This window comes from Lycium barbarum, chromosome 4, assembly GCF_019175385.1.
Source record: "Lycium barbarum isolate Lr01 chromosome 4, ASM1917538v2, whole genome shotgun sequence".
NCBI classification, from domain to species: Eukaryota; Viridiplantae; Streptophyta; class Magnoliopsida; order Solanales; family Solanaceae; genus Lycium; species Lycium barbarum.
The window spans coordinates 29,605,651-29,677,202 of NC_083340.1; the positions used below are offsets into that span (position 1 = coordinate 29,605,651).

Here is a 71,552-nt window from a genome sequence, read left to right on the forward strand (position 1 = left end):
CGCTTCAAACTATACAAGCTTTTAGATAGCTTGCACACGAGATTATCACTTGAAACCTCAAAACCTTCTGGCTACTGCATATAGATTTCTTCTTTCAAATCTCCGTGAAGAAATGTTGTCTTCACATCCATCTGTTCAAGCTCCAAGTTCATACTTGCTGCTAAGCCAAGTATAACTCGGATTGAGGTCATCTTGACAACTGGTGCAAAGATCTCATCAAAGTCAATTCCTTTCTTCTGCTGGAACCCTTTGACAACCAACCGAGCTTTGTGTTTCACCACTTGTTCACTTGCATCCTTCTTTAACTTGAACACCCATTTGTTTCTCAGTGCCTTATTCCCTTTAGGAAGTTCTACGATCTCATAAGTTTGATTTTTCTGCAGAGATTCTAACTCATCCTGCATTGCTATCAGCCATTTTTCTTTATCCTTATGAGACATAGCTTCTTGAAAACTCTCCGGTTCTTCATCTTCAGTAAGAAAAAGGTATTCAGATGATGAGTACCTTTTTTATGGTATATGGCCTCGTTCAGATCTACAAGCAGTTGGAACCATCTGAGAAGAACTACCATCATCTGTGTCGTGTGATGGTTCTGGTGAGGTGGGTTGTGGCTCCCCTTGCTCAGTACTCTCTTCTGTCTCCTCATCTTCTTCTGCTTCTGAGTTTTCTTCTGGCACTTCGTCATTATTTCTCAAGAACAATTCTGGTGCTTCATTTGAAACTTGAGCACCCTCATTTGACTTTTGAGACATCGTGGATTTTCCAATGACTTCTATTGTCAAATTTTCGTGAAACACAACGTCCCTGCTTCTGATCACTTTTTTCTCCTTAGGATCCCATAACCTGTATCCAAACTCTTCATTTCTATAGCCAATGAAAATGCATGGGATAGTTCTCGCATCAAGCTTCTGTCTGAGCCCTTTGGATATATGTGCATATGATGAACACCCAAATACTCTAAGATGTAAGTATGTAGGATCCTTTCCTGTCCATAGCCTCTCTGGAACTTCAAAGTTGAGTGGTACTGAAGGTGATCGGTTGATGAGATAACATGCGGTATTGACTGCTTCTCCCCAAAATGGCTTTGGAAGTTTAGCCATGTTCAGCATGCTCCGGACACGCTCCATGATAGTCCGGTTCATTCTTTCAGCAACGCCATTGTGCTGAGGGGTGCGTGGTACTGACTTCTCATGTCGAATGCCATATGCTCTGCAATATGCATCGAACGCCTTGGAAGTATACTCGTCTCCATTATCAGATCGGACACATTTCAGCTTCTTTCCTGTTTCACGTTCCACCAAGACGTGAAATGACTTGAATAACTCGAACACCTGGTCCTTCGTCTTCAGGAAATACACCCACACTTTCCGAGAAGCATCATCGATAAAAGTCAGAAAATATCTGCTTCCACCGAGTGATTCAACCTCCATAGGACCGCAGACATCAGAGTGTACCAAACTTAACAACTCTGATCTTTTTGTTGAAGTGAAATTAAATGACACTCTGTGTTGCTTACCGAATAGACAATGATTGCAAGGACACAGTGCAGCGTTCTTGTCAACATTTATAAGATTCTTCTTCATCAAGGTCGTCAACCCTTTATCGCTCATGTGGCCGAGTCTTTGGTGCCATAAATCCTGAGAAGCCTCCTCTGCAATGTTGAGGCTGTCTGTACAAATTCTCAAATGCGTTTTGTACAATGTGCCACAAACATGTCCTCGAGCGATTGTTAAAACGCCCTTTGACATTTTCCATGTGCCTCTGCTAAAATGGTTTTCATACCCTTGTTTATCAAGAGATACCACTGACAGGAGATTGAGCCGAAGATCTGGCACATGTCTGACATCCTTCAAAGTGATTGTGCTCCCGGTACCTATCTTTATTTGTACATCACCAATTCCGGCTATTCCAGAGGAACTGGAATTACCCATCTTCACCGCTCCAAAGTCTCCAGCTTTGTATGTTGTGAAGTAGTGCTTGTGGGGAGTTACGTGGTAGGATGCTGCAGTATCTACCACCCATTCTGTGTCTTCTCTTGAGACGTGAAGGCATGTCTCATCATGGGTAGTACAGTACGCTACATCACCTGAGATTGTGATGAGCGCTTCACCACCCTTGTTCTTCGGTTGAGAAATGCTCTTGCCTTGCTCCTCTAGCCATTTGTAGCAATTCTTCTTCATGTGACCCTCTATACCGCAATGGTGGCAGGTATAAGAAGGTTTCCGGCCATCCGATGATCTCCCCTGACTTTTGCCTCTACTTTGCCATTTTCCTCTACTGTTTCTTTGTTGCTTTCCTTGTGATCTTCCTCGATTCCCCGTCACAAGGGCATGAGTCTGATCCGTGCTCATGTCTTTCCTTCTTGCCTCTTCATTGAACAATGCATCCTTGACCACAGACATGGTAAGTTTGCCATCTGGGGCTGAGTTGCTGAGAGTAACAACTAGTGTTTCCCAACTATCAGGAAGGGAACTAAGAAGTAGTAGAGATTGCATTTCGTCTCCAAGTGGCATTTCTACACAAGATAATTGATTTACCAGACTCTGGAACTCACTGGTATGTTCGGCAACAGAAGTTCCACTTTTGAGCTTCATATTGACAAGGCGTCTCATCAAAAGGGCCTTGTTCCGAGCGGTCTTGGCCTGATACATATCTTCCAACTTCTTCCAAAGGGCATAAGCGTCGATTTCTTGTGCAACGTGGTGGAAGACACTATGGTCAATCCATTGTCGGATTTGACCAATAGTTTTTCTATTAATTTTCTTCCACTCTATTGACTTGGGCGGGTCAGGATTAATACCCTTCAGCTCTATTAGATCAAAAAGGTCTTTACAACTGAGGAAATCTTCCATCCGAGGTTTCCATAGCGTGTAGTTGGTAGCCGTGAGCATAATCATAGCTCCAGAAGATGAAGTTGACTCGTCAATGGTCATTTTTCACCTTCTCAATAATTTTCAAAAAAAAAAATGAGGGACCAAACTGCAATTTTTCAAAATTACAAAACTGACCGGTGACGTGGCAGCTGATGCAGGAGCACCAAGGTAATTCTTTTCTGATGTGGAAGTTCAGACTATGCTGCAACCACAGAGCATACTCAGACAGAACCTTGGCTCTGATACCACTTGTTGGGAATAAAAATAGACCGCAAGAATAATATTCCCGGTATTAGTGATAAACACGGAACACTAACTTATGGTTAAATCAGCAAGAATAAAATGCAGCAATAATGACACCAAGAATTTTACGTGGAAACCCTTCTGAATAAGGGAAAAAATCACAGCCAAGAGGAGCAGTTGATATCACTATAGCAAGGAATTTTACACCGTGTAGTAACGAGTACAAATACTCCTAAGACCACTACACCCTCAAAAGAAAAACACTCTTTTGATTTTTTTACCACCTCACTACAATATCACTCACACTCTATTTTTCTTCACAGACTATTTTCTTACAGTCTATGGAATACCTCACTTTGCTCTCACTCAGATGTATTGTCTGAGATTTTGGTGTGTCAACAAATGATAGAAGGCTTCCCTATTTATAGGGATGAAATAAACCTATTGATGTCATTTGTGACTCAAGCAAGCACTTGACAATTTGCCAAATACAAGGTTTTCTTCCTTAAAACAAGGAATATGTTTTCTTCCTCAAAATAAGGGAAATGTTTTCTACCTTATTTTCTTCCTAAAAATGAGGAAGATGTTTCCTTCCTCAAATTATGGGATGGACCCAACAGAAACTACATTACATATTACAAACACACCCTTTATAATTACGACTTAGTGAAATCTCTCAACAAAAGATTCCAATAAAAGTTAAGTCTAAAGATCCGACATAACATTAAAATAAATTATCTTCTTTCTCTTTGATTTCGAATCTAAACTAACACTGCTTCAGGGTAAACAATACTTAGTAGCTTTAAGTTTCACAAGGAATATACCTACCTACATATGAAAATCATACGATGCCCTATAGGATGAGAATTAGAAAAGCTACAGGAATATTACCCTAAATAGTGTAAGCGCGATTACCACGACCTCCACTACCACCATAGCTTTGGTTTATATTCCTCATAACTCTCTCACTCTTGTTTCTTTTTCTGCAATTTATCTCCTTTAAAAATTGAAAAGAAAGATATGGAAGCAGCCGTTGGCCAGAGTATAAACACCGACTATATGAGAAGTAGTAAAAATTGATTAGCAGAATACACATATCTTTACTGTACACCGACAACATATCCTGCAAAAATCAAGAAACAGAAATCCTGAAATTAAAAAATTAAAAAATTAAAATAAATTCCTAAACAAGACTCGGATAATAAATAGGCTAAGCTTATCATGAGGGACAAATGGTGACTACAAAGCCTCCCTCAAATTATGTAGAAGAACATATCAAATGGGCGTACCAACTACGAAAAATTAATAGAGCCACCAGAAGGATTGGTGAAAAAGTTTCATTATATATAAAATGAAAAGAGGTTTCAGTACCTTATTACTCAAAAATGGCAGTGAATCAAACCAGTATCAGAAAAAACAAATATTTAATTTGGAATAAAGGTATTTTAAGTTCAAAATTATCAATAACTTGCAAAGATAACAAAAACATCAATTAGCTTATTCTCCGTCCACAGTATATAACGACTTATGAATGCAGGAAAATACGTTGTAGTAATAATATAGAAAAATAAAGTTATTGTTCTTCTAAATGTTTTGAATACTACAAATTATCCAGTCAGAGATATTCCTTGGACATACCAGATATGAAAATAGCCAAAATAACCAGCAGTATTATAAAAATGTAATAGACGAAGATGAAGGAACATGAAAGAGTTATTCGAAGAAGGTGATGAACCAGACAATGAGACAAAGCATCAGTGGCCATGGCGATGAAACCTAGAAAAAGAGAGACGAAAACGATATGCTTTATCGCCAGGTTTCTTCTTAGAAAACACGTAACAATGAGTGCTTGGTCCCAAGTCTGTCTTCCAAAGAAGCTTGGTAGGTTAAATATTAAGGGATGCAGTTCGTGGAATATAGTCTCTGTGGGTAATCTATTATGACAGTTAGTTGAGAAACAAGACACTTTATGGGTAAGATGGGTGCATGGAATATATATGAAGAATGAGGATCATATATGGATGTATCAAGCCCCAGTTGTCTGTAGTTGGTATTGGAAAAATTGTTATTAAACTGTGTGCAGAAACTTCAGGAAAAACACAGAAACCAGAAACTGAAAACCATAAATTGAAAACCAGAAAACAGAAACTGCGTAAACTAAAAAAAAAATGCAGAAACAAAGAAATATCCGAGACCACAGAATTCACTGTGTGTCCTTAAGGAATTTAATCCCCTCACTGTACCCGAGGTTATGGATTACTTCCTTCCAGGATAAAACGGATATACCTGTCGTAGGAGTAGTGGTATCTCAAACGCCAATGACTTTGTCGAACTCAAGAACGGTAACAAATCGCACACTGACTCAATTTTGATTTTGGAGAAATATGCAGAATGCAAGAATACAAAAGATTTCGAAATTTTCAGTGCTGGAAGAATGAGGTAATTTTAGTTTATATAGCCGCGAATATACTTGTTCAGAACAGGTTGGTGACTGTTCGGAAAGCCCTTGCCTTTTCTGAAATAATAAGAATGTTGGGAGTTTAAAATTATTCCGTGAAATTTAATTTAATTATCAATTAATATTTTCGGCGGAATAAATTTGGTCCAAAAAGATTATCAATCAATCAGATCATTTGACCGAATCCGAAGCCGAGCCGAGCGACGACGACGGCGCGAGGGGAGTCCATCTTCTCAACCCTTTAAGAGCTAGAAGAAGTACTTTCTAATATAAATACATAACTTTCCCTTTCTACCACCAATGTGGTACAAAGCTCCTTTTCAAAGGAACTTTGCTTTAAACTTCATTTTCCTTCCATTCTCTTTTTCCTTCCATTTCTCATTCACACCAACTTAGCTAGCTTCAATCATTAACTAGCTTTAACAATCCCCCACATGAATCAGGAATAGCTATATGATGAAAACATGCATGAAAAAAACGGTGTGATTCATAAGCAAGGATTAATCGCAGCCGGATAAGTAGATTTCTCATTGAACTTTCCGTAGTGAACATATGTCAGATATACTCGGTCAATCGGTAGATTTGATGTCTTTGAACCGTTGAGCTTTGGTGTATACCTAGACAACCACATGTCATACAATTAACCCTTTAACCGTCTTTGGTTCTCATTGTTTTGTTCGTTTCGGCCATGAACACTGCCTGGTTCATAAGTGCATAGAGAATTGGCCTTACAGAATTCTCCTTGAAGGGGATTACACTTCACTTACATAGGTGATTCCTAAATGTGTTATCCCGTAGATACACTATTTGATATACCCCGTATCAAACTTAGAAACCATTAAAAAATCCTTAATGCTTTATACTGGTACTGAACATTGTCTCATCACGAGAATGGACTAAAAAGGTTATTTTGACAATGTTGAACTGTCATCAATGACTTTGTTTGATCTCTTTGAACCTAAATCTTGGGATCTCTAGTCTTCTAGGTAGAGTTACCGCCATGATGACTTGTCCTCGGCCATAGTCCCATTCCCCTCGATGATCTTTCAACCACCTCTCTAGTTAGGCCTTTAGTTAGTGGATCCGACACATTATCTCTTGACTTAACATAGTCAATTGTGATAATTCCACTATAGAGTAGTTGTCTAACGGTATTATGTCTTCGTCATATGTGATGGGACTTTCCGTTATACATACCGCTCCCGGCCCTTTCTATTGCCGCTTAGCTATCGCAATGTATACATATAGGAGCCAATGGTTTGGGCCAAAATGGAATGTCTTCTAGGAAATTCCGGAGCCATTCAGCTCACCGGTTTTGTCTAAAGCTATGAACTCAGACTCGATTGTAAAGCGGGCGATACATGTCTATTTGGATGACTTCCAAGACACTGCTCCTCCACCAATGGTAAAAACGTATCCACTTATGGATTTTGTTTCAGTTGATCCGGTGATCCAATTTGCATCACTGTATCCTTCAATAACTACAGGATACTTGTTATAATGCAAAGCAGAGTTTTGAGTATGTTTCAAATACCCCAAAACTCGTTTCATTGCCAGCCAATGGTTTTGGTCGGGATTACTAGTGTAGTGACTTAGTTTACTTATAGCACATGCAATATCAGGCCGCGTACAGTTCATGATATACATCAAACTTCCTAACACTCTGGCATAATCCAATTGAGAATGACTTTCACCTTTATTCTTAGCAAGAGCAAGGTTCACATCAATTGGTGTCTTTGCAACTAAAGTCCAAATACTTGAACTTTTCAAGTACCTTTTCAATATAATGAGATTGAAACAATGCTAGACCTTGAGGAGTCTTATGGATTTTAATTCCCAAAATTAGATCGGCAACTCCTAAGTCTTTCATATCAAACTTACTAGCAAGCATGCGTTTAGTAGCATTTATGTTAGTAGTGTCGTTAGTCATTATCAACATGCCATCCACGTACAAACAAAAAATGACTACATGGTTCGAAGTGTTCTTAATGTAGACACATTTATCACACTCATTTATCTTGAATCCATTTGACAGCATCGTATGGTCAAATTTTGCATGCCACTGTTTGGGTGCTTGTTTTAATCCGTAAAGAGACTTAACAAGTCGACACACCTTCTTATCTTTCCCGGAAACTACAAACCCTTCGGGTTGTTCCATGTAAATTTGTTCCTCCAAATCTCCATTTAAGAAGGTTGTTTTCACATCCATTAGATGGATTTCAAGACCGTACACGACGGCTAATGCTACTAACACCCGAATAGATGTAATTCTCATTACCGACGAGTATGTATCAAAGTAATCAAGACCTTCTCGTTGTCTAAACCCTTTAACAACGAGTCTTGCCTTATATTTATCAATAGTGCCATCATCTTTCATTTTTCTTTTGAAAATCCATTTGGAACATAAAGGTTTGTTCCCTGGAAGAAGATCAACCAATTCCCAAGTATGGTTGTTCAATATGTATTCTATCTCACTATTGATTGCCTCTTTCCAAAATTGAGCTTCTGATGAAGACATAGCTTCGTTGAAAGTTCGAGGCTCATTTTCCAACAAAAATATTAGAAAATCTGGTCCAAAGGAAATAGATGTCCTTTGACGTTTGCTACGTCTTGAATTTTCATCGTCAGGAACATTTTCCCTTGTTTCTTCCCAAGGTTGTTTAGATCCTTTGCTAGATGACTCACATTCCCTCTTATACAGATATATGTTTTCAAAGAAGTTAGCATTATCTGATTCAATTACCGTATTCACCTAAATGTCGGGATTTTCTAATTTGTGAACCAGAAATCGGTATGCCTTACTATTTGTGGCATATCCTATGAAAACACAATCAACGGTTTTAGGTCCTATTTTTACCCTTTTGGGTTTAGGAAGTTGCACCTTAGCCAAACACTCCCACACTTTGATGTATTCCAAATTGGGCTTCCTTCCTTTCCACTTTTCATATGGAATAGATTGTGTTTTGCTATAGGGCACTCAATTGAGTATTCGGCTAGCTATTAGGATAGCTTCTGTCACGACCCAGCTAGGGGCCGCGACGGGTACCCGGGACTAACCATCGAGCACCGCTCGTAATATTACTTCTTAAACTCATTCAACAATCATGTATCGATTTCATGCTTATTTTACAAAAGAACTGCTTTCCATTTCAAAACATAGTGCTTTTATACAGCAACATATATCGATATATTTACACAAAATCCACGTCGTGAAACCACATGACCCACATTGAGTATCTACGAGCCTCTAAGAGATGACATCTACAATTGTACACAAAATAATCATCATAGGCACCTCCGGGACAATGGAGTGTTTTCAGTCAGCTAACGGCCTCTAAGAATCCAGAGCAGGATCTCCTCCCTGTCTACCTGTGGGCATGAACACAGCGTCCAAAGAAAAAGGATGTCAGTATGAATATTTTACTGAGTATGTAAGGCAGGAATGAAATAAACAAACATAATGGAAAGATCATGTGTCATGGGACAAGGACATAACCTCCACAAGTGTCATAGGCAAATGTATTACTTACTTATATCACATTTTATACAATCATAGTATACATATTATCTCATCCCATACATCATCATATACATCATCACATCATAATCTGTATCGTCACCCGCGTCCGGGTAACCCTCATATGCCGCCCACTAGTGGTGATCATGCCCGGCCCTCTAGGCTCGGTGTAACATCGCAGCCCACATTAGCGGTGACATGTCCGGCCATATAGGCGCGGTGGAATCATACGCAGCCCGCAATCGCGGTGACATGCCCGGCCAAATAGGCGCGGTGGAATCGTATCATCACAAAATCAATCATAACATATCACTATTTCACATCATCATATTACAACTAGCATTGTTAATCATCCTTTATACATCTCATACATTAGCATTAAGAACATACATTAGGCTTTGAGACAACCACACTGTGTCGGGGTGACGTAAGGTCGTGAACCCCCGAGTGTATTATGGACCTTTATGAGTATCATGCCTCGCCTTGAAGGAAGTAAAACATAAGGCGAGTGTTAACAATAATAGCATCATTATCATTGTAGGAACATCGTATCACAGTTTCCCGAATCTCTATACTCTAGCTCATTATCATCATTATCATGTTCGTAGGTGATTCAATATATAGAAGGGCTCATAAGCTTCATCTTATAGAAGGATTATGGAAAACTTGAAGGATTCATGCCTTTTGGAAGAAGAGTTAAGCCTCACATACCTTTCTCGTTTAAGCAATCTAGCGTTCGCTTATTCTCCTTCAATGTCGCGTCTCTACCTTCAAAAGAGGATTCGTACTAACATTAGTCAATCGATTACTTAAACGTGCTTACTATTTCTAGGAAAATTTGGGCAGCATTTCCTTTGTTTATACTACTCTCCCCATGTCATATTTCAACTCCCAAACATCAATAATAGCATTCATAATATCATCGTCATTATTCAATTCCTACAATTTACTCTCATGGTCATCCATAGTCATAATCATACTACAACATTACCTTCATCCCCATATAATGTTTCTCCTATGTTCTTGATATCATTTATAACATAACTATACTCGTAACATACGAAGAATCATGATTCATATTAAGCTACAACTCAAAAACATCACTATTCCCATATTTGTAACCCATTTTCTATTTCCTTCTATAATCCATGTCTTTCAACTTCTCAATATCTTAAACATCATGAGAATATCATAAAACTTACCTTAGATATTATAGGAACAATCCTTGAGTAGCAATACTCTTCTTGCACCAAAAACCCTAACTCACTTCCCTTGAAATTTCTTAGCTTGGATGAACTTTGATGAATTTCATACACCTGATTCACTTGAGTTCTTGATATTGATCTTTGATTTCCTTTGTTTTCTTGTGAATGAAGAGTGAAGAATACTCTAGAGGTTCCTAGAGAGAAGTGGTGTGGAAATGAAATGAATTTATGAACTTGGGTCCTCTTTTTAATGGCTTAAGATTTGATCCGTCGGGCAATTCTACGCCAGTTTTTTTACGGGCCGTCAAACTGTTTGACGGACCGTCAAAATGGTCCGTAAAACTGCTCAGCAAAATATGGGTTTCTGTGACCATTTTACGCTGGTCTGTGTCAATTTGACGGACCGTCAAAATGTTTTACGGTCATCAAAATTTTCTACGGACCGTCAAATGGTCCGTAGAAATTTTCTGCTCAGACAGTCTGTCGTATAATGGCCATACCTTTTGATCCCGCTATGCTGTGAGGGCCCACGACCTATGGTTGGAAATCTATTTCAATTATCTACAACTTTGTTTCTGTGGTGTTTTTCCCAAATTCCAACTTTATAATAGCGTTTTGGCCCCTCCAAACCAGATCATCCGAAAATGTTTCCTTAACTCGTCCTTTTTGGATGGCTTATGCCCATATTTGGCTTATGGGTCCTTGAAACTTACTTGACACTACATTACCAATATAAGGGACATTATAATTCTTCTCCAAAATGTCATTGAGACATCATTAATTCGATACTCGTACTTGCCCTTTGTCAGTCAATTCACGGTGCACGAACGAAAATTTTCCGAGGTGTAACAGCTTCCCCCCACAAGTTCCGGGGTAAACCAAAACTTATTAATAGGGCATTCATCATTTCTTTTAGTGTTCTATTTTTTCTTTCCGCAATTCTGTTGGATTGTGGCGAGTAAGGAGTAGTTGTTTGATGAATTAGCCATATTCCAAGCATATTTGTTCAAAAGGAGATTCATATTCGCCGTCCCTATCACTCCTTATCATTTTAATCTTTTTGTTAAGTTAAGTCTCAACTTCACTTATGTATTTCCTGAATGCCTCAATTGCTTTATCTGTACTATTAAGTAAATAAACGTAGCAATATCGCGTACTATCGTCAATAAAAGTTATGACATACTTCTTTCCACCGCGAGATGGGATTGAATTCATGTCACAAATATCTGTATGGATTAAGTCTAAAGGACTTGAATTCCTTTCAACTGACTTATAAGGATGTTTAACATACTTAGATTCAACACGGATTTGACATTTTGATTGATTGCATTCAAACTTAGTCAATACTTCCAAACTAATCATTTTTCGCAAGGTCCTATAATTGACATGTCCCAAACGTGAATGCCATAAATCATTTGACAAAAGCAAGTAAGACGAAGCAGAAACTTTATTATTATCAACGACCATTACATGTAGTTTGAAAAGGCCCTCTGTGAGGTAACATTTTCCTATGTACATCTCGTTCTTACTTATTACAACCTTGTCTGAAACATAAATACACTTAAAACCGTTCTTCACTAGAAGTCCGGTAGACACTAAATTTTTCCTAATATCAGGAACATGACAGACGTTGTTGAGAGTCACCACCTTGCCAGAGGTCATCTGTAGCAGTATATTTCCATAACCTTCAATCTTGGTCGTTGCAGAATTTCCTATAAATATGCTCTCGTTGGGCCCGGCGGGAGCATATAAAGCAAAGGCTTCTCTAATAGCACAAATGTGGCGAGTGGAGCCAGAGTCAATCCACCACTCTTTCGAATTTCCCACTAGGTTGCACTCAGACAACATAGCGCACAAGTTATCAACTTCCTCGTTTGTTTCAACCATATTAGCCTGACCCTTCTTCTTTTTCTTTTTCGGAGCACGGCAATTTGCAACTTTGTGTATGATTTTCCCACAATTGTGGCAGTTTCCCTTGAATTTCTTCTTGTTGGGATAGTTCCTTGGTCCCGATGCCTTTTTCCTCTTTTTCAGATTCGTTGGGGCAGTTTCAACAATATGTGCTCTCTCTATGGTTGATCTCCCATTAACCTTCTTCTCTGCTGCCTTGTTATCATCCTCGATTCTCAATCGGACGATGAGATCTTCTAGTACCATCTCCTTTCGTTTGTGTTTAAACTGTGTGCAGAAACTTCAGGAAAAACACAGAAACCAGAAACTGAAAACCAGAAAACAGAAACTTCGTAAACTCAAAAAAAAATGCAGAAACAAAGAAATATCCGAGACCACAGAATTCACTGTGTGTCCTTAAGGAATTTAATCCCCTCACTGTACCCGAGGTTATGGATTACTTCCTTCCAGGATAAAACGGATATACCTGTCGTAGGAGTAGTGGTATCTCAAACGCCAATGACTTTGTCGAACTCAAGAACGGTAACAAATCGCACACTGACTCAGTTTTGATTTTGGAGAAATATGCAGAATGCAAGAATACAAAAGATTTTGAAATTTTCAGTGCTGGAAAAATGAGGTAATTTCAGTTTATTTAGCCGCGAATATACCTGTTCAAAATAGGTTGGTGACTGTTCGGAAAGGCCTTGCCTTTTCCGAAATAATAAGAACGTTGGGAGTTTAAATTTATTCCGCGAAATTTAATTATCAATTAATATTTTTGGCGGAAATAAAAAATAATAATTTCAGAAAATGAAGATTGAATTCAAATAAATTTGGTCCAAAAAGATTATCAATCAATCAGATCATTTGACCAAATTCAAATCCGAGCGACAACGACGACGCGAGGGGAGTCCCTCTTCTCAACCCTTTAAGAGCTAGAAAAAGTGCTTTCTAATATAACCACATAACTTTCCCCTTCTATGTGGTGCAAACCTCCTTTTCAAAGGAACTTTGCTTTAATCTTCATTTTTCTTCCATTGTCTTTTTCCCTCCATTTCTCATTCACACCAACTTATCTAGCTTCAATCATTAAATAGCTTTAACAAAAATATCAACTCTAAAGAGGACATGAAGAACTAGTAGATTCAAGGTAAGTACAACTTGACAAAGCGACATATACTCTATCACAAGGAGCAACAATGAGCTAATGGGCCTTACCCTAGGATGAGAGTAGCCAACCTTATTTGGAATGTTGTTGCACTGCCAAAACACAGATTCATTATGTGGCTTGAATTTCATAATAGACTTCTTACAAAAGAGAGGATCATGAGGAAGATACATATTCCAGTTGAAGATGAAGATTGTTCTCTGTTCCGACCAAGCCTCCAGAACTTCATTGCACTTATTCTCTACTTGTTCTTGGGTGAAAGAAGTAAATCATAGATTGGGATAATGAACTGGTATTCCTGTCTGTTCGAGCAGTGTAAAACAGGTGGTGCAACGGATACAAAGAAGGAAGTGGAAGCAGTTTAACAAGGAGGTGATGACTGCAGTTTATGGAGCAGTTTTATACCACACTTGTAGGGCAAGGAATGAGGAGGTGTTTAGAAGTTTTCTTGTGCAGGTAGACACAATATTGACACAGATTAGAAAGGAGATTATAGATAGAATAAAGTTACTTAAACAGTCAAAGAAAGCTCATTGATGTAGTTAACTTATCAGTCAGTTTCTTTGTAATTAGATTTTCTATTGGAGGCCTGTCTTTTTCTCTACACCCTTCCTGGAAGGTGGTAGAGTGGTGAGGTGCTCTGTAGGTGCATTTTTTTTTTGTTGGTTAATGGTAATTTCATAGTAATTACCGGGAAAAAAAAAATAAGTGGGTGCTTCAAAAGTCTGAAATGTCCTAGATTTCAATTTAATTGATCTAGCAACATCGAAACCAGCATCTTTCTATATATAAAAAATAACAATATCATCGCATGTAATGAAGTAACTAACAAGTACATAAATATTGAAGGAGATCTAACATTTAGCCAGAGATATTAATTTTGTAGGAAATATTTTCCTTGAATCCTTTCATTACTTGAATTAGTTTATATACAAAAATATTCTAACCTAAAATGGGAGATTACACAATATACAAAATATTCTAACCTAAAATAGTAGACTACAAAATATTCTAACTAATATTTACATAATCTATCACACCCCCGCAGTCGAAACGGGAGGTTTACGAATGCTGAGACTGTCTCGAAAATCTTCAAATAAGACTTGTGGTAGTCCCTTGGTGAAAATATCAGCAATCTGATAGCGGGATGGAACATGAAGGACACGAACCTGTCCGCGCGCAACCTTCTTACGAACAAAGTGAATGTCCATTTCAATGTGTTTGGTGCGCTGATGTTGCACCGGATTTCCGGAAAGATAAATGGCACTCACATTGTTACAATATACCATAGTAGCCTTATGAATAGGACAATGTAATTCCAACAGAAGATTGCGAAGCCAGCAGGACTCGGAGATAACATTAGCAACCCCCCTATACTCCGCCTCAGCACTCGAACGAGAGAGGGTAGGTTGGCGTTTCGAAGACCACGATATCAAGTTATCCCCAAGGAAGACACAATAACCAGACGTTGACCGACGTGTGTCCGGGCAGCCCCTCCCCCCCCCCCCCCCCCCCCCCCCAAATCCGCATCAGTGTAGGAAAGAAGGTCCGTCACTGACGACGGATAAAGATGCAAACCATAGTCAAATGTACCCTGAATGTAACGAATGATACGCTTAAGTGCATGCATATGAACCTGTCGCGGTGCATGCATGTGTAAGCATACCTGTTGAACAGCATAAGAGATATCTGGCCTCGTGAAAGTAAGATACTGAAGGGCACCTGCGAGACTGCGATAGTGAGTCGGGTCATCATATGGAGCACCCGATGTGCCGCTCACCTTCGGTTTAGTATCAACCGGAGTAGAAGTAGCCTTACAAGAAGACATCCCAGCTCGATCAATGATTTCTTCGGCATACTTGCGTTGCGAAAGAAACATGCCATCCTTATGGCGAGTGACATGAATGCCAAGGAAATAATTCAAAGGACCTATATCCTTCATAGCAAATTCCGAGGCAAGGAGAGCCATAATGGAGCATCGGAGAGAATCTGAGGAAGCAGTAAGAATAATATCATCAACATAAAGTAACATGTATGCCATATCGGACCCCTTTTTGTAGATGAACAAAGAATTGTCAGATCTGCTGTTTGAAAAAACAAGAGAAGAGACATAATCTGCAAAACGCTTGTACCATGCTCTCGGGGCCTGCTTAAGCCCATATAAGGACTTACGGAGTAAATATACATAATCCGGATGAGTGGGATCTCTGAAACCCAGAGGTTGATGCATATACATTGTTTCCTTGAGCTCACCGTGTAAGAAAGCATTCTTGATGTCTAGCTGATGAATAGGCCACTTCTTTAATAATGAAAGACTGAGAACAGTACGGATCGTAGCTGGCTTGACCACTGGACTGAAGGTCTCACCACAATCAATGCCAACCTGTTGAGTTTTACCATCACTTACAAGACGGGCTTTATACCTCTCAAAATCACCATTAGACTTTTCTTTATGAGTGAAAATCCACATAGAACGAATAACATTCACATTAGGTGGACGGGGCACCAACTCCCACGTCTTATTTTTAATAAGAGCATCAAATTCATCATCCATAGCCATTTTCCAATTCGGGTCACGAAGGGCGGCCACAGGGTTACGAGGGAGAGGGGATTTCGTAACCATGGTAGTCAAGTTAAACGTGCGTTTTGGCTTAAAAATACCATGCTGACTCCGGGTCACCATTCGGGGCGGATTGGTAGAAGCGGGTGGCTGGGGTGACGGTGGGATAGACGTAGCCGAGGGCTGTTGGCCCAAGGCAGCGGGGAGAGGGGTAGGTGTGGTAGGGGAGACGGCTGCCAACGGAGGGGACTGAGCAGCGGGCTGGGTCACGGTGGAGGGGGGTAGTCGGCTGTGGCACGGGAGCAGTGGGGGGGGGGGGGCTGAGCCGACTATCCGGAGTAGAAGCCAAGTGATACAACCAAAATGGGGAAATGTCATCGTCCAAAAACTCATAAGTAATTGAAGTGGGAGAATGTAAATTGAAAAAGGGGAAGACATTCTCATCAAAAATCACGTGACGAGAAATAATGATTTTATGGGACGATAAATCATAACACTTATACCCTCTATGATTCGTAGGATACCCCAAAAAAACACACGGTGTAGACCGGGCTTGCAATTTAGGGATAGTCGGAGAAGGAAATAGGGGATAGCATAAACACCCAAAAACCCGAAGATGAGAGTAAGATGGCTTTCTTTGGTATAGCACTTGAAGGGGAGAAACGTGACCTAATAATTTACTTGGTAAAATATTAAGAAGATATGTTGCCATTTGTAAGGCGTGATGCCAGAATGAAGGGGGGAGAGAAGCATGAGCAAGGAGAGTCCAAGTGATATTATTGATAGAACGGATTTTTCTTTCGGCTTTCCCATTTTGTGAAGACGTATGTGGACAAGAAAGACGGAATGACATCCCATTAGACTCACAAAATTTCCCGAATTGACCATTATCATATTCCCTCCCATTATCACATTGGACATTTTTAATATGACGTTCAAATTGGGTATGAATGTGGGTTTTTAAGACTAAGAATTTCGCATAGACATCGGATTTCTTAGCCAAAGGGAAAGTCCATAAAAACTTCGAAAAATCATCCATAAAAAGAACATAATATCGATGACCCAATGAACTTAATACAGGAGAGGTCCACAAATCACTATGAATAATATCAAATGGCATCAAAGTTTCGGAAATAGAAGAAACAAACGACAACTTAATGTGTTTACCAAGAACACAAGAACGACAAATACTAGAATGACTAGATTTATTACATTCAATGCTTTTATTAAGCCTAAGACAATCTAAGATAGAAATTCCTGGATGACCCAAGCGAGTATGCCAAAAAGGAGAGGACAACACCGTAAAGGTTAATGGAGTGGTGGTTGGATATTTGATGGTGGTGACTGGATAAAGATCTCCCCGACTATCACACCGCATTAGTGGCATCCCCGACTGAAAATCCTTCACAGAAAACCCATATGGATTAAAATCAACAGACACAGAATTATCAGTAGTAAACTTCCGTACTGAGATTAAATTTTTAATGAGTTTAGGAGCATGTATGACATTCTATAAGGATAAAGGGGGGTTTGGGGGAGGCAAACTAGTATGACCACAACCATGAATTAGAATCGAATGACCATTTCCCACAACAATACCATTATTTTGATTGCTCAAATTAAAATAAGACGAGAGATTACCGTCTGAGGATGTCATATGAGAAGTGGTCCCGGTGTCCATGTACCAATTTTGATCGGGCGGGTTCAAGGTCATGGTGTGCATTGCGGACTCAATGTCGGTTGGAACATACGACCCGGGAGAGGCCACTGCTGCCGTGTAGAGCTGTTGGGCTGGAGGAGGGCCCAATATACCCTGCTGTCGTGGCGGGACTAGCGGCGGACGAGCCTAAGAAGTCGTCGGCTACGGGCAGGTTGCGGGACCCACTGCCAGTGGCCAAACTGGCCGGCAGTCTACTGCTGCGAAGTGAAGCCCGCTGGCTGCTGACCGCCACTGCTTCGGGCTGAATTACCGCGGTCGTCGGTGACTTTGCCGCTGCCTGAGCCGCGGCCCGAGCCTCCCTTACTGCCAGTTCCAGAATTTTGGCCGCGGGAATTTTTTGGTTTCCCTCGGCGTGAGTTTGTGTTGTCCGAGGGGAGTGGCGCGTCGTCGACCTAGGCCACCACAGCCGAACCAGACCCGTGAGACACCATTGCCGCAAGTTCACATTCTTCCAAAACAAGGGAAGACCGAGCCTCAGTGAATGGGGGGAGCAGCTTTGCATGGCGAATTTGTGTCCCAACCCCTTTGTACACTTCAGTGAGACCCGAGACCAGTTGAAGGACAATGCGGCTATTCATCACGGGAGCCCCGACGTTTTTCAGTTGATCTGCAAGGCTTTTGAGACGTTGACAATAGGCGGAGGCATTGGGAAAATCCTCCATACGAGTCATCGTGAATTCTTGTTCGAGAGTCACCGCACGAGAAGTTTGATAATCTTGGAAGATATCACGCAAGCGATCCCAAGCGTCCATGGCAGTAGCGTCTGGTTCGATGATAGTGTTTAACAGATCATTCGAAATTGTCGAATAAATCCATTGAAGCACGGTGGTGTCAATGGTCGTCCATAATTCAACTTCCTCATCAGTTTTGGGAGCCGGCTTCTCCTTATCTTTGGGTGGAGGAATGATGTGATGAAGGACCTTGTGAGAACGAGCATAAATTTTGAAATGCTCGGCCCATGTACCGTATTGTGAGTTTTCCATCTCAAGAGTAACAGAGATGTGATTCTTGATATTGGAGACCGCGAGAGCCGGGTGGAATGTGGGCTTAGCCGGGGTGTTTGGTGCATCGGCCATGGGAAAAAGAAAAAAAAAAGAAGGGGCAACGGCTTTAGGAAGGAAAAAAATAGGGACTAGGGCGTAGCGGAAGGAGGAAGAAGAAAGAAACCTTAATCTGATACCATGTAGGAAATATTTTCCTTGAATCCTTTCATTACTTGAATTGGTTTATATACAAAAATATTCTAACCTAAAATAGGAGATTACACAATATAGAAAATATTCTAACCTAAAATAGTAGACTACATATTCTAAGAGCCCGTTTGGATTGGCTTATAAGTTGCTTATAAGTTGTTTTCAGCTTTTTTGAGTGTTTGGCTGGCCAGCTTAAAGTCATTTTGTGCTTAAAATAAGCTCAAAAAAATAATTGGGCCAGTTTGACTTAGCTTATCTAAAGTAGCTTATAAGCTGAAAACAGCTTATAAGCTGCTTAAAATAAGCCCATCCAAACAGGCTCTAACTAATATTTACATAATCTATCGTTAATTAATACATGTACTACGTTATCTTGGGCAATTCTTAAGCTTTTCTTGCAGCATCAATCTCAAAAAGACGGTAAAACAACATCATCAACAATCAATGTCGATCCTTGAGTTCCCTCTAAATTATAGTAGTAACCAAAAGCGAATTTTTAACAACATTATATTGTCGTGGACACAATTTTCCAGGCTGTTCTTTTTAGTTTCCATTTTGTCTTCTTTATCACATGTTCCAGAGATTGTTGAATAATTATACAAGAGACCTGAGGATCTAAGAGGAGCCTTAAGCTCTTCCATATTCCCTATAACAGTACACACCTTCCACACAACCAAAAAGCTGCAGAGTATTTATGTCTTAAGCTTTTGAGCTTACTGAGAAAGTTTATGAACCTTTTAATTATTTGGTTGTAAGTGGCCTTTTAGACCGGCTCACGCGCGATGTAAATTTAAATTAGTCAAGCTAATAGATTAGATGGTTATACTGAAAAAAAAAAAAAAAGAGACTTTTTATTTTCTTATTTAACTTCATGAATGCCTTTAGCTATGGCGTAGCGTGCTAGTGCTTTGGGCTTTTCAATTTCGAACTTATTTGATAGGTCTAGGATCTCATATAGTGATTGGTCCATTCAGACCCGCGTAAATAAAATGAAGAATCATTAAATCCTGTAAAATACAACATAAGAAGAAGATAACCAACTTAATGAACATGGATAATACATAAAATATTTGTTTATCACCAATATATAATGTTCATTATACATTTATTTCACAAATTGTCGAAAATAAGAAAGAACTGCTCCCAGTTTTGGTAAGGACCTATATATGCTTGTTAAACTTGGACCACCAATTTAGTGACAATATAGATAAGGTCAAGATTCTAATTAAATACCCTTCCATCAATCAACTTAACTTATAATAATACCAATGTTCTTGACTACACATTTATATTGTCATTCATCCCATCTTTTAATTCCAAATCTTCCACGAAAACCCATGTTTATTGTGTGAGAGACTGAGGGTACCTATCAGCGCAATCAAGCCAAGGATTTGTTGAAGGCTTTTTAACACGTCGAATGGCTTTCCAAACAGCACTGTTACACTTAAAACCCGATCCAAAAGCAATTTGCCACACACGGTCGCCTCTTGTAATTTTCTCCTTCGCCTCCAAATATGCCAACTCGTACCAAATGCTGCTACTAGACGTATTACCTGTTGAGACATAATATATAATTAAGTCCAATAATTAAGATGTGTGCTCACTCTAACAACTAATTAACGTTTTAGATGAGATGATCGCACAATTCTAACATTACCAAATCGATGAAGTGTGGCACGAGAAGCTTCCATATTCTTCTCACTCAACTCTAAGTTCCTTTGAAGCTCATCAAGGACAGTTTTGCTGGCTGCATACACACAAAAGTGCTCAAAGGCAAGTTTGTAGTCTGGAATATAGGGCTTATTATTGGCCAGCTGGGAATTGTTGTTATTATTTCCTTTGGCATTTTTATTGCCAAATAAGTGCCTCCAAACTAAGTTTCCAAAAAAGAAGAGTTGTTCTGATAAAGGTAGAACCAAAGGGCCTAATGTGGTAATGTTCGTCTTCAATGCATCTCCTCCAACTTCTACTAAATCTTTGCTTATCTTCAGCCCCTTGTAACGTTGGTTATCTTCTTCTTGATAAATGCACCTGAAAAATGTATAATTTGTGCTTAGACTTTAGCAATTAGGTAAAGACTATGTATTGACGGTATAAAAAATTTATACATTAATCGGATTAGCTCTTTGGTAATTACTAATTGCGGGTAAATTTCCATGATAAGAATCAATCGATAATTAACAGGTGAAAATCTAACTAACTTGCTATCGCAGATATTGAACTACTGTGATAGGGTAAAAAGAATCAAATTAGTAGTGTATATAACTAAATCTAGGGTAATTGTGGTTCTGCTAAATAATTTTTTTTCTTTTACATTGTTTAACCATTGGTTAGCTAGGATATTGATGAGCACCCAAAGGTACAACGGATGAAGCTGGAAAAACATACATCTAACTAATTTGTGGCTATGCACTATATAACTATGAAAATAAGACAATTAAGCTCGTTCATGTTTGAAATTCCAAGTGTTTGATATGTTTAAATCACAATTTTAGTAGTTACTAATATTAACTATACATCTTTTCTTAATTTCCTATGCAGCTGAGTTTTTTCTTTCAAAAACCTAGATGCCTGTCATAAAGGGAACAAAAAATGGCTAGGATGATCAAGTTACACTTAAATTGAATTTTGATACAAAAACATAGTATTTCTTATTCATTTGCTCTTTTCAAGGAGTAACATAGGGTCGAGATAACATAGGGTCGAGAAAACTATATGTGACATTGAAAATGACCCTATCATGAAAAGCATTTTTGTAAAAGTCATTTTCCCTCCTGCCAAAGACACTCTATATCAAATCCCAAAATGTCAAGTTTCACGCGCTATGGTCCTATTTGTATCTTTAGTACAAACCTACATGTGACATAGGCATAATGAGGTTTATGTCGTGTATAATCTTTTCAAATTGCTTTATTGTTATGGGAAAAAACTTATTTAATCAGGCATAATTTTCAGGAAATCAACTGACACAAATTAGATAAATATATTGCATTTTCTTGTCTTCATAGAGATCTCTTGTTCACTTATTAGATACATACAAAACGATTAGATCAACGTAAACAAAAAAGAGGGCAAAATGCATTTCACCAATTAAGATGACAAGAGGAAAAGAGTGCATGTCACATGACCTCTCGAGTTTACCAGAACTTTTTGAATCTGATTAAACCGGCCAACTTTTTAAATTTGTCTACAAAAATTTTATGGCCTATCAAAATCAACAAATGAATATAGTGCTGTCCACATAAATAAATAAATAAATAAATAAATATATAAAACTTGTAAGTGCATTGTTTGGTTAGCCTAACTGCCTAGTCCTCATTTAAGTCAATGATTAATTAATTAAAATATTTTACGAACAGCCTTATATTATAAAATCTCGACAAAATCTTTAAGAACACAAATGTGAAGCTAATTAGTAAGTAGTATGTTGGTCCCAGAAATTAAAGCCATTTATTAGACAGTTGGGGCATGATCTGGTTGTAATAAATGGCGCAACCATAGTAGTTTGAAAATTAATCTATACATATCTTCAAGTACTGATTAGTGATTACTATATTTCCTAGCTAACTAACATTAAATGCACATAGCTCTCCATGCCAGTAGAATTTCTAGTTGCATTTAGCTGTCCTTCAAACTTTAGTAGGACAAGTCCCTATAACACTAGAGCCTGTTCGGAAAGCCACCTACGAATTGGATTTGAGTGTAATTGGATGTAATTACACAGTTTGACATATTTGTCTGGTCAAGTAATTACTTGGTCAGCATGGAATTGAGTGTGATTGAAGGGGTATAATTACACTCTCCAATTCTCAAGGGGGAGGTGAGAATTGGCGGTAATTACACTGTGTAATCACAAGGTTACTTTTCAATTTGTGTCCTTTTCTGTTTTTACTGTAATTTATTTTCTTTATAATTATTTTAATTTCTTTTTTAGTTTTACTTTTTAAGTTTTAATTTTAAAATATCTTTCTTTTTACATTATTTATCTTTCATTTCCCTACCTTTACTTCTTGTATTCCAGGTAACTGTTCTTATTTTTTTATTTGTTTTATTTTTTTCAATTAGCATAATTGCATCATCATTCTGGTTTTTGAAAATATACCTCCTAATATTAGAAATAATGAGTCATTAACAAACTTAGCATATAATGAGTGATGTCATTAAAGTAGAATTTTGTTGTTGAATGAGGTTATAAACTTATTATGTTTTCCTTTTCTTTTGAATTATTTTTACTTAAGTTATGTTGAAACTTATTTTATATTATGTTGGAATTTGACGTAAGAGTATTATGTTTAATCTTTTTTTTTTTTGGATTCTGAATTTATGTTATTTCGTGGTTCCAATTTATTTGTTTTAGTGGTATTGGCTTGTTAGTTCACAATGCATGTTGTTCATTTTTCATTTAGCATTGAAAGATTATTTTTTGGCAAACATTTGAATAATGTTATAACATTATATTTATAAATATTAATCTATTTTATCAAACATGCAGTCCATGATGTTCTTACAAAACGTGTGCTTTAAGTTTTATAATTAATTAAATTAAAATATTATTAATTTGAAAAATATATATCAATTATTTTTACAATGTTAGTTATAAATATATGATTATTAATTTTAATATATTTTCAAGAAAAAATATGTATCTTATATACCAAATTTAATATCATTTATAAAGGAACTTATTTATCATATTAACTTTTAAGTTTTGATAATTACTTTATTTAAAATTTAATCTAAATGTGTAATTACACTTGTGCAACCAAACAGTACGCTTGTAATTACAATGTTATTACATTGTGACAAACAAACAAGTCATCGTAATTAATATACTGTGTAATTACTAAGCTGTGTAATTACTACCCTAGTAATTACACCAATTCCAATTAGCAGGTAGATTTCCAAATAAACCCTTAATTTTATGAGATTAATGCGCTCGGACAATTTGAACTGATATTAGAGAAGGCAAAGAATAAACAAAATTCAAATGCTTAGCCTGTAAACTAATTCATGCTCGTATGTAAGGGGACGTGTTGATGATATAATAAAGTACTCCAATAAACATATAATCTGTTGAACAGTTTAATCTTTTAGATGAAATGATCATAATTCGACAAAATTGAAAATTTCCGGGTGTTAAAACTAACCTGAATGCCCGATCATTGGAAGCTTTATGTGTCCTCACGATGTGCTCGAGGCTGTACTTAGCACGGTGGTAGTCACGGCGGCGATTAGAGAGGAGAAGGGCGGAGCAACCCATCCGAAAAAAACAATTGGGAATAAGCATAGACCTTTCTTTACCGGGGTACCAGTTATATCCCACCATCTCAGCACTAACCACCACCGCATAATTATTCGGGTTAGCTTGTAACATGTCACGTGCCAAATCCAATGCTATAACCCCAGCACTACAACCCATTCCACCTAAGTTAAAACTAAGAATATTTCCTCTCATTTTATAGTGATTTATTATCATGGCTGACAGTGATGGTGTTGGGTTGAAAATGCTGCAATTCACCACCAATACTCCGACGTCTTTCGGACGAATTTTTGTCTTCTCGAATAGTTCGTCGAGTGCTCCGAACATGACAGTTGATGCCTCGGCTCGGCCTTCTTTCATGGTGGCGGTGTTTTCTGATGACCCGATGGATTTTGGGACGTACGTCTCGTTTCCGATTCCAGAAGATTCTAGAATTCTTTTTTGAAATTCGAGACTTGGCTCGTCGAATTTGCCTGATTTTCGTGCTAGTTCAATGAATTGTTCCTTTGTTACCTGCCCATATTTGCATGCCATGCATCACTCGTAAGGTTTAAGTTATATACACTGATGGTGTGTAAAAGTTTTACACTATCACTAGAATTTAACATAATTTTCAAGTTATTAGATCATAGTATCTTTTATAAAAAGTTCTCTACAATTGCAAGTAACTTAGTGTGATGATATAAAAATAGTACTCCATATGCTCTCAGATATTGAACTTAAAAACTTTTAAATAGTATTCCCTCCGTTTAATTTATATGTCTTGATTTGGAGTATAAAGGTCAAACTAACCAATTTTGGGTGTGAATTTGGATGTAGTTTGCTTGAAATAAATTTTCAAATCTAAAAATCAAACAAAAAGTATTATAAATTACAATAGTTAACAATTCAAAATATTTGAAAAAATTATAATTAAAGAATATTATTTAACTCTCCGAATAATACTAGGACGCATAAATTGAAACAAAGGGACTACAACTTTGGCACGAGGTCCTATACAAAGTAGGTTCTTTTCCTTATGTTTTACGAATCAGAGAGGCGTAGAAAAAGGGTCAGCTAGCTCCTACGTTCACGAAAATAAAGCTTCTAAAAGAAATTTGACCAAATCCTTTTTATACGATAATTACCATTTTACATTTCATAGAGTTTTCAGATACTATCCAACTTAATTCTATTATAATAAAAGCAGTCAACTAATCATATTGCTTACTTCATTCATAGAAATGGCTAACTAACTCTAAATACAAAAAGTTATAGATGATTTCGCCTAAAAACAAATTAGCATAAAATCGAAAAGGAAGGCCACATAAGTTAGGAGTAATAAAAATTACCTTAAGGTTGTCACTTGGCTTGTAACATGCAAAATCAAGAAGGTAAATAGGTCTTGGCTTAGACATGATGTAAAGAGAGAGAGTGAACACAAAAAGTGCCACAAATGATAACACCGTAGCCAAATCATAACCAGTTGTGCTATCCCAAAATTTTCTCCACAACTCCTCTCTACTTAGGTTGCCAACTTCAGCACTGAAAACCAACACCAACATTGGCACTACGGCCAAAAATATCCCATGTTTTATCAAGTAATGGTACCCTAATTTCACATATTTTAGGTTCACTGACTGCAAAAAGTCCGGCAAACGCCTCCGTACCCTAATGGAGAACGTTTGAGATCCCCCATCCGATATCCCACGGTTCACAATCTCTGTTGATAGAAGATGTTCTTCTCGAGCCATATTTGGAATTGAGACGTAACTATTATTTTTTTGGAAAAACAAAAGGGTGATAGAAATATAGGGATAATGTATCTCTTTTACAAGATAATGAAAAGAGGAAAAAGTCTTGGAGCATTTATATATTATGGAATTTAGGGTTGGGATAATGGAGGGAAGAGAAGTTAGGTGAAGAGAAAGTTAATGTGGCCACCAAATTGAGAGAGGTGTAGTTGGATGCTATCAACTAGCCATAAATTTCTTGTAACACATTTATGACAAACCGAGGCGGAGGTAGAGTGTTGACACCAAATTCATCTGAATCCATTATTTTCAATGTGGAGCATAAAATTATATGTAAAAGATTATTAAATTACAATAATTAATAGTTCTAAATATATAAATTTAAACATACAAATGGTTCAATATCGAAATTTTTTAAAGATTGAATCGATAGTTTAAATTCTGAATCTGCTGAAAAAGCAGTTCGACGTTATGCAAATCATGACTTCATTGCTTTGCATGCACACTTGCTCTGTTATGCTTACATCTTTGCTGGTATTTCCTTTTAGGCTAATGAAGTAAATACTTTCATGAAACGTCTTCACCACGACTCCTTTTCCAGTATGTATCTTAGAGCAGTTTTGGATGTAATTATGACTTACTTATAAGTCAAAAGTCAGAAGTTAGAAATTCTAGCTTATGGGTTTTGGCTTATTTTTGTTGTTTTGACTTAAAAATAAGTGCTTAAAAGTATTTTTTGATTTTACCTAAGCACTCCAAAAGGTGCTTAAAAGCTATTTTGCTTAAAGACACCTAAAATAAGTCAATCCAAACAGGCTCTTAGTTAGGTGCTTCCAGCTCAATTCCAATAAGGACAAAGAAATTATTGCCCGGGGGGATGGTAAATGAGTAGAGCCTATTTGGATTGGCTTATTTTAGGTGTTTTTAAGCCAAAATAGCTTTTAAGCACTTGTTTTAAGTTAAAATGACAAAAATAAGCCAAAAATCATAAGCTAAAATTCCTAATTTATAGCTTATAAGTCAAAAGTGATAAGCCTATCCAAATTGGCTCTAGGTCGGATTAAACTTGTACAGTTAAAGGGAAAATTACGTGGGCTCCATGCCATAGGACTAATAATACTATCGTTACTAGCATTATTAAATATTTACTAATATTACCAATATCTAGCTGATGAATAGGCAACTTCGTTGATAGGGAAAGACTGAGAACGGTACGGATCGTAGCCGGCTTGACCACTGGACTGAAGGTCTCGCCACAATCAATGCCAACCTGTTGAGTCTTACCATCACCTACAAGACGGGCTTTATGCCTCTCAAAGTCACCATTAGATTTTACTTTATGAGTGAAAATCCACATAGAACGAATAACATTCACATTAGGTGGACGGGACACCAATTCCCACATCTTATTTTTAATAAGAGCATCAATTCATCATCCATAGCCATTTTCCAATTCGGGTCGCGAAGGGCGGTCACAGGGTTATGAGGGAGAGGGGATTTCATAACCATGGTATTCAAGTTAAACGTGCGTTTTGGCTTAAAAATACCATGCTGACTCCGGGTCACCATTCGGGACGGATTGGTAGAAGGGGGAGGCTGGGGTGACGGTGGGAGGGGACTGCCAGCGGAGGGGAGAGGGGCAACGGGCTGGGTGACGGTGGGAGGGACTGGGCAGCGGGCTGCTGGGTGACGGTGGGAGGGGACTGGGTAGCGGGCAGGGTCAGGGTGGGAGGGGGGTAGATGAAGCCAAGTGATGCAACCACAATGGGGAAATGCCATCGTCCAAAAACTCATAAGTAATAGAAATGGGAGAATGGAAATTGGAAAAGGGGAAGACATTCTCATCAAAAATCACGTGACGAGAAATAATGATTTTATGGGACGATAAATCATAACACTTATACCCTCTGTGATTCGTAGGATACCCCAAAAAGACACACAGTGTAGACCGGGCTTACAATTTGTGGATAGTCGGAGAAGGAAAGAGGGGATAGCATAAACACCCAAAAACCCGAAGATGAGAGTAAGATGGCTTTCTTTGGTATAGCACTTGAAGAGGAGAAATGTGACCTAATAATTTACTTGATAAAATAATAAGAAGATATGTTGCCATTTGTAAGGCGTGATGCCAGAACGAAGGGGGGAGAGAAGCATGAGCAAGAAGAGTCTGAGTGATATTATCGATAGAACGGATTTTTCTTTCAGCTTTCCCATTTTGTGATGACATATGTGGACAAGAAAGACGAAATGACATCCCATTAGACTCACAAAATTTCCCGAATTGACCATTATCATATTCCCTCTCATTATCACATTGGACATTTTTAATATGACGTTCAAATTGGGTATGAATGTGGGTTTTTAAAGCTAAGAATTTCGGATAAACATTGGATTTCTTAGCCAAAGGAAAAGTCCATAAAAATTTCGAAAAATCATCCATAAACAGAACATAATATCGATGACCCAATGAACTTAACACAGGAGAGGTCCACAAATCACTATGAATAATATCAAATGGCATCAAAGTTTCGGAAATAGAAGGATCAAACGGCAACTTAATGTGTTTACCAAGAACGCAAGAATGACAAATACTAGAAAGACTAGATTTATTACATTCAATGCTTTTATTAACCCTAAGACAATCTAAGATAGAATTTCCCGAGCCCCCCTTACGGCCAGTTCCAGAATTTTGGCCGCGGAAATTTTTTGATTTCCCTCGGCGTGGAGTTTGTGTTGTCCGAGGGGAGTGGCGCATCGTCGACCAAGGCCACCATATCCGAACCAGACCCGTGAGACACCATAGCCTCAAGTTTCACGTTCTTCCAAAACAAGGGAAGACCGAGCCTCATTGAATGGGGGGAGCGGCTTTGCATGGCGAATTTGTGTCCCAACCCCTTTGTACGCTTCAGTGAGACCCGAGACCAGTTGAAGGACAAGGCGGCTATTCGTCACTGGTGCCCCGACGTTTTTCAGTTGATCGGCAAGGCTCTTGAGACGTTGACAATAGGCGGAGGCATTGGGAAAATCCTCCATACGAGTCGTTGTGAATTCTTGTTCAAGAGTCACCACACGAGAAGTTTGATGATCTTGAAAGATATCACGCAAGCGATCCCAAGCGTCCATGGCAGTAGCGTCTGGTTCGATGATAGTGTTTAACAGATCATTCAAAATTGTCGAATAAATCCATTGAAGCGCGGTGGCGTCAATGGTGATCCATAATTCAACTTCCTCATCAGTTTTGGGAGCCGGCTTCTCCTTACCTTTGGGTGGAGGAATGATGTGATGAAGAACCTAGTGAGAACGAGCATGAATTTTGAAAAGCTCTGCCCATGTGCCGTATTGTGAGTTTTCCATCTCAAGAGTAACAGAGATGTGATTCTTGATATTGGAGACCGCGAGGGCCAGGTGGAACGTTGGCTTAGCCGGGGTGGTAGGTGCGTCGGCCATGGGAAAAAGAGGAGAAGGGGGGGGCGACGGCTTAGTGGAGGAAAAATAGGGATTAGGGCGTAGCGGAAGGAGGAAGAAGAAAGAAACCCTAATCTGATACCATGTAAGAAATATTTTCCTTGAATCCTTTCATTACTTGAATTGGTTTATATACAAAATAGGAGAATAATATTCTAACCTAAAATAGGAGATTACACAATATACAAAATATTTCTAACCTAAAATAGTAGACTACAAAATATGCTAATTAATATTTACATAATCTATCCGTTAGTAATCAAACTATTGGTATTTTTAGTCAAACCAATTTTAATGGTACTATAAGTAAATACAGTTATAATATTACCTGTCCAGGAAATTTTCCCTTAAACTATCAATGGTTAAAAGGGACGTCAAATCAATTAATGGGTCAGTGTGAGTCAATTCTCCCAAAGTTTGTCATACACAAAATGGGTCATAATTCAATTCACGAAATCACCCAACCTTCCCTTCCTTTAATTTTTTATTTGCATTTTGAAAAAGAATGTGAAAGTTAGTGTATTTTTTCTTAAACTATTAGCTTAATTAAGTTCGAAATTTACATAATTTTAATTTTTTTAATTTAATTTGTAAGTTTGAGTTTGGGGTTGCATTTTGTCCCAATTTTTGTTCGACTTTTGACTTTTTGTATATATATATATATATATATATATGAGTCATCACTAGGGTAATACTGAGATAGACAGTCGGTGTTACGCACGACCCTTCTATCTTGAAATCATGTGACTAAATTGAGTATTTTCACTTGTAATGCATTTACCCATCTTGATTGGGGGTAATATAGCTTATTGTGTCTCTATTAACTTGGTTGATAAGAGTGTAGCTTGTTATGCCTTGGTTGGCATTTATACGTAGTTGGCTAGCCTCCGCACTCGATTGTGCAGTGTAGCTTGTGTATATGTATGTATTGGCAGCTAGATAAAGTGATTTTATCTTGATAAATGGGTTATGAACTTGTTTACTCGCTTTTCACTTAGAAATGAATGTCATGCATTCATATGTGTCTCTGTGAATCTTGTCCCACCATTATCACTACCAAAACGCAGGATCATGCACGGATAAATTTTGTTGCCAAATAGAAAAATTCGTTGTTAATTCTATTTAGCAACGGATTAGCGACGGATTATAAAAAAAAAGTATGTTAGCTATGAGAAATTTAGTAACGAAGTTCGTCACTAATTGCAGTTTTTTTTTTATTATTGTAGTGTATGATAAGACGAGACGCATCAAGAAGTTTAGTTTTAAGCTAAATAAATGGAGCAAGAAAAAAAAAAATGGCGATAATGAGAATTTTTTTGCTACTATGAAATTATCTGTCTGTGATAAAAATGTGATTATTGTAGCAGGGGTTCATACTTGAATGAAACAGAACTTCTTGATGTGAGTTCATACTTAGATATGTGTTTAAAAAGGAATTCAATTGAAACAGAACTTCTTGATATGAATTCATATTTGATGTTCTGGGCTTACTGGTGAATGGTGATCGATGAACTCATTAAAATAGAAGTCTGATTGGAAACATTTTTTTTTTTTTTGTAATAATGAGATATAAACAATAGAATTATTTTAATAATGAGATATAAACAATAACAAGAAGATAGTCGGCTTTCCAAAATCGCAATATTCTTACATTAGTGATACTTTATTATTCGTTAGGATTTTTGAATTACCCTTGAATTATTGAATTTGGTGCAAAAATACCCTCCATCCACTTTGGGGGCCTAAAATACCCTTGATGTTAACTTTTGGGGCCCAAAATACCCCCGACATTAACCTTTGGGGGCCTAAAATACCATTATTTTTAACGGATTCATTCATTTATTACGTGGCACCCTTTGATTGGTTGACAATTTAATTAACTTAAACTAATTAATCCCCCATTTAACGCGATCCAACAAATAAAACCCAACCCGCCCCAATTAAATCCCCATTCCACCGTATCAAAAAAAACATACGAACCCAGGTCATTACAAATCATATCAAAAAAATCCATGAGCGCATTTCATTACAAATCGTGAACTCAAAGAGAACTAACCATAATTTCTACTCAAATTTTGACATGTTAAGCTCAGTAATATCCACATTCATGACGTTGACTAAAACCTTACTTCATATGGTACACGGGTATGGTAATTGACTTCACAATATCACAACTCATCATAAGCAGTAACAGAAGATGAAGATAAAAGTCATGGAACTAAAAATTCACATAATTTTGGGTGATGTGGTATCATCAGCAAAAATATATATATCAGAGTAACATAAATAACAAGGCTGATCAAGAATACAGCTGATATGCAGAGTGAAATGCTGAAAATCATAAATAATTTAGATAAAAAATGAACCATCATAATTAAAGCACCACAATTCACGATTTGTAATGGAATGGGTTCATGGGTTTTTTTACTATGGTTTGTAATGACTTGGGTTTTTATGTTTTTTTATATAGTGAAATGGGGTTTTAATTGGGGCGGGTCGGGTATTATTTGTTGGACCGGGTTAGATGGGGAGATTAATTAGCTAAAGTAATTAAATTGTCAACCAATCAAAGGGTGCCACGTAATAAATGAAATGGGTCCATTAAAAATAAGAGTATTTTAGGCCCCAAAGGTTAACGTCAGGGGTATTTTAAGACCCCAAAGGTTAACATCAAGGGTATTTTAGGCGCCAAAGGTGGATACAGGGTATTTTTGCACCAAATTCAATAGTTGAAGGGTATATTAGGCCCTTTTCCGTTAAATTAACAAAGGAAAAGGGTCAAAAATATTCCCCTACTTTGTCTTAATTGCTAAAAATATTCTCCAAATTAATTTTGGGTCATTATGCCCCTGCCATTATGAAAGTTAATAAATATACCCTTCATTTGACGGAAATCCCCAAATTGATTCAAATAACCCGATTTCATAAAAAATAACCCATTCTCCTATTTTACCCGTCCCGACCCACCTCTTAAAATAACTCATTCTTCCTTCTTTCTCATAATTTCTCTTACAACTCTCAAGCCGTCGATTCTATCAATTATAACCAGAAGGAAGGTTAAGAAATGGTTTTGAAACCAGAAAACATTTTAAATTTCGTCTTTGTCAAACATCTATAATTTATAAACCTGTTATTCATTATTTGAATAGAAATTTTGTTCAAGCTCTTCTCTTAGAAATGAAAGCAAACAAAGACGGAAACAATTGACAGTCATTTTGGAAACAACCAATACTAAGCAGATAAATAGAGCACTAACCTATGACCTAAAGTAATGGCTAAAAGAGTTGATCCCATTACCTAACTAATTTCGACATAATTAGGACCCCTAAGATGACTTAACTGAAACATAAAAATTGTAGCTCCTAAAACATGACACTAACTTTTTAATCAGTCAACGGCTAAAAGGAAATTAAGTCTCCATTTACGAGCTTCATAGCTGGAGGAGAAAACATGAGAGAGAAGGAAGAATGGGTTATTTTAGGAGTGGGTCGGGGCAGGTAAAATAGGAGAATGGGTTATTTTTTATGAAATCGGGTTATTTGAATCAATTTGGGGATTTCCGTCAAATGAAGGGTCTAGTTGTTAACTTTCATAACGGTAGGGGCATAAATGACCCAAAATTAATTCGGAGGATAGTTTTAGCCATTAAAACAAAGTAGAGGGATATTTTTTACCCTTTTCCCATTAATAAATGTATACAGAAACATTATTGATGTGTAATACAGCGTAGCCCTTTTCTTTTTGTATCTGAAGGGACTTGATATATTACCAATAATAACTAGGGAATAGTATGGTCGTTTGGTTTGAGGTTAAAATAGTCCCGGGATTACAATCCCGGGATTAATTTATACCATTTGTTGGTATTATTTTATACCATCTGAAAGATGGTATAAAATAATACCAGTATAAGTGGGTTAAGAAGGTATAAGTTGAGTTATTCCAGCACTAATTTTTATACCACGTTTGGTACAAGGTATAAAATAATCCCGGGATAAATCTATACCTTATACCAAACGTGGTATAAAAATTAGTACCGGTATAACCCATGTTATACCTTAAACCAAACGACCATAGTATTAGCGGTGGTAGTATTATTGTGTTCTGAGATGAATGATTTTCATATACTCTAATTGACGAGATGATTTTGGCTCAAGATATAGAACTACTAATGAATGATTAAACGGTACAAAATGCAGCTCTAATTATTATTGGAATATTACTATTCGGCAGTCTATCCATAAGGGGTGCCCATCAGCTAAATTTTCACCTATCTCTATTGATTATCTATACATACACCTTTAAACGCATAGGAAATTGCACTTTTTGAACGTTCCTAATGGAAAACAAATGGCGGCTAGGCACAGGAATTAAATATATGAAATTCACGGACTTGAAAGAAACCCCATGAACCCACAAAAATACCCATGAAGAATGATGGAAAATGATAAAGGATGGGAAGGATAAGACATAAGATAAACAATGACATGAAATCAAATAATTAGTTGGGTTTGTCAATGGAATTGGACTACTACAAGTTTAGCTAGCATGGTTTAGTGTTCGCCTACTTAGTCCGTCTATTGCTTATTTGGAATGGCTAAGGAATTTTCAACACTAAGGTAAGCTAAGGTGAATTCAAACTCTGAACTTTATGAGTTCAATTACGGAATTCTACCCCATCCTGTTGCATTTACTAGGTTTAAAATTTATTATTTATACTTGTTTAATGAAATTTTTAACACATACCAAGTTTGTGCCTCAGTTCAGATGAACCATAACAAATACACTACATTCGCACCAAAAGGTAAGAGATTGCCCCGTGGCTGCTCTGATGTATAACTTTGAGGTGCTCTTCTAAGTATACTCTCAGAGACAGGTGCTTGATATGAGGTTTATGTGCAAGCAAAACCTCCAGCAAAAGGGCCTGAAAAATGAGTTAGAACTAATTGCTCTTACTTCTCTTCTCGTTTTCTTTTGCCTTTCCATGCACCCTTGCACTGAATACACTAATTATTATTGCACTCATGTAAAGATTACATATGCTTTGGAACAAAACATCACCAGTTACATTGTCCAAGCAACGATACAGAATGGTATAACATGGAAAACTAAACTATAGTGTACTGAATGCAATCTCAAAATACATTACAAGGCAAGATGCGAAGAATTACTGCTATTTGAAGTTCAATATATCAGTCTACGAGGCGTGAGACCATTGCACTGCTGGATTCAGGTCCATGATTATTTACACTAGGTATGATGTTAACAGGAGAAACAAACTTAACAAACTCTCTGAGTTCTGAAAAACTGCTGTGTTCGCTGTATGGTACTTCATACCTGAGACCAAAACAAATGATGTTTTCATTAAATCAGTTCCGTTGCTAAATCAGAAATGTGTGTTGGTTCAGGAGTTAAATGCCATGCATTCATCTAGTAGCTTGAGTCGGTTATAATTACATATGTCGCTAGTTTGACTCATAAACAAAGTTAAAAAGTAAATAATGACCTGATAATGGTACCCTGCTGCCACCTGCTTCCAGTTGACTTCTTCTTTCCTTTACCAAATGACCAACCAGTTGGAGAAAAAGCAACTATAAGACTGTATCGACCCTGAAGTGGTGACAAACTGTTACATACCACTCCAATTTGGATCAATAAACAAAAGCTTCTGTATGTGGTGGTGCAAAAACCTATTGGTTGGAGGGTTCCAAGTAAGATAAAAAACTGGATAAGGCACATTCTACCAAAGGGTAGTAGTCAACACTTTTTCCTGAGGTCAATGACAAAGCTAGAGCAGCCAGGAAATTTTAACTTTTAGTAGAAAAATGACACAAGTAGACAAATTTTCCCGAAGAAATGCTCCATATAAATGTTGTGTTGCATTCTAAGGAAAAGAAAGTAAAGACCTCCAACAGAAATGCTAAACCAAATAACTTATATTTTCTTCCTATTTACTTTATAGGATGGTGCCTAAGATTTTAATCTAATTATATAATATATTAGCGATGAGGTAAGCCCCAGTGCGGAGGTGTCAGAGGTTGCCTACAGATGGTTTCAGGAGAGGTAGAGGTAGGCCGAGGAAGTATTGGAGAGAGGTGATTGGACCTGCATGGCAGCAGTTACAGCATACCGAAGACATGACCTTAGATAAAAGGTTGTGGAGGATATGGATTAGAGTATAAGATTAGTAAGTAGTAGAGATTTGCTCGTGTACCCTCACATACTAGGAGGCATAGTATTTTTTTTGTGTAGTTTCTTGTTTCTTTGATTTATGTTACCATCTATTGTCCCCTGTACTTCGATTATCGTATTAGTTTGTTGCAATTACTGTTACTTTCTCCATAATGCTTATCTATAGTATTGTGCCATAACTACTTTAATTTGTTAATCCTTGTCTGACCTTCTTTGCCGTGTTTTCTCTTGAGCCGAGGGTCTTTCGAAAATAACCTCTTTACCTCCCAAGGTAAGGGTAAGGTCTGCGTACACTCTACCCCCCTCAAACCGCACTTGTGGGATTAGATTGGGTATGTTGTTGTTGTTTATTAGTGATGATGAGAGAAAATAGTAAATAGTGGTTGAAAAGAAAGTAAATACCACATCAAAGTTAAGAGTGTGTAGTTCAATACTTTCAAGTTCTTGAAAGTTGTGTAAGTAGTGTAGAGATAGAAATTTTGAAACGGAAAGAGTGTCAAATAAATTAAAATAGAGGGCGTAACTATGACGGAAAAATATATATGTAACTTACTTACGTGCACTATAAAGGAAAAAACATATATGTTATATACTTACGGATGACGCCATAGAGGAATGAGGAGAAGGAAGTTAAACACAAATACAAAAAAAAACATAGGGAATGGTTGAAGGGTTTGAACGAGCCCAATCAAGATGCATAGAGGTGTGCCAACATAAGAATTTAGCTCTAGATTCCGTGCAAACTTTTGGCTCGATAGCTCTCTTAGGTCTTGCGAGAAAACCCAACAACACCGAGAAAGCACCTAATCAATGTCAACAAACCTGACATATTTGTAGTCTAGTACGACGAGTACGTTGGACTAAAGAAAACTTCTAACTCCTACAGTCCGTATAAGATGATGAAATCCACAAGGTGGAATTTTGTTATTTTCAATCAAAATAAGTACTGATTAACTATGGACAAATCATCAAATCAACACCAACTTTTTTCCCGACAGAATTTAAATCATCAAAAACACTTGGACATCAAAAAACTTACCGCGTACTGATTAGAAACATACTTCAACCTTTTGAAGCTAGCCAATGTCCACATAGGCACTACATGAATTTGGCTCTCCTGCTCATTTGATGTGAAAAACTGCATTTCTTCTTCAGTAAAACCCAGGCACTCCAAAATGCGTAACTTTGATGCATTGACATAGACTTTCTTCTGCAGAGCACGAGCAACCTCAACAAACACCCTCTCTTTTCCTGAATCAATAAGGGCAGAAACCATGAGAAATTGCCTTAGGATGAAAGCTCTAAGCACAAGATACTAGGCACCTTTTGAGCTTTTGGCCACAATATTACCAGGCAACGTAAAAAGTCAGAGATGAAGTTTACCTATAGTATAGCTACCAATGAGAAACAAGGTCTTCGAGTTGAATGTTTCAGCTTGTATTGATTCAATAACAAATTGAATAACAGCCTCCTGTTTGGGAAAGTCATACTGCAAGGCAAACAAACTTTTACAACATCTGAATTTTTAATGGAAACAGTTGATGACATACTGAAATGTATACAACTGTATATACAAGATTTTGCTATTTTGTATGTTCCTGGTGTTAGGATTAGTCTGGTATGTTCCTTGTCTTTTTTAATGTATTGAATTATAAACTGTATTTGCTACTTCTTGAAATTGACACATAACAAAGTTAAATATTGATTCCTATATGTATATATCTATATTATGTCTTGTTATGTCAGATTTAAGGAGAAAATCTCAATATTAGCTAACATACATGTGACATGAATCATACTAGAGCATTTCTTCAAAGTGTTTGCTTCTATGGCCAGGCATGACACCCAAAATATATAAACATATATTGAGTTTAAACCAAAAATACAGACAAAGCACATAATTGTGGGTAGGTTATTTGACTTCATGGCTAAGAATGAGTTAACAATCTAATACCTGAGGGTCACAGTATGTAGTATCTAAGATGAGAGTGTGGACACCACAAGTCTGCAAGATTGAATTCCTTGTCATTTCTTCACAAAATCGGAAATCCCCCGTGTGTAGGACAGCCTATCGCATAACACAAACCAGGAATCCATCACAAGAGCAATCAAACTAGAACTCAGAAGAAGCATAGGGCAAACCAATTGGTACCACACCTTACCATTGGGTGGCTCAAAAAGGATTATTAGGGAACCCGGGCAGTGGTTTGCATCAAAGCATGTGATATCAATCCCTGCAATGTTGATCTTCTGGTTGATGGGTAAAACTTGTATCATGTCCCATGGGATTCCGATCTTCAGATTAACAAGCTTTGCCGTAATTGAGGAACAATAAATTTTTCCATGACAGAAGGACTTAGTGAGGCCTTGATAATCTACAGAGATATAAGATAACAAAATTCAAAGCTGGACTGGTAAGCTAATTGCTGATTACATGATTGTCAAACTAGATTATCATGCCAGCAATCAGTCTAGCAGGACATAAGGACTGATTAATATCTATGTGAAGCTGTCCACATTACAAATATGCAACATCCTTAAAAACTCTTCTTACTAAAAGATACAAGTTATCAATTGACTTTCATGATAAACGAGGAAATCCTATGCAAAAAGGAGAATACAAAAAGTAATTCAATTTCTAAAGAAATACTCCCTCCATCCCAATTTATGTGAAGGTGTTTGATTGGGCAGGGAGTTTAACAAATTAAGGAAGATTTTTGAAACTTGTGGTATTAAAATAAATCATAGATATTTGTGTGGCTATAAATCATCTCATTAAGGTAAAATGGGTATTTTGAAATTAAATTGTTACTAACTATAGAAAGGTGTCATTCTTTTTGGGACCGATCAAAAAAGAAAAGAGTGTCACATAATTTGGGACAGAAGGATAATTTTATATCTGGTGACCATTGAGAAACCAGCAAATAATTTAGTCCAGCATGTCCTATAACATGAACATGAAGAATAAGTTTAAACGAAGATGAAGATAAAGCAACCTTGACAGCTTCAATTTATTGACAAGCGCGTGAAAATAAATGCGCTTCTTTTTAATTGTTAGAGATGTAATTACTCAATCGGCTAGTGTACCTCAAAACTTCTGCAAGCAAATAGGTGAAAGCTCTGACTCACATTAGAGGGTCAAAGTTAAACCAACTCCTGGCTCATCTCATTTTTATTGTATTTTGACTTAACATGGTTAAGAGAAGAGTCAAAAATGTTAATTATTTAGAATTTGTTGCAGGAAGGAAAAAAGAAAGGACGTATGGGTATGTGGAGTGTAGAGAAGATTAATCATAGAGAATCAAAAGAAGGTTCCACAACTTTTTTGAACAACTACAAAAAGTATTTACGCTTTTTAAACTGAACAGAATTTTGGAATTGCCCCTACAAGCAGAGCTAAAGGAGACTGCCTTGCGAGCTGCTGCTATTTTATCTGTTTCTATTTGTGCTGAGTCAGCTACTAAACATTTGAAACTATGGGTACCAGAAGAGGTCTTACGATCTAAATGGAAGTGGCTGAGGAACCAATGAGAACAATCTCTTCTCAAGTACTTGAAAGCATCCTGCAATAATGTAAACAAGACATTTTTAGCAATTTTTATCACAAGAGAGGTATAAAGAATAACAAGTTTATATCTTAGCAGTTGGAAAAAAGCCTGGTACTTTTTTGTCATACTGCAATAATGTTTGTTAGCAATAACCCAATTTCACATGCATTAAGATGCAGGAAATCATACTAGTTAACCACTTAATTCAGTAGAAAAACACATTGGCATTGCTTTGAACCATTCCATTGTGGGAAATCCAACAAATGTTTATATACTTTGAACTGTTAAAGAGCTTTCAGTAATATAAGTGCATTTTCAGCATCCAACTTAAATGTGGTAAAACAGATGCTGTTGATTAGTAAATTATGCAACTTTCCAAGAAGTGACATGATACAAAAGCCCATGTAAGTAGGTATTTACCACTCGGAATGGTGTTCCTGGTACAGAACACCACACTGGAATATCTTTAGATTTTGCACTCTTGGCTGGATTTTTCTTCTGAATTCTCTTATGGGAAACATTTGAACAAGTTCGTCCAACCTCCTTTTGTGCCCTACCAGTAGCACAAACTTTCTTTCTTTCCGAAACAGGACTAATAAAATAATCTGTTATCAACTTGCTTGGTTTGCTACCAGCATCAACAGGTACATTTTTCGTAACATCTTGCCGGACTATTGTTTCCTCGGTAGTTTCCTTTCTTAGCTCCAAAATAGAGTTAACAATCTTTTTCCTAGGACCAAGAGCAGTGACACCAATGCTAAATAAATCCTGCAACGGAACTTGAGATAGTGGAGTTAGTTGGGCAAAGATATAAACAACAGGATAACCTACTTAAGCTTAGTAGTAACTGTATTGTAAATTTTCATTTCTGGTGTAAAGAAGCAAATGTAGAGGGAGCAGAACAGTTGGTGACTTTTTAGGAAGCCTGTAAATAGTTTTTTTTATCTTACTGCTCCTTGTGGATAACTTTTTGGAGGTCTCCAGCATATCCTTAATGCTGAGGAATACAATTTACCAGTTTTCAAAAAAAAAAAAAACTTAAGCTTAGTAGTCTGAGCACCAAGTGAAATAAACAGCTTTTTTGACCCAAAAAAAAAAAAGAAATGAACAGCTTTAATAGTTTGTCACCAGAAAGGTAACAGTGGAAATAACAAGCACAACTCAGCGATGCCTCCCTTTTACAAGTCCAACTTGGAAAGAATTGCGTTTAAGGGAAGGTAAAGTGGGCTAATTACTTTTGCAGAAAAATTCACCATGAGAAGTATATTCAATGAATTGTAAAGAAACAAGTCTTGCTTTATAGGGTATGTGAATTTGCCAGGTTCATTTCCCTCTAGGGAAGAAAATTCAAGTCTTACTTTTACCATGATTTTCTTGGCTCGAACCCAAAGTAAATTCTATTCGGGCACAAGAATCTAAAGAAAAGCTCAAGCAGTACTCAAACAATAATAACCAGAGAATGGTCACTTTAGTTATTAATTAAATGATTTTTCTAGACTACTCTTAGTTCCAATTCTCACTGTTGTGACCTTGTTCTAAACGCCCAAACGGCCTACTCCAAAGAAGAATTTGTAGTTCAAAACTTTGTAATGGTAGGACCTCCAACAAAATAAGTAATGAGATGAAACAAAAAATGAGATTGATGGTTAGGTTATAGATTTTTTTGTGTCTGAGGGCTGCACTCTAGAGGGAACGACGCACCACTTTCTAGGATGGAAAACATAACGAGAATCCTTGAGGCCATGGCCTCATCCTGCCCCTGAACATCCCACCTTTGGTTTCCATATAGTCAATTAGAAAAATAATGGCCCTTCACCTATTACTATGGACATAAATGCATCAGATTGCTTCAAGTTTTAATATGCTGTAATGCATTTTAACCAGCCCAATTCTGAGTTTCAAGCTTTATGCTTACAACAGAATCTTTAAAGATAACCATGAATAAAGCCAGTTAAACCCTAAAAAAAAAAAAAAAAAAAAAAAGCAAAACCCTTCATTACAGGTGCATTTGTGCATAGAATCTGGGCGTAATCATTCTCCCAGGAACAGTCGCACTTCCGAAAGCAAAGAATTCCACAAGTAACAGCCAAAAAAGAAACATAAAACTTATTCTTCCTTCTATGCTCCGTTTTATTACCAGAAATATCCAAGGAGGATATCGACAAAAGTAGTGTTACTAGAAATCTTGTTAGTTTTATGTGGACAAAGATATTAGCAATGAAGAATAATAAGCAAACCTCTTCTTTCAAGGATTTTAAAGTGTCCCAATCAATCTCTTCCTGGACAAAGATTTCTTCATATTTAGCAAGTCCAAGATTTCGTAACCATTCAACGACAGGAGATACGTGGACAACCTCTTTAGGAGATTGACATGGGGAATTATTGAGCACTTTCCCAGGACTCTGAAAAGATACATCATTATTGGCAGTAACCACCTGCAAGATGATCAAATCAAATTGAGGTAAGCCAAATTTAACTTTCCATGTCTTCTTTAAAAATCAGCAACCAAGTGTAACTTCTCTAATGAACTATAACAGCAGCAGTGTCTCCAAGTGCACTTGAATTAAGAACATGATAAACGGGAAATGCAACTTAAACCATGACGTGGAAGTACATTATTTTGTAAGGTGTTGAACTAGTTCCAAAATTGACGGAAACTTTTATACCTTTCAGTAACAAAGATCATGTCTATCTTTCACTAGTTGGAAAGTTTGTTCAATCATACTTTTAGGACTAGTTTGTTCAATACTACTAAATTTCAAACTAGCAAAACTTGGTTCAATCATACTTTTAAGACTAGGCCCAAAATCGATGGGAAGTTATACCTTTCAATAACAATCACGTCTATCTGGTTTCTTCCGTGTAAATGCTCTGGTGGTTATGTTTGACTTGGAAACTCAGGTTTGTTACCACTAGTCCTATGAGTATGATTAAGCATAGTTTTGCTGATTTGGAATTACCCAAATTGTTGAGTCCTATAAAGGTCCAGCCCGAAGAAAACATGCAGCTGGCAACTGAAGGTGACCGAACACAATTCCCAATTTCTGAAGCATTTCCAAGAAACAAGAATTGATACCACCATTTAGAGAAGAGCATCTTAAAGCTTTTCTCAGGGGAAGGTGCAGTATTATACACATACAGACATGCAGCAGGCAACACTTGCCGGCTTGCAGACTTGGAGTTGGAATTGCAATCATATGGCTGTTAAAAATTACACATATTCGTTTTCCGTACCATAAATATGAATATTCATTATATTGTACAGTATAGCTATCATATTTTAGCTCAAAGCAATTCAAATTCTGTGTTCTATTACTTGCAATAGTATCCAAAAACAACAAAAAGTAGAACAGATGTTCACCAATTTGCTAGATATCATATAACATTGGCAACATTATAGTGACTAAAGAAGTGCTCATTTAACACTGTCATACACAAGTTATGTTTTTTACATTCCATACAACACGAAACAGATAGTATTATGCAAGCGCATCTTACATGAGTTGGAGTCTCCTCTTTATCAAGACACTCATTAGTATGAACCTGTCTCATTTCACCACTCAAATCCGAAATATCTACTCCACAAAGCGGACAACAAACGCGACCACATTCATCGTCTAACCCCAAACACTCTTCTTGGCTATGCAAATCAACATCCACTTGATCCTCCTCACCACATAACTTGAGCAACAAATCAAGCTCCGATTCCTCCTCCTTCCTCTCTTCAAACCCGCCATTTGAATTAAGCAACCTAGCCTCTATCGACTTAAACAAATAGCCCCTCTTTAATTCTTCCTCATTATTCGTCATCTTTTGGGCCCTAAAACAACAATCTATAGTTGATTCTATGCTATCCAACCCATGACACAAATCCAAATCGTCAAATTCTATGTTCTTTCCATTTCCATCAGATCTTTCAACAACAACAGAGGCAATACATTCCTTCTCATCACTTACTAGGTGTTGTTTCGGCTTTTTAGCAGGACGAGAACTGTCCAACTCATGACCCGGACCCGAATTCAAACCCTCAGCGGTACCCTTTCCAACAACAAGAAAGTTCTCCTTGCCCTTGCTGCCACGCTGTTTTGGCTTCTTGGAAGTAGTATTATTAGGTCCAAGAGGTTTACGAGAGGGATTGGGAAAATGGAGCTGAGAAGGAGATGGATCTTGAAAATCGTCGTCGTCAGTGAGAGATTGGGATATGAAATGTGATTGGGTTTGGTTTAGGGTTTTCGGGTTGGAAGAGTTGGCCATTGATCGGACAAAGAGGAAATAGTAGAAGTAAATGGTGTTTTTTCACATTTGTATAATTGTGTATTGAAAACAAATGGAGGGAACCCCCAAAATTGTGTCAGATTATTACAAGCAACCAAAGTCAAGAAATTAACTTGTGTTCTTTAATTTTTGTTCTTCAAATGGATTAGTCTTTAACTTTTTGCCATTTCAACTTATGTCCAGTAGGACATTAGTTCTCTTCGGTCATTTGGTACACGGATTAATTTATTTTGGAATTATAATTCTATCACTAGACTAATTTATCTACCAAGCTTGATGGGATTAGATGGGATGTCCAAGACTAAGTTTGAGATAAATTGTATACCATGTATTGGTTGAAGGTGGAAAAATTTATTACTTCAACCAAACAAGGTATAAAATTTATCTCAAACTTAATCCTGCGATATTTCGCCTTATCCCGTGTACCAAATGATCCCTAAAGACAAGAGTCTTGCGGACCATAACTTGTGAGATGTTATGATGCGAAAATATAAGTTTATGCCCCGTAAAAAAAAGTTGTTTGTGATGAGGAGAAAAAATTACAGACCAACACAAAATAGGACAAAAATGCAAATGAACCAAATAAAGTCCTTCAACTTAATGAAGAAATAGTGACTGAGAAATTGACATGTATATGCTCGCCGGGTTAAAGATTGGCACAAAATGGATCACTTTTTCTTTAGTGGTGTATTTAACTCAAATTGTCTTAAAGTTAGCATCTTGTAGTCAAAGCTAAATCACCCCGTTTATTTGCCTTTTTCAATGCTGAGACTACATCGAACTCTTCCCTCTAAAAGCCTTGTAACTATGGTTTTGAAGTCCGGAACTTAAAAACATAAATATGACAATGAATACATTGTTCGAGATTGAAAGAAGTATCTGAAAACAATATTAAAGATCATTGCAGCTAGGTTCAAACTTTTTCGATCTATATAATTGTGATTTTTCAATTGTGTTATTTCGGATTTTGTCAGAAACATATTAAGGAGCTTAAATATTAATTTTGAAGTTGTTTGGAGACTATTTAAAGCGGAAAGTTGTTTTCAAATTGAAAACTCTACTTTAAAAACGGTTCCACACACAAATATTCCCTTACTAACCATACTCATACTACATTCCCCTAACATGGGAAATGAGTTGTTGAACTGAAGCAGAAAACAAATATATATCGGGGAGGTTCAAATAGTTTGGTGGCCTAAGATGAAAGCCTTAATAAGATGCCTTAAACTTATTTGATAAATTTTTATAGTTAATTTTAACGATAGTGTACGTACGTACGTACCATCTTGTACATATCTTGACCCCCATAGTAGATAGATCGGCCATGTCAGGTGCCACGAAATGATTGAAAACTACTACGATTACCAATTAATTTTTGTTCTTTTTATTCAATAAGTATTGCATGACTAAATAATTCAAATCTATTTGAAAGTTAAAAAAAAAAAAAATCACTCTTTATAAGAAATATCAACTCTAAAAGTTACGACGAGAAACTTTGAGTGGAGTTGGAGTTGCATCAATAGATTCCACGAGCACTATTGTTAGTGTACCATCAAAAGTTTGTACTGGAGGGTGAGCCATGATCACTATCATCAAACTGTGATATTGGAACACCATAGGCAAAACAAGGAGGTCTTGATTGAGCAAGGGAATAATTAGCAGCATAGCCAATATTGTTATAAGCTGGTGGGCCATAACTAGATTGAACCATAGTCCATAGGTGGTGGCCCATAACTAGGTTGAACCATAGGTGGATGCCATAAGGTGCTGGCCCATAACTAGGTTGACCCATAAGTGGATGCCCATAAGGTGGGGCATCATAACCAGGCTGTGATATTGAAGCAGCATAGGCGGAAGAAGGTGGCTCATATAACTTGGCTGCACTTGGGGAGGCTCGACAATGTATTCATCAGTTGTCTGATTGTAACAATTGCCACATCCACAACAAGGAGGGTAATTATTAGCTTGTTGAGACACGTCATATTTTGGGGGTGGGCCGGGGTGGTGGTGTGGGTGGACCTGATCATCTATAACCATGTTGTTGCATTGGAGGAGCCCAACTTGTAGGTAAGGGCGGACCTGGACATCTATAACCATGTTGTTGCATTGGAGGAGCCCAACTTGTAGATGGGGGCTGACTTGGACATCTATAACCATGTTGTTGCATTGGAGGAGCCCAACTTGTAGATGGGGGTGGGGGTGGACCGGGGGTATCTGTAACCATGTTGTTGCATCAAAAGAGCCCAACTTGTAGGAGTCCCAACAACCGGATAAACTTGTTGTGGATATTTTCCTGGAGGCAAGTACCAGAAATCATCGCCTCAGGTTTCGCATCAACTAAAGCTTGAATAATAATACCAATCATGTTTTTAGGGTTATGCAGATCACATTCTTCTCTTTGGGAAACTAGGCAGCCAGAATCATCTCGAACGACTTCATCTTCTACATCCCTAATTAACTACTCAACCTTAGCTATTTGGTCTCGAGTACCAATGAATTCAACTACTCTAGTTTGACAATTAGGATCAACATATATCCTTTGCAGCCTCAATCCAGGCTCAAGGCTGTAGTTGAAGATACTTGATGGTCTCCCCTAAGTTGCCTATAATTAGATCAACTTTGTCATTCTTTATTTCTTTCATCAACTTTGTTCTGCTTCAGATTGTGGTCAAGTTAACTTCCGAAAAACTCGGTCAGACGAAACTACGATTAGTAGTTTAGCAAGAACATCTTTAATTAATTGATCAGCCTTAGCTACTTGGTCTGGAGTACCCATGATATCAACCCATCTAGTTCTAGAATTAATATCAACATCTCGGTCTCTAGCAACCTCAATCCTAGCTCTAGACTGGAGATGAAGATACTTGATGGTCTCCCCAACGTGACCTATAATTATATTATTATTTTTTGCAATGTGATCGATTATTAGCTTAGTTTTGTAATGGTCTATTTCTATTCTTTTCTTCTCAATCTCTGCCTCTTCCGACATTGCTTGATTTACTGCTATTTCGATACCTTAATTCTTGAAGAGAAATCTTTGGTAGCACCTCTTGTTTTAATCGGTGAAATACACATACAAATTTACAAGTCCTTTAGACTCCTACACAAAGGCGGTTTATTGTGTACATTTAGACAGATTTGTTGAAAATAGTAAACTTAAATGTTTAAGTGTCTAGGTTCAAATGACTTTTAGGATACCTAGGTGCATGGTTTTTATGTTACCTAAGTTCATTGTCTTTTGTACTATCTAGGTACATTATTATGTTTTTAAGGAGATTAGGTCCATCATATGTGTGAAATCATTTATCAAGTATTGAGTCTTAAAGTGTCTCTTGACACCTATAAAAACATCCTTTGTAAGGATATTATGTAAGAGTGGAGTTTTAACATATAATGAAATGAGTATAATGTCTCTCTCCCTCTTCCATCCTCTTTGTACCCTATGATATTATCAAGGGTCCGCCTTATATTTCCAACAAGTGGTATTAGAGCGTTGGTTCAATCCTGGAAGGTGTAAAAGTGAAATTTTGGCAATCTCCATTGAAGGTGTGTCTCCAAGTTTGATGACCTTTGAGAGGCCGGCTATTTGCAAAAGAAGAGTGAATTCTTCGGGTTTGTGAAGAGAAGAACAACCCGTTGAAAAGGTGTGAGTCTTGAAGGACTTCACAAGTTAGGAAGATAAGACAAGAGAAGTTTTCCGTGAATTTGTATTTGCTACAGTCAAAAGTTAGAAGATGATGGAGAATGAAATGCCAATAGATATGGATGCGTATTCAAAGAGGATGTTGAAAATGAAGTTGAAATTGTCAAGAAACATTGAAGAATAAGAAAAGACATTTAAGTTTACACTACTAAATAAGCGAGAGAGTCCGTCGCTTTTTATAAAAATAAAAATAAAAAAAGCAAAATGAAAAACCGACAGAGTCCGTCGGTTTTTCTAACTTTTTTTTTTAAAATTAAATGACTTTATGCATATACTAATTTATTAAAATATTTTTTTTAACTAATTTGTCGGTTTTTATTTTATTTCTATTTTTTTAAATGGTCAAGATCTGGTCAACAAATTAAAAAAAGCGACGGATGCCGTCGCTTTGTCCGTCGGTTTTTTTAATTTTCAGACCCAAAATGGATCTTTCTTCACATTTCACCCACACAAATCCCTTAACCCAAAATTCGCTCCTTCCAGCGATTTTCCCCTCCCCAACACCATCTCCGTCGATTCCGTCCCTCTGGTGAAGTCCACTCCCACCCCGCCGCCCCACTTGACCCGTTTTTAATTGGCCCGAAAAAGTATGTTTTCTCCTTTTTCTTTTTTAATTGTTTTGTGATTATTACATTGCATGTTTAGTATTAATATATTTATGGTGTCGTTGTGATGTTATTGATATGTATTAGCTTGAATGTGACAAGAAATATACACTTTATTTGTCAAAATGGGTATGTTTAGAATTTAGGGTTTTTTTCTTGATTTTTTTGGTTAATCTTAGTTTGTAGGTTGAATGTGTATGTAATTAGTTTATTTTATTCAATTTAGAAATTATATTGGTGTGTTTGTATTTGAATTTGACAAAAAAAAGAATACTTTATTGGTCCAAATTGTGTAGGGATCCCTGTAGATTATTGTTTTGGTTGAAATTGGCTATATGTATGTTCAATATCAATATGAATGTATATTTCTCTAGCTTTGAATTATGGTGTGTATGATTTAGGTAGAAATTGTACACTTTATTTGTCAAAAATTATGTAGGGATGACTTTATTTTATTTTGGTTGAAATAGACTATTTTATTGGTATTGGTTGTTATTTCTTAAGTTATTAGAATTCAATTTAGCTAACTTTATAAATTAACCTAAATAATATGTGAGAATTTTTGTATATGGATCGTATGTGGATGTATAATAGGAATAATAGTGGTCGTGTTGGTGTGAATGATGAATTTGTTGAAGGTGTTAAAGGGTTTATTACACATGCAATGTCACTTGACCTTTTTCAAAGTGAGGGGTTAATTAGGTGTCTTTGTTCGATTTGCAAGTGTATGAGGTTTAACAATCCGAATACAGTTATGGTTCATTTATGTCGCAAAGGGTTTAAGGATAAATATTTAGTTTGGACTGATCATGGAGAGATTGATGGGGTCAATGGTATATATTATAATTTAGTTGTTGGTGAAAGTAGTAGATCGCAGGAAAACCATCATGTCCAATATGATAGAGTCAATGATATGGTCAATGATGCTTTTGGGGTACATTCTGGGTTTGAGCCTGAACAAAATTATGAGCAACCTCCCAATGAAGAAGCAATGCGCTTCTATCAAGAATTAGAAGAGGCTAGTCATCCACTTTGGGTAGGGTGTGCACATTCTAAGTTGTCCATTGCAGTTAGAATGATTAATATCAAAGCAGATTGGAGTGTTGCTGAAGCTGCTATGGACTCTATGATTAAGTTTGTAGGGGAACTAGTTAGTTCGGAATACGACATACCTAAAAATTACTATCAGGCCAAGAGATTGGTTTCCAAGTTAGGATTGTCATATGACAGGATTCATTGTTGTTCAAATGGTTGTATATTGTTCTATAAGGAAGATGCTGATTTAAATGAATGTAAATTTTGTGGACATGCTCGGTTTAGGTGGGCTCCTTGTGGGAAGATGGTTCCAATTAAGTCGATGCATTATTTACCACCTAGACCTAGGTTAAAGAGGTTGTACACATCGCCGAGTTCCGCTCCTCACATGAGATGGCACAGTGAAAATAGAAGGGCACCTGGTGTTATGTGTCATCCATCGGATGGAGAAGCGTGGAAACATTTTGATAGAACTTATACTGATTTTGCTAGTGAACCAAGGAACATCCGTTTGGGTTTGTGTGCGGATGGTTTCACACCTTTCTTTGTCTCTGCTACACCCTATTCTTGCTGGCCTGTATTTCTTACTCCATATAATCTTCCGCCTGAGATGTGTATGACAAGTCCCTACATTTTCCTAAATACAGTTATCTCTGGTCCTCGTAATCCAAAAATTTTGATTGATGTTTCTCTACAACCTTTGATTGATGAGTTAAAACAGTTATGGTGCGAAGGTGTAGTGACATATGATGTATCAACTAAGTCAATTTTTATCTTGCGTGCTTCTTTAATGTGGATTGTTAACGATTTTTCTGCGTATGGGATGTTGTCTGGTTGGATGACTGCTGGAAAGCTAGCTTGTCCTCATTGCATGGAAAATAGTAAAGCATTCACTTTAAAACATGGTCGAAAAAACTAACTTTAATTATGATATATTCATTAAATACTAACTTTTATTTTTATATATACAAGGTCATTTTGAACAAGAAAAGCAGCAGTACCTCCAACCTCAGCCTGAAGGCACTCCTACCGAGCTTCCAGATGAAATAGAGGTACAATTGTGGACTAAGGCCATTGGGGGTATATAAGGGCAGAGCGTATGGTCTTGGTCCAAGAAACAACTTTGGCCTCCTTCAGTCAGGACTGCCAGGTGAAGGGTTTTCTCGGCAGGGCAAAGGAATTGACGGTGTTCAATATGCAGCTGTGGCGCAGAAAATTGAATAACTTAACAAGAAATTGGCTGATAATGAAAGTCGTCATGCTAAGGAGACTAGTATGTTGCAAAAGAACCTCGAAGCTCTCCAGGCGCAAGTTATGAACTTCATTGCATGTGGACAGTTTGGTCTGCCCCGTTCTCCCCACCCAAACCAACAAAATGATGAAGAGGAAGAAGAGGAAGATGAAGAGTTGGAGGATGATGATGATGAGTACGTAGATACGACTCCTTGATCATCTTTATTTGTATTTTAGAGATTTTGTGAAACTTTTACATTGTTTTAGTTGTAAACTTTGAATGATATGAAAAAATTGAACTTTGAAGGCCTTTTTTGATTGTTTTGATGGATTAGTTGGATAGTATATGCTGTTATGTTGATAATTAGGATGTTGTAGATGTTGTAGCTCATTTAGAATTGGTATTGGCAGCATTTAGTGCTGGTTGTAGGCTGGATTGTGATTTTTTGGCTAAAAAACAGGTTTGGGATGTTGAAATTGTTGATTTCAGCATCTGTTTTTTTTTTTCCAGAAAAGATACGGGCTCCGTCGCTTTTCCGGAAAAAAATAAAAAAACCGACGGAATCCATCGCTTTTTGTATTTTTATATTATATATTTATTAATATAATTCATTTAATTTTAAAAAAATAAATAATAATAATTAAAAAATGCGACGGAGTCCGTCGCTTTTTTCAAAGCAACGGCCCAATAAGTGACTGAACAGAGCGACGGATTTCGTCGCTAATTTTCAACTGTTTTTTAGTAGTGTTAAGAGGGGATGTTGAAAATAGTAAACTTAAATGTTTAAGTGTCTAGATTCAAATGATTTTTAGGATACCTAGGTGCATGATTTTTATGTTACCTAAGTTCATTGTCTTTTGTATTATCTAGGTACATTATGTTTTCAAGGAGATTAGGTTCATGATGTGTGTGAAATCATTTATCAAGTATTGAGTTTAGAAGTGTCTTTTGACACCTATAAAAACATCCTTTGTAAGGATATTATGTAAGAGTGGAGTTTTAACATATAATGAAATGAGCATAATGTCTCTCTCCCTCTTCCATCTTTGTATCATATGATATTATCAAGGACCCGCCTTATATTTCCAACGGGAGTTATCCCTTTCGTATTTTAAATCAAATTAATACTGGATATGTGCTAAATATGTCTACGCCCCATTTATTTTTATTAATTAAAATTTAATAAAACTTAAACCTGAAAAAGGATTTAAATCTTCCTCTTTTTGTCACACAAATACGTGTAGGCCTAATATTAATACTCTCTTTGTATCTAGAGTTTAGTACTCTCTCTTTTTTTTTTTTTTTACTATACTAAGTTTTTTAAACTGTAATATTCTGACCACCAAAGCTTAGTCAAGTAGGAAGAAATCACCTAACTTAATTTTAAATTAATTTGTTTCTATTATGACAGAGGGTATTTCAACTGATGTATATATGTTTGGGAACATATGCATGATCCATGAACTTAGAGAATTCCTTTCTTTTTTTTTTTCCAAATTAATATAGTGAATTGTACAACTTATAGTAAAATGCTAAAGAGGAAATTTACCCCTTTATGTAATGTTGAATCAAATAGCTATTCGTGATGAGAATTTCCGTGTGTTCTGGATGGAAGTTCCAGTTTTGTGTTTTGGACTTTTGCTGGATGATACCTTGTTTATACACCTGAAGCATTTGAATGGGGTGCTTCCAGGGGCGGATTTATAGCATGCAAAGAGTGTTCACCCGAATACCCTCAGCAAAAAATTACAGTGTATATATGAGGTAAATTTTTTGTGTTTATGTATATATATTAACTTTTGAACACCCTGAATAACGCAAAAGGTTAGCTTAAGCGGTCCAGGGTATTCAAAATTGTCGTGTGTCCTAGATTCAATTCTCATTGACAACATAATTTTTTATATTTAGCTTTTGTTTTCTTTCGAACCCCCTGAGTGAAAATCCTGGATCCGCCACTGTGCTTCTTTAATTTAATTTCATCCTTGAACTTCCAATTAGTGTTCCACTTTTAGAAGCCTCTTGTGTCATTTTGATTTACCGGTCAGTAGGCGGTAAACATGGTTTATATTACATTTTTGTGAACTGTGACTCTGTGAGTAGTCAAAGCAATTTTCGTGGGGTAGCTTCTTTCAAGCTGTTTTTTTTTTTTTTTTTTATATATATATATTTTTTATCCCATGCTAATGTATATTCTTTCAAGCTGTTCATTTCTTCTAACTTGGTTAATAGTCTTTATTGGAAGCAATTGTTGTATTTTTAATTTAGTACTGACATTTCGTAGATTTTTGTGTTCATGCATACAACAAATTCAGTACTTTACTGCTACTACACTGACTACTGCAGGAGATGACTAATAGAGTTGTTTTTTTATTTTTTAATCTCCAGCACGGAATTGTTCTGAGAATCTTCACACTTCTTCCATAAAGTATGTTGTTTAGTCATTTGACATGGAAAGTATCGATTCACTTAGCAAGCAATCTAGAGTTATAGCTGATAAGAAATGTGTGCATGGTTGCGCCATACGTGAGACAGTTCGTGTCAAGAGCGGAGCACTGGAATGACAATTGGGTTTTCGTATATACAACACAAACCCGTATTTAGTATTGTCTTCCAAAATGGGATAGTGGAATCATCGAATCCCTAGATTTCCCGGTGTATATAACAAAAATATGTGGGAACACTGTCTTTTGCTTGGACAGGGATAGAAAAAACCATTCAATTATCATTGATTCAACTGAATACATTGTGAAAATGGTCCCTGCTCAGAAAGAGATATGACCAAGTTATGAGTATGATAAGGAACTCGGACCTCTGTTCAGACCATGATGGAGTAACATATTTGAAGCAAATTGGTTATCCTGAAGTTGCCCTTCATTTTGTGAAGGACACACATACTTGATTCAGCTTAGCACTTGAAAGTGAAAATTAGATATATAGTTCTTGAGTCTGCTAAGAAGATTGATGAGAAAGGTCATCAGTATAGGCTTGCATAGAGGTCCTTTGGCAGGGTAACACAAGTATTATGCTTCACCTGAAGACACAGAATTCGAGTGATATAGAGGATATTAGAATACTTCTAGTATATTGAAACTATATGCATATTCATTTTAAGATTCTCTATTATATGTATGCTTTATCTGAAGACACAGGATTTCAAGGAAACCGTGTTTTTCCTTTATCTAGCAAGTTCAACAAAATATGTCTAAAATGATGAAAATTTTTGAGGAGAAAAACGAAGTTAGAAGTCAGTTCCATAGTGCATGTATGTGATGTTCACGAGCGTGTTAAATAAAAGTTAAACCAAACCAAATATTATAGATTTTTAAAACCAAATAAAAAAAAATCGATTTATTTAATTTGGTTGTTTAAACTTTTTATTTAAATCAATTTTTTACCAAACTGTGAACACAACAGTGTATACCATCATATATACTAGGTAGTGAAGGAAAGCAATCACTTTTCATAGTCGCCCCTTTTTTGGACGAGGAATGAAAAATATTAGTAGAGAGAATCAGAGAACCTGAACGAATGTTGTTAATACCAAGAAATTTTATTTTGTAATTACATAACCAACATTATTTATGTGAGTCTAGTTCATTATTCTGCAAGTGGATTCATGGGTCCCACAAGCTTCTTTTTAAATAAAAAATAAAAAAGACACTATTAAAGTCTACATTTCTCCTTATTGAGATGCTTAGCTAAAAGGAAATTAAAACCTAAAAAGGCATTACTTTTGCATAAGTGTATATTTGCAAAACTAAGATATTATTATTAAGACATTTGAAACGTGATGCCAATCTACGTGATTTACTTTTATCAAATTCAAAAAATGTTATTTCAATTCAAATATTTTTATCTTTCAATTTAAATTCAAAAACTTTATCTATGGATTCCCTTTTAATTAAAAGAAAAAAAATCCTCTGCATAGAGAGAAAAAGATAGGAAAAAGAAATTGGTATTTATATCTATAATATTAGTCCAACAAAGTCGTAAAAATTGTCGATTTGTTTCTGCTATACCTCTAACTATGCTGAAAGGAAAAAAAAAACGAAAAGGAAGTAGACATGACGAATTGACATACCAAACTGGATTTGATGTGCTCCATATTCTTTTGAAAATTTAATTGTCGTACTTTAAATTACATTGGATCCTAAAATGCAAGAACTTCAATTAAAAATTATAATGAGACTATGAGAGCAAAGAGAGACCTTGCAGCAATTAATAAAAGTTTCAAACACAAGATTTGTTAAGATGCCGTCCAAGTTGAGATTTAGAAAACATTTTTATGTTTTAATTTCTTTTTAGCTAAGCATCTTAATAAGGAAAAATGTAGACTTTAATAAAGCCTTTTTTATTTTTTGTTTAAAAAGAAGCTTGTGGAACCCATGAATCCACTTGTCGAATAATGAACTAGACTCACATAAATAACATAAGTTATGTGACTCACAAAATAAAACTTCTCGTTAATACCTAGTCATTAGACTCTGAATGCTACTTATCCCATCTATATGACTATTTCTTAGTTTTGCAATATAAGAGTCTTTTCACTCGCCTAAAACAGGAAATTTCTGAATATAACATTTAACTACTGTAATTCTTTGTCTGAAAAAAAGAAAAAAGAAAAAAAAGGAAGGTGTTGAAATGCTTGTTCTTCTATTCTTTTCCTAAAAGGAGTATCTTGGATCGTAGACAGTCACCTATAGATCTTTACCAAATGTCAATGGTCAAAATGGTCCAAACTCCAAATTCAAAGTGATAGATTTTGATACGCATGGTCTTAAAACCCAAGAAAGTAAAACTTTACCCTCTGACATAATATAAAGTTCAAAGGCACCCAATTCAAATGTTTTCGTAAATTGTTCTTCATAAGGATATAGATGTAGAATGCAGTTGATTTCAATATATAATTCTAGTTTGCGATAATACCAGTAAAACCTTTCAATTAAACATTGTATTACTACCTATTAGTTTTGCAAGTTTATAACACAAATAGGAGATTAAACTCTGTAGGAGTAATTAGAGGTTGTCAATTAAGTAAACATGTTACTTAATTATTCCTTTTTGTATTTCGAATACATTTTATCTACAAGTAAAACAACTTCATGGGGTATTGTAAATTTCAGAGAGACTGTTATGTCGTAGGGAAGGCTGGCAAATAGTCATGTAAAAGGTTCTCATGAATTGTTGGTTTTGACTAATGATCTTTCTGATACTTATAAAACAATGAATTAGAGGTGGTCCTTGAATTATTAACATCAGATAGTGTGATTTTATATATGACATGCAATCATGGAAAAATTTGGTGACATGCCAGACACATCCTTCTATTATTTTGAGGAAATTAAACTTACAAATCTAAGACGTGAAAACTACATCCTTCAACCTATCAAGAGTGACGAGTAATTAGTTTGCCATTTTCCTCTATTGTTTAATCATAATTATGATTAAGTCAACTACTCTGGAATGGAGGAGGGAAGGTGCGAGGATCCATATCCCAATAGGCCAATATAAATTAATAAACGATGAAAGGAGATGCGGTTATTATCTTACTTATACATATTATACTCCTTCCGTCTCAAATTACTTGTCCACTTTCACCTTCACGCACCCTTTAAGAATTCATAAATAAAAGTGTATTTTTACTACATTACCTTATCCATTTTCCATTAATTGCACTCTAATCAATATTGGTTACTTAAAAAAATAATTAATATTAAGGGCAAAGTACGAAAAACTTAATTAATTCTATATTGATTTTATAAATGAACAAGTATTTTGGGATAAATATTTATAGTAATGTGGATAACTAATATGAGACGGATAGAGTATATGTTATATACTCTCTGGGGATAAAGTTTCTTCAATAAATAGTGCTATTTATAGCGCAAATCAATTTAATTAGCCTTTTAAATCTCGAATATCAAATAAATTAAATAATAATAAAAAGTTTTAATATGGCTGAAAACTGACGTGTTGGAGACTTCATCATTCTTGGAAAGCTAGTAAAACAAGGACACCCCATTGTACAGCTCAACCATGTGATGTTTAGCTTGAATCCCTCGGTTGAATGCACTTAAACCTAGAGTAAATATGTTAATTTTCTCATTCTTGTACTTCCAATGCCCATTTAATCATAATACACTATCCACATGAAATTTCGGAATTCTCACTTTGACCCTGCAAAAACTTCTACTATCAAAACAAGGACACCCTTTGCTATAACAAAGTGTGTGCACCCAATATATGCAGCAACAACACAACATACCCAAAATAGCCCCACAAGAGGATATGAGGAAGATGGGTTGTAAGCAAAGTATAGGGTAGAAAGGTTGTTTTCGATAGACACACCCAATATACACCAAATCAATAAAAATGATATTGCTACTTTAACAAGATAACCTATTCTTTATGAACTTTTATTTTTTATTGTCCTCTACGAAGTGGTGTATTGAACTCCTTTCGATTACAACAACAACAAAAAACTCAGTGTAATCTCACAAATGAGGTCTGGAGAGGGCACACAGACCTTACCCCTACCTGAGAAGATAGAGAGATTGTTTCTGATAGACCCTTAGCTTAAAGAAAGATGAAAAAGAAGGCAGTAGCACAAGCAGAAACAACAATAAAATAACACAATAATCGAGAATTAGGGTAGAAAATAGTAATATTACGAGCTTAAGAGTGCGTTTTGTATGAAAGAAAAATATTTTTCTTGAAAATGTTTTCTAGAAAATAAGTGATTTTCTGGTTTATTCTCTAGTATTTGATAAATACGCAAAAAGAAAAAAAAAGTTTATCATGAGAACGTTTTATATGTAATATAACAAAACACAATGAGGGGGTGCCCGAGAGTGGGGGTCGGGGTGGAGAATGGGATGGTCAAGGGTTGAAGTTTGGGGTGGGTAGAAGTCAATGAACTTGAAATGCCATCTGTTGAACTTGTTTTCTACTCTAACTAGGAAAATTATTTTCCTGATTTCTGAGAAATTTATTTTTCTAGAAAAGATATTTTGACTGACTTGAAATTTTTATTCTCCATACCAAACACTCTTTGTTGGTCTTTTATATTCTAAAAATTGTAGTAGATGGCAAAACTCACCCGACCAAGATGCACAAAACAAAGAAGGTACTCCCTCTGAATTAAAAAAAGTGTTCACTTATCTTTTTTTTCTTAAATAAAAAAGAGTGTTTACTTATTAAATTAAGAGAGAATTAACCTTATTTTTTCGCCCCTATTAAGCGCTATGTAATCAAATCCTAATACGTATTTAATTAGGGACAGTTTAGTCAAATTATCTATTTTTATCTAAAAATTAATATTTTTTAAAGTATGTGCAAATGGCTAAGTGAAAACGGTTTTTAATCTGGAGAGAGTATGTTTTAACAACGGAGACAAGGGCATAGGAAAGTAATAATGGAGAAGAAATCGTCTATTCCTATAATTAACAAAATTTTGAAATATTTTTGCTATTCTTGTGTGAAGGATGCAAGACAGAGCTTGATGAGTGTCCGTTTGAACTTCAAAAAAAGTCCCCCTACCCCTCCTTTCTCTTCCTTCCATCCCTTCATTTCTGAAAAACCTTCAAATAAAGCAAAAGTTAAAGAATCAGAACAAAACCCACCATTTTTTAATAAAGTTAAATTCTTGAGATTCTATTTCAGTCTGCCACCACTTTCAACTTTCAAATCCTTCATTCTTTCACTCAGTTCTTTATTTTCCTTCTAGTCTCCAAATACCCATCATTCCAAAGACCCTTTTTCCTCACTTCCCTATGACTCAAAGAATGTAATAAAGAAAAGGTTGATTCTTTTTAAAAAAAAAAAAACATAAAAATGTTCCATTTGTCTCTTCATTCTTGATCCAAAATCCTCTCTTTTTACACCATTTCCTTGTAGTATATTCCACTCCAATTAGTCTTTTGCTTTTGTTTTTCCCTCCCTTTGAACCATTTTATTAAAGTTTTGTGCTTTATTTGAAATGGGTGGGGGAGGAAGAGTGGAAGTGGTAAGTAGCAAAGGATGTTCAAAGATGTTAGTGGATTTATCATCTTCATTTAGAGGAATTCCATCTTATTCATTGGCACCTCTTATTTCACCTGCTTCCTCTGTTAGTATGTCTGAATCAATGCTCACAAATAGTCCATTTTCTGGACTTGTTATCTGTGTCACAGGACTTTCTAAAGGTATCATTTTGCAATATTTTTTTAGCTAAAACTGCTCTGAATTGAAAGAGTAGTTGAAAGATTGTTTTTTTTTTTGTTAATATGAAGTGGATATTGTTGCTGTCTTATTTCTCTTGCAATCCTGCATTGTCTACGTTTCTTTTGAGCCGAGGGTCTGTCGGAAACAAACTCTCTGACCCATAAAGGTAGATGTAAGGTCTGCATACATCTTACCCTCCACAGCCCCAACTTGTGGGATTACGCTGCGTATGTTGTTGTTGAAGTTGATATTGGTATGTTCTATTGCTTCTACTTTTGGGGTGTGTTTGGTATGAAGGAAAATGTTTTCTTGGGAAACTAGTGAGTTTCTTACTTATTTTATAGTGTTTGGTAAGTAAGCAAAAAAAAAAAAATTATTCTAAGAGCATATATGTAATCTCGGAAAACACTACGAGGGTGGAATGGGGTGGGGAGTGGTGGTTCGGGGGTGGGATGATTAAGGGTTGGGTAGGGAGGAAACAATGAACTTGAAATGTCATTTATGGAATTTGTTTTCCCTATTTTCATCGGGAAGTCATTTTCCTTATTTTTTAAGAATTTTTTTTCGTAGAGAAAATGATTTCCTCTGTACCAAACACACCTTTAATATTTTCTGTTCTTAATTTTTTGTTTCTTGAATATGTTATACCAGAAGCTAGGAAGCAAGTGATGGAAGCAACAGAGAGATTAGGTGGTAAATACAGCCCACATTTGCACCCTCAATGTACCCATCTGGTGGTTCAGATATCCTTTTCTTTCTGTATTTTCTCTTTTCTTGATCATTATTTTTCTATACCCACTTTTTGTTTCCAACTTTGGTAAAAGATACTCCCTCCGTCCCAAATTAGTTGTCATGTTTCGCTTCGAGAGTAAATTTATTATAAAATTTGACTTGCATTTTAAAATGTATTTTTCATCAAGTTGACATGAGAAAAGTTGCAACTTGCAGTACTTTTCCTATAGATTTTTAATATCTAAATTTTAATTTTAAATTATTGAGTTGATCTAATTCGATTTAGCTTTGAAGATCAGCCAATATTGACTCTCGAGATGACAACTAATTTGGGACGGAGGGAATAGTACGTAGTATTTTTTTCCAGTTAACTACTTATCTTTTCCATAACAAGATGGAGAAATGAAAATCGGATAGATGGATATAGTTAAATGTTTATAATTTGCTTGCTAGATCCATGTTATTAGGTGATTCTGGTCTGATGGTAGTATTTTTTGGTCAAAATATTTTGCTTGTATTTGCATCCCTTAATGTCTGCTACAGTTTTTCTGGACGAAAGTTTGAGCACGCCTCGAAACATGGGTTAAAAAATGGTCTCCTTGTTGTTTCATTGGCATGGTTTGTGGATAGTGTGAGAAGGAATGGTAAGAAGTATTCTGTTTGTAATTTTATTAGGGCTGATGCAGTAAGCTTCATTACTTGCTTTCTATATTACTCTTGTATTGCAGGTTTTATGTTCTTGTTCAATTCATTAATTTTATTATTTCTTTTTCCTTTGGAGTGGACTGTTAAATGTGCTGACCCTTCTTTTGGTTTTGGTAACCTTTGTTTCTTTCAATTTGAATAATTAGTCAATTGTGGTTCTTAATAGATTCTTTCCAGCAAAAGAGGATACAAGATTTTAAGTCAGTGAGTGCAGAGAAGCTACTTAGACATTGTTTAAGCAGAAAAAATATATAGGCTTGCTTGAATTACCTAAATTTAATGCATGTCCACTTAATGTTAAAATGGTTGAGGAACTTTAAGCATTAGTCATCATGTTTTTATTTAGAGAGAAATAAGCTGCTTCTTTAATCTCTTGAAGTTGAATTGTCTTCTTCTGTTTAAGCTGTATCTACATGGATTGTCAATTGAAGGAGTTCCAAAAATTGATGGTTAACTAGAAATTGTTTCCTTCTGTAATAAACAAACCTTTAACTTCTCATTTGTTATCAAGGCGCAACCCATATTTGTGTAGCTTCGTTTACAAAAGGTTTAGGGATTTATGTTTTTTTGATTTGTCTTATTTTTTCTATGACTAAGACATTATTGCTTATGTTTGCTCCAGTGAGGCTGACTGAATCACTTTATAGTGTTAAAGGCGTTGGACAAGGTGCTTCCTCTCTAGACAATATCGACAGGCTTGTTCAGAAAGACAGCAAACAGAATTCATGTCTTCCAGTTGCATTGCCTGAACATAGCAAACCACCTGACATGATTGAAGAGCCACTAATTCATGCTGAAAGGGAACCTAAGCGAAGAACTCTGTTTGGTCATACCTTTTATGTTGATGCAGATGTTTCTGATGAGCTGCGTAGTAAGGTAGGTTGAGGTTGGTTTGAAAAGGCTCAAAATTGAATATTTTATTTGGTTTTTTTCATTTTTGGCCCGTCTGCCGAAATTAATTACGGACGCTAGCCAAAACATACAAAACCTATACACTGATTATGTATATTATATGTATATTTTTTGCATACAATATATATACTATATGCATATTTATACTTAATATATAAAACCTATACATTTTTTGGCTATTATTCTTTTGAGCGGTCCAAAAATGTAATTATCCCTATTTTATTCAACATATACAGGATTGTTTTGCTGCAGTAGTACTGCTTATCTAAGTCTTTATATGTTTATGTCTTTTGTTTCACTGAAAATCAGTGCTATGCCACTTGGCATTTTCTTTGTTTGTTACAACAATACAAATGCCTATTATATTGCATCATATTATGAAGCTTATGCCATCTGAATCACTTCAAATTATTAAAGGTGCTTCGCACTATTTTCTCTGACCTTTTGTTGTAAAATTTAGGTCATCGAGTCTGCAGCAGCAGAAGGTGCTAGTTTGGTCAACCAGTGGTTTGTTGGTTGTGGTGCGAGTCATGTAGTATGCGAAGGAAACTCAATTCGGAAATACCTTGGCCATTCCTCTAACATTGTTACAGTAAGTGTTACTTCATCTTTTTAGCAAGTATGCCTGAACGCTTTCTCATGTTCGCAACTCAATCGCAAGTGAAAGTTCAAGTTTGATGAATTACATTTTTCTGATGAGTCCTTCTATTAGTATCTCCTCGAGGACTGTTGTATCATTCCCCTGATTCATTTTTTTCATTTGAATTGCTTTTACAAACAAATGCACCTTTTCGCCAGCCGCTCTGGGTTCTGAAGAGTGCGAAGGAAAAGCACCTGCAAAGGCTTGTTCATATGTCTGCTGATTTGGCTAGGCAAACTGGAATATTACTTGATGGCATTCAGAATACGATTTATAGCAAGGTATGTATTCATGTTTTTTCCATTTGCCCTCTTCTCTCCTCTTTCGCAGTTTAACTATCCCTGTGTTCTATGGTTATTGATGAACTTTCTAAGGTGCTTTCTCTGTCATTTGTTTTAGAATATCTTCCTGTTGTTTAAATCCATGGATGTTAGCTTTGTGGTCTCTATGACAATACTCCATTAGAAAGCAAATTGATATATATATCATCAGACAATCAGACAAGGTGTATTTGACTTTTTCGTTCTCGTACAAGAACATACAAATTGAGGGATCTGGTTAATATTTCTTTTGAAGTGGGTCCATGGTGCAGTATATTCTCTGTAGTAGACTTTGGTGCTGGATCAATGAGTACATATGGATGTATTTGCATGAAGAATATTTAGCACAGCTGATAGATGTGAAATGATAAAATTCCCTCCTGTTAGGCAGTAAATTTATGCATTGTCTTTAGTGAAAGCTTATATAGTATCCCATATGACTTGTACTAGTAAGCCCTTGATCCTAGATAAGTAGCAGATATGCCTATGGCTGGTATCATGTCTGTCACATCTTTTCTCACAAGGGCCACTATTGGTGGTCCAGAGAAAACTAGTCTAACATTGGTTCAAGGACCCTGGCCTAGCATTTTGTAATTTGAACCTTATGCTAGGATTTTTAACTGTTTAGAAGTAATACTTGATTTTTTTGGTTTTCCCACAAATCTCAAAGAAAATTACATGTTTTGCGTTGTAGTACCATCTTTTGCTGATTTTCTTGCTATAGTTCAATTTTAATATTTTTATGAATATAGGAAATCGATGCTGGTGCTTATCTTCGAGATGCAACAAGTTCTATACCTAGAGTGAGCCAGGAAGAAAGGCAAAATGTTGCCAATGTGGCCAAAGAGGGAGTTAGGAAACGTCGTGGTCGGCGTATGCAGGTAAATGCACTTCAACTTTATCATACAGCTCATTTCTTTTGTTTCAATGATGCCACCAAATACAAATAGATGCACGGATGGTTTAGGCTTATAATACTGTTTTCTCATTTCTGTTATGGCTAATATGTCACTTGGCAATATAGTCTAACTAGTTTGGATTTAACATCTTAGTTCAAGTTGTCAAGTTTCATTGTCATGAATTTCAGGATGGTTTGGCCCAAGGTTGAGGCACTTAGTGTTGATCCCAACCTGCCATTCCAAAATACTTTAGAAGGGAACAGGAATCGCGTACATTAATTCTCAGAGTCTTGGCATGGTTTTTGTTTATTTGAGAAATTATTGTTCACTGGTAGATTGCTCCTTCTTAGTGAATTAAGAACTGCCGGGAGTCATGACAGCTTTAACCTAGTTAGTTCTTTTGACTCCTTTTCTTCCCTTGTTTGTGTATCTCGGTCAACCAACATTTAATAATGATCTCGTGTATATATATATATATATATATATATATATATTATTATTATTATTATTACCATCATCTAACCTTTCTCGTTGTGATTTCTCTTGAGCCGAGGGTCTTTAAGAAACAGCCTCCCTGTCTTCCGAGATAGGGGTATGGTCTGCGTACACTTTACCCTCCCCAGACCTCACATTGTGGGATTTCACTAGGTATGTTGTTGTATTATTTTCAATGAAAAATTTAATTTTACTTGTCAATTTGATTTGCAGACATGTCAAACCCCTTTGCGTCACCTATCTCCAAGCAGCCTTCTAGATTCCATCTGCTGGTCGATATCTGAGCCAACTTCGACTGCTTCTATTTACATGGACTCTTCTAGCGTTGAAGATACAAACCAACAGAACACATCTGTGTTCTTTGATGCAAAGGAGGATCACAAAGCATCTGAAGCTTCATTTGTGAACCTATCCCGACCGCTTTCAGAAAGGTTTATCAGATCTCTTACTTTCAGTGACTGTTACAGCTTCAACTATCAGACTTAAAACTTTTGAAATATAGCATTTCTTTCACGTTGACGCTTACAGTTTCAACTATCAGACTTAAAACTTTTGAAATATAGCATTTCTTTCACCTTGACGCCGAGGCAATACTTGATACTGTGACGATATCTTGCAATATGTCTTTTAGCTGTTGTCAAACAGGAGGTTGATATTTGTATGCACATTATTGCATATATAATTACTTTGCTGAGCATATCATGTTGGTTCTTTTTGTGGGCAATGAATGAGCAATCTTTTTCAGAAATGGAAATTGATGGAAGTCATGCGCACATGGGTACTTGTTAGAATTTAGCATAGGACAATTCAAAGACCAATACCAAACTATTGGGCTACTATTTACAACAGATGCACCAGGGCCAGAATTGAACTTAGCTCAATTATTGAGGAGTGTAGACATGATTTGCTCTTTGTTTTGGCTTTTGCGTTTGCCTTGTATCATGTAAAACACTTGTAATGTTCATCCTTTGATTGCTTTTTTGTGTTTGTTTGATTGCAGTGAGAAAGCTGAGCTGATATTGAAAACCAACTTCCTTACCATACTGTTTCCAGTTGATCGATTTTCGGAGATGGGTCCATGTTCCAGGACCTTTTTTAGTGAAAAAGGGTTTACGTGTTTACAGGTGTTGGATTACATATATGCATTTTATCAGGTATTGGATTCTGAAACAGAAAGATTTCACTTCTTCAAATGAATTGATTCTTTTTACACTTTATATTTACTGAGGCAAGTTTGAAATGCACTCTCTAATTGAATTCTTATTCCTAAAACATTACTTTTGTGATATGTATAGGAAAACATGTCCGTTGGCGAGGTAGAGGTAGCGATTCACACAGATTCAAGGCATGCTGACCGACTAAGATCAGTTTATTGCAGTAAAGAGAGTAGCGAGCGTGGTTGTGTAGAGTTCAAACGAATAGAATTTCTTGGTAGCCGTAAAAGTTTTGAAATGTTGAAGCGTGTTTCTGGTGATAACAACTGTAATGTCTATGAGTTATTGATCAGAGCATAAGTTCATAGGAAAAAGTCTGATGACATTTTTACTTTGGTTTTGATTTGGCTGGTAACATACAACTGGCCTTCCAAGTGCAGACTTGGATGATGAAGAAGGTGGTGAAGACTGCAAGAGAAACTGTACATATTCATCATCAAAAATCTTTTTTGCAATGTGATGTTTTGTATATTTGTATAGAAAGCCTATATAGTCATACCTCTCTATAACAACATTCATTGTCTATAACAACATTTCACTATAACAACTAAACATTGTTTGGAACCAATTTTTCATGTTATGTCATATTATATGTTCTCTATAATAACATTTCTCTATAGCAGCCAAAGAATATTGGAACAAATGAAACCGTTATAGAAAGGTTTGATTGTACTAACCAGATGGATTCTGATCCTTGGCCGTCTTCGTCGTCTTCTTTTAATTTGTTATTATTTCGGGTTTCAATGAATATGCTCCAATTTCTAATGGAACAGTATACCTGATCCAACTGACTAATGACATTTTTAAGAAGTTGGGAGTATGCAAATCATATGCTCCAAACTTGTTACATATGTGTCAATTCTCGAATTTTCGTGACCTGATTTGTTACTTATCTTTAGACGCTAGCTTTTCCATACAAACTGGTAGTCAATTCCTATATGCATGTACAGTTTTCTTGTTATTAGACGCATTATGCAAGGAAACTTGACTGTTACACATCAATTGCGTAGGGGATAATTTACAGGTCTACAACCTCAATAAGTAATCATTCGTGGAATTAACTCAAACTTTATCAACTGGACCATTTTGTGGTGCAAGGCACCCAAGTATTAGATAAGGATGTTTACATTATTCATCAAAAGAGGAAATAGTAGATTATTCGGGATTTTACTGTGACCACGAGGCGTGCAATTTATGTACGATGAGTGATGACTAGTTACAAATACAAAGTTCACAATATCATATTTTTTCTTTTCTTTTTCATAATTCTCATGTTGTCATGTTATCTTTTTCATTTGTCGTTTAAAATTTTGACATACAATAAAAGAATTATTTAAATAATACTAGTCATAACAAATACCTGACCAAACTACCTATATCTCTTCTTAAATGAGTAATTAATGACACTAGGCCTCTTTGGAATAGTAGTCACGAAATTGAAAACTAAATAATTAATATTTTCTTCACATTCTAAAGTAACGGGTAAAAAAGCTGGAGGGAGTATCTTTTTAGATTTGTTCACATTCCTGAAAGGTGGTCTTGAACTTTTGCCCACCCTTAACAATTTTTCAAATGACCTCAACTTAGAAAATTTTGTTGGGCGAATATTATCATTAGCACACTTCCATTAAAATGAATGTAAAATGTCATACGATGCTTTTTTTGACTTATTTTCTAACTCTCACACACTACAAAAGAATAAGACCACTCTTCATGCTACTTGGCACTGCGCATGAGATTTTAGATAGGAAATATTATAGTTCAAGTAACAACAACACCCATAATTTAAGTATTAAATTGACAAAACATAATAATTTAGGTTTTCTTTCGAGGTATTCACTCTAAAATAAATTGATTCGAAGTGTTACAAATCTATTCATATTTGACTCACCAAATATTTGAAAATTAAGTAGAGATCTAACATCTATTTACCGATAGTACACTACTGCTAAGATACTACGGGCTACGGGAACATTAAAGTTCAAAGTAACTAATTGACCTCCATACTCTTTAATTTTTATTCTTCCCAACAGTTACACTAATACGTATATTTAGTTACATAGTAGTATATTTTGGCTTATTAAATACTTCCTCTGTTTCTAAATAAATGGTGTTTTAGGTTTTTCATTTTGTCTTAAAATAAGTGGTATTTTAGGATTTCAAGAAGAAATTGATCTTATTCTTCCAAAATTACTCTTATATACATAATTACATCATCAAGAATCATTAAGTAGCTTTTCTTTTTCTAGGCATTTAATTAGGGATAAATTGATAAAAACACTCCAAATTTTTTAAGAATGAGTACTTTCTTAAGGTGTGTACATAAGCTAAAAAACCCACTTATTATGAAACCGAGGGAGTACATGATACAAGTGAGACAATATTATTCCTTCATATGGATAGAAAGATTTTTTTTTTGGTGGCTGAGAAATTCCACATAAATTTTTCGATTGTTGTCCCTTTTTCGGATAACTGTTTAGTAAATGATCATGTTTTATTTTTGTTGCAACTTATGCACACAGACCTTTTATATCGTGATCTAAAAATTCCTTTTGAGCAAATTGAAAATTTTAGGAGAAAACATTAGATATATAACGGTCTAAAAATTTTGTAAGTTATTGCAAACATTCGACGACAATCTAATATTTTGTCTGTAAAGTTAGAGCCAATATATGAACAAACATTAGATCCGAGCCTAACTTGTCCGAAAGGATAGTTTTTCAAGGGCTATATTTACACAACTTTTTAAAAATAAAGATAAAATCTATATACTGGTTAAAAAAGAAATATTTGCGTAAATTCAACTGAAATCGCCCTCGCAAAATTCAATGGATAATAATCCACTTATATACCCGACTTTTATCTACAAAATGAGCCAAACTTGTGACAAGCGTCTAACCCAAACAACACATGAGCCCCTTCAAAGTATGCAGAATATAATGGTTATAGATAGATATATAACGTTACTTAAACCATAAGGTGGATAAGTATAGATATTACACGCCAAGTTCTTTGATAGCACAAATTAAAATACAGACAACATTAAGAAGTCTTTCATTAAGCAGATAGATGGAGGTTTAATTTCTTTTAAAACCTGTCCTGCAAATTAGGCTGCATTGGTTGCACTCGAAAGGAAAAAGGCAGATTTTGGTATTCATTTTCTCTCTGCTGAAATACTTCCCCTATTGCTCCCATATTCCTATTCATGCTTGCTATCTCCAGCTGACGCTGCCATTAGTGAAAATAAAATATATTAGTGAACATTAAGTCACCATAATTAATTCTTTTGGAATTAATTTAGAAATTTTAAAAAGTGAATGAAAAAATAACTGTACAACTCTAGGGACGTTTAATCTCAAAAAGTTAAGGAGCATATCTAAATAAAATAAAAAGAATCTGACTGTACACTCTTTTTAGATGATGCATAGTTATATATCATATTTTATCTTTATAACCAAGAAAAAATATCTAAATAATTAGCGAAGTAGTATTTCCAACTAAACCTGAAGATTTGGAGAAAGCTGGCTAGTTAATTCATACATATCTAAACTCTTTAATTATGAATCAAAAGTTGTTTATGTCCTTTTACTAAGGGTAAGGTTCTTGAAAAATGACAACATCCTATTCAGTTTTATAAACAATAACAACTATACCTCAGTTCCAAATTAACAAGTTGGAGCAGTTTTATAAATTACGAAAAGAAAAAAAAAACATTTTTACTAGACATCTACTTTTTTGCTAAAAATGTTTCTTTACTACTGATATTCAAAAAGCTTCTAACAGAAGTATAATGCATGTGAATTATATTTTTGAGACAAGGAACGTGCTAATAGAACTGTTAAAAAAAGAATTAAAAAAAAAAAAGACCAAATATGTTTAGTCAATGAGATAACCATACCAATTGGCAATTAAGTTGTTCTTGCTCCTCCTCCATACTTTGAGTCTGAGTAATTCCATCCAAAGACCACAACAGATTAAAAAATGAGAAAGAAAATAAACAACACAAATATATAATTGAACACCATAGTAAAGTTAACACCAATAATTATTTCTTAGATAAGAAAAAACAAATATAAAAGGCTACTCCATCTCATGTGAAAGAAAAGTTAATTTTTTTCTGAATAAGTTTAGTTATTTTTGAAAATCAAATTTACAGATTTAAAAAGAGTTAGTACATAAACACACCCGTAAAACTATTACTATTTTGCAAGTTTCATACTTAACTATACGTGCATCTGTTACACCTAAATAGAAACACCCGATAGTTTAAATATAATTTCAAACATAATGATAGTTTAGGGAGGATTTTATGTATTAACGCATTAAAAGCTATGAAGTACATCAAACACATTACTGGACTTCATATTTACCAAAATTTCAAAAGAAAACACCACAATAGAAGAAAACATGCTTGACTTTCCAAAAAATAAGTGGGTCATTTTTGTTTGGTCGAATTGAGAGATCTAGCACTTTATAATTTTAGGGAAAATACAGCACAAAGTTAAAAAAAAAAATGAAATGGAAACATGAGAAAACAGGCACATGAGTGTTGATCATACCTTTTTCCTCATCATCCTCATAAACTCATTCTATAACAAGGTGATAAATATATCAGAAGACATTAAATTCTCAATTAAATCAGTTGAACATTACAAAATATTTAAAGAAAATTGTACCTGTTTGTTACGGATACTAGTGGCTCCATTTTCAAGTGCATCTTCCAATATCATGAGCTCTCTATAGTTCAAAGATGAAATGTCTTCACCCTTTAGGTGCCTGAAATTAATAACTCAACAAATATAAACATTAACCAAACTCCTTCCTTTTTTGCTTTCTATAGTATAAGTGAGAAGCCATATATACTAATGAAGTTCTGTTTATTTTACCTGAGTTCTATTTGCATGTTGTCATTGTCTTTCTTGACTTTGTTGATTTCATTGTCCAAATTCTGTTTACAATTCAACTAATCTAATTAAAAACTCTAAGATAAAATAAAAAGAACGTTGAAACCACCTAGTTTATAATAGAGGAAGCTAATTAATTAATTAATCAATCAATTAATATTGATGTGCCATGTATATATTTTCAACCATGTAGCTAGCTAGGTTTCACTTTTGGGTGTTAAAAACAATGAAAAGACTTGCAAACAAAAGGAAGGAAGGGAGGAATTAATTAAGATTTCATTTCCTTTACCAGATCTGTTTCTTGACTAGAAGAATATATGTAACCATCACTCCCTTTCTGTTAACAATTTGGCCTAGGGATATAGCTAGAAAAGTACATCCTATATTTAGATCTGTTCATAGAATTCATGTTTCAAATTTCTAGCAACAAAATCATCCCTTTTTCCCAAAAGGGATGAGTCAAAAACCAGTTAAAGGATAGAACTTTCATGTCAAAGGGGAAAACCCTAAAAAAAATCTCAAAAGAGATGCCAAAAAAAGAATTAAAAAAAACTACTACTTGCTTTTTCTAGATCTGTTCAAAGATTTCATGTTTCAAGTGTACTAACGTTGTTTTAGCAAAAAACACATGTTGCTTTTTTTTTTTTTCAATAACAGGTAGTACAAGAAACACATGGAACCTGATCCAAGGGTTTCTTTGAATTTTTTTTCCCTTTTTCAAGAATAGGTAAAAGAAAAGATTGAATATAATCCAAAGGGTACTTTATAATTTACCTCATGCTTAGCATCCCACAATCTTCTCCCAGTAAGCTTGTGGTATTGATCCAAAATATCAACCAACCTTCTAAATAATATATCACACCAAATTTAATATTTAGAGAAAAAAGAATAATCAAAGGAAGACAGTAAATAAATTAAAGAAACATACGAAGTCGAGGAGAACTCATGCATCTTGCCAGAAGTAGCAAAAATGATAACAGAAACACGAGCATCACAAAGAACACTTATTTCCTTAGCTTTTTTCAAGATCCCATTTCTTCTCTTTGAGTAAGTTACTTGCCTGTTGCTTGAGTTTTCTATTCTCTTTATCTCTATCTTTCCTCTCCCCATTTTTCTTTTCTTTTTTTCTTACTCTATTATTTTCCTTTAGATGAATGAAGTAAGTATATAATGAATGGGATTATCTATTATGGGATTGACAGACAATCAACTTTCTATAGTTTCAGAAAAAGTTGGTATTTTTGAAGGAACTTGACAATGCCAATCCATCTGTATTTTTACTTTTAACTTAGCCCTTCTCTTAACCCTTTCTTGCACCTTCTTATCCTTTGGTTTTATTCCATGTTCATCTCTCTTGTTGAGAATTGTGTGATTAAGAAGTTAATTATAAGTACTAAAAGTTTATTTTGATATATAGTTGATAACTGTGAAACTAGAATTCTCCGATACCACGACGAACTAAATGACCATGTTATTTAAAAGTTTAATGTACACAATTTTATGTACGTGTGTGTGTGTGTGTTTTGCTTACTTATATTTTTAATTAACGCTTGTCTTATTGATGCTTTGCTACGATATTAGCTCTAATGTTTTATAAAACTTACGTTCGACAAAACATTTAACACTAAACAAACATAAACTATGGTATTTTAATTTGAGTGATTTCTTGCTAAATAATTGAAATAATGAATTTCAGCTTACGAAACATCACGCGTAAATTATATGCTACGTATCTCCGGTATTGTGGTCTACTTCTACTTTTTCGAGAGACAATGTTTGACGCAATTTTGGGTTGAAATTGATATAAAGATAATTCTTAACTTAAAAATAGTAATATTTTGAGAATTGGAAACTACACAAAATATATTGCATCGATTTGTTTTAATTATATGATAAGTGTTTAACCGGAACTGTTGGCACATATCAAATGAACCGAAAGAACTTATGGTTTCAAAAATGTCATGATAATTTTATGATTATAAGAGCATGCCATTAAGAATAAAATGAAAAATTTAAAGCTAAAATATTTTTTTAAATAGAAGATGCTCTTTCTTTCGAACATACTAATACGGAAAGAGTAACATATATAAAATGAAACAAATCGATCAAATATCAAAATATATTGCGTACAATATTGCAACCAAAGTTATTAGGTGTTGTCATCTTCTTTTTATAAGTAGAAATGAAAGTCATTCTAATATATGTGGTGATGTTTGACTAGACACGAAGTTTAAGAAAGAAGAATAAATTTTTGAAATTTTTGGTCGAAAACAAGACAAACATTCAGATGATTATATAAATCACGCCTCGAATCATGACCTGGGCGTAACATGACACTCGGGCCTTGCTTGCATGTGTCCGAGCGAACCTCATGGCTTGCTTGTCAACATGGGCATCAAAACAATATAATCTATATGATGCAATTTAAATGAATCATGAAATTTGCGGAATAAAGTCTTGAAATTATCTCATAGCATGAAATAATCATGAAAACGTAATAGTCTGCAAGCATGAAAGCATAACTGACTCTGTGAACTAACATCTGTCTATGAGACCTCTAAAACATGTCTGAATACTAACTACCAGGACATGGCCCTGGACTACCATAACTGAATACTAATGCAAACTCCATGTTGAACCCCGAGAGGAGTG

The 71,552-nt window shown here is 35.8% G+C and overlaps 6 protein-coding genes across 9 annotated transcripts; 2 read left to right on the forward strand and 4 right to left on the reverse strand.

Moving 5' to 3' along the window:
• Positions 1-18,029: 18,029 nt before the first annotated feature.
• On the reverse strand, positions 18,030-18,620 carry LOC132637353 (uncharacterized). The gene has a single exon (XM_060354454.1). It carries the CDS (start codon positions 18,618-18,620, stop codon positions 18,030-18,032), a length of 591 nt encoding a protein of 196 aa, XP_060210437.1.
• Positions 18,621-19,888: 1,268 nt separating this feature from the next.
• On the reverse strand, positions 19,889-25,919 carry LOC132635753 (3-ketoacyl-CoA synthase 10). Its single transcript, XM_060352259.1, has 4 exons — positions 25,422-25,919; positions 23,978-24,603; positions 20,488-20,861; positions 19,889-20,383 (listed from the first exon to the last, which is right to left on the reverse strand). The coding sequence occupies exons 1-4, from the start codon at positions 25,821-25,823 to the stop codon at positions 20,172-20,174; spliced, it is 1,614 nt and encodes a 537-aa protein (XP_060208242.1). The 5' UTR covers positions 25,824-25,919; the 3' UTR covers positions 19,889-20,171.
• Positions 25,920-34,277: 8,358 nt separating this feature from the next.
• On the reverse strand, positions 34,278-43,464 carry LOC132635754 (DNA cross-link repair protein PSO2/SNM1). Of its 2 annotated transcripts, XM_060352260.1 has the most exons (10): positions 42,524-43,461; positions 41,263-41,460; positions 39,446-39,793; positions 38,977-39,040; positions 37,635-37,852; positions 37,432-37,545; positions 36,861-36,966; positions 36,517-36,728; positions 34,792-34,895; positions 34,278-34,622 (listed from the first exon to the last, which is right to left on the reverse strand). In XM_060352260.1, exons 1-10 carry the CDS (start codon positions 43,277-43,279, stop codon positions 34,478-34,480), a joined length of 2,265 nt encoding a protein of 754 aa, XP_060208243.1. In that variant the 5' UTR covers positions 43,280-43,461; the 3' UTR covers positions 34,278-34,477. The 2 variants fall into 2 exon arrangements, with proteins under 2 accessions (XP_060208243.1, XP_060208244.1); XM_060352261.1 differs by lacking the exon at positions 34,792-34,895 and having other exon boundaries at positions 34,490-34,622; positions 42,524-43,464.
• A 4,712-nt stretch (positions 43,465-48,176) lies between these two features.
• LOC132637354 (uncharacterized) lies at positions 48,177-49,867 on the forward strand. Its single transcript, XM_060354455.1, has 4 exons — positions 48,177-49,000; positions 49,136-49,524; positions 49,616-49,695; positions 49,781-49,867. Exons 1-4 carry the CDS (start codon positions 48,177-48,179, stop codon positions 49,865-49,867), a joined length of 1,380 nt encoding a protein of 459 aa, XP_060210438.1.
• Positions 49,868-57,347: 7,480 nt separating this feature from the next.
• On the forward strand, positions 57,348-64,479 carry LOC132635755 (uncharacterized). 2 transcript variants are annotated; one of them, XM_060352264.1, is made up of 10 exons: positions 57,348-58,060; positions 58,734-58,822; positions 59,353-59,455; positions 60,139-60,392; positions 60,889-61,020; positions 61,227-61,349; positions 62,141-62,269; positions 62,996-63,213; positions 63,783-63,936; positions 64,078-64,479. In XM_060352264.1, the coding sequence occupies exons 1-10, from the start codon at positions 57,856-57,858 to the stop codon at positions 64,294-64,296; spliced, it is 1,626 nt and encodes a 541-aa protein (XP_060208247.1). In that variant the 5' UTR covers positions 57,348-57,855; the 3' UTR covers positions 64,297-64,479. The 2 variants fall into 2 exon arrangements, with proteins under 2 accessions (XP_060208247.1, XP_060208245.1); XM_060352262.1 differs by having other exon boundaries at positions 57,349-58,060; positions 58,731-58,822.
• Positions 64,480-66,924: 2,445 nt separating this feature from the next.
• LOC132638332 (floral homeotic protein GLOBOSA) lies at positions 66,925-70,188 on the reverse strand. 2 transcript variants are annotated; one of them, XM_060355259.1, is made up of 7 exons: positions 69,829-70,188; positions 69,675-69,744; positions 68,883-68,944; positions 68,673-68,772; positions 68,556-68,585; positions 67,895-67,939; positions 66,925-67,224 (listed from the first exon to the last, which is right to left on the reverse strand). In XM_060355259.1, the coding sequence occupies exons 1-7, from the start codon at positions 70,008-70,010 to the stop codon at positions 67,084-67,086; spliced, it is 630 nt and encodes a 209-aa protein (XP_060211242.1). In that variant the 5' UTR covers positions 70,011-70,188; the 3' UTR covers positions 66,925-67,083. The 2 variants fall into 2 exon arrangements, with proteins under 2 accessions (XP_060211242.1, XP_060211243.1); XM_060355260.1 differs by having other exon boundaries at positions 69,675-69,741; positions 69,829-70,185.
• Between the last annotated feature and the right edge of the window lie 1,364 nt (positions 70,189-71,552).

Coding starts and splice junctions, on each gene's coding strand:
- LOC132637353 (XM_060354454.1), bottom strand. CDS start 18,620: ATGGAAAACTCACAATACGGTACATGGGCCGAGCATTTCAAAATTTAT.
- LOC132635753 (XM_060352259.1), bottom strand. CDS start 25,823: ATGGCTCGAGAAGAACATCTTCTATCAACAGAGATTGTGAACCGTGGG. Junction 24,604..25,421: donor AGCCAAGTGACAACCTTAAG/GTAATTTTTATT, acceptor AAATATGGGCAG/GTAACAAAGGAACAATTCAT. Junction 20,384..20,487: donor TGCCACACTTCATCGATTTG/GTAATGTTAGAA, acceptor ATGTCTCAACAG/GTAATACGTCTAGTAGCAGC.
- LOC132635754 (XM_060352260.1), bottom strand. CDS start 43,279: ATGGCCAACTCTTCCAACCCGAAAACCCTAAACCAAACCCAATCACAT. Junction 36,967..37,431: donor CTACATACTGTGACCCTCAG/GTATTAGATTGT, acceptor TTTGCCTTGCAG/TATGACTTTCCCAAACAGGA. Junction 36,729..36,860: donor CATTGGTAGCTATACTATAG/GTAAACTTCATC, acceptor TTATTGATTCAG/GAAAAGAGAGGGTGTTTGTT.
- LOC132637354 (XM_060354455.1), top strand. CDS start 48,177: ATGGATCGTATGTGGATGTATAATAGGAATAATAGTGGTCGTGTTGGT. Junction 49,001..49,135: donor CCTAGACCTAGGTTAAAGAG/GTTGTACACATC, acceptor TGATTTTGCTAG/TGAACCAAGGAACATCCGTT. Junction 49,525..49,615: donor TCCTCATTGCATGGAAAATA/GTAAAGCATTCA, acceptor TATATATACAAG/GTCATTTTGAACAAGAAAAG.
- LOC132635755 (XM_060352262.1), top strand. CDS start 57,856: ATGGGTGGGGGAGGAAGAGTGGAAGTGGTAAGTAGCAAAGGATGTTCA. Junction 59,456..60,138: donor GGATAGTGTGAGAAGGAATG/GTAAGAAGTATT, acceptor TGTTTGCTCCAG/TGAGGCTGACTGAATCACTT. Junction 63,937..64,077: donor ACATATATGCATTTTATCAG/GTATTGGATTCT, acceptor TGATATGTATAG/GAAAACATGTCCGTTGGCGA.
- LOC132638332 (XM_060355259.1), bottom strand. CDS start 70,010: ATGGGGAGAGGAAAGATAGAGATAAAGAGAATAGAAAACTCAAGCAAC. Junction 68,773..68,882: donor AACATGCAAATAGAACTCAG/GTAAAATAAACA, acceptor TATTAATTTCAG/GCACCTAAAGGGTGAAGACA. Junction 67,940..68,555: donor TGAGGATGATGAGGAAAAAG/GTATGATCAACA, acceptor GGAATTACTCAG/ACTCAAAGTATGGAGGAGGA.